Source organism: Mustela nigripes, chromosome 1 (genome assembly GCF_022355385.1).
Source record: "Mustela nigripes isolate SB6536 chromosome 1, MUSNIG.SB6536, whole genome shotgun sequence".
Classification (NCBI taxonomy): domain Eukaryota; kingdom Metazoa; phylum Chordata; class Mammalia; order Carnivora; family Mustelidae; genus Mustela; species Mustela nigripes.
Genome location: NC_081557.1, coordinates 262,593,750 through 262,654,697, shown reverse-complemented (window position 1 = coordinate 262,654,697; position 60,948 = coordinate 262,593,750). Strand labels below are relative to the sequence as shown.

The following is a 60,948-nucleotide window of genomic DNA, read 5'->3' as shown; positions in this document are numbered from 1 at the left end:
CTAGTCTGAGGTAAGATCTAGAAAACTGACTTTCAGAGAAAAGGAGAAATGGGAGAAATGAGGTCTGTCTGGGGCTTTCTGGTTCCTAGCCATACCTGTCTCTGTGATGCCACCACACCTTTGCCCTTCTCGTCATTCTATGAGCATTTCAGTCAATTTCCCCTTTGGGTCATGCTAGTTTAAATTGGATTTCTGTTACCTGAAACCAAAAAAAATTTGTTCATGTAGAGGGCAGCAAAAGCGAACTTCCAAAGTCATTCAGTGTTCAATAATAGAGATTGAAGGGAGTCTTCTCATTCAGGAAAATTCCATTCTCAGCTCTAAGCTAAAAAATAAAATCACACAAAACCACACTAAGTTTTATTTAACCAATGTATGATGGGAGCAAGTTAGGATATTCAGCTTCTATTAAAAAAAAATATTCATGCAACTGAAAGTGGTGAAGTTCATAAAAGAAAATGAGGTTCACCAATGACATGATGGGCTTAAAATACATGACAAATCCCAGGGATTTCCACAAATTGTTGTAATGAAAACTATAATGAATAACCTTGGCTGTAACATCTCACATTTTCATAATATTGGTAAATTTATGCAACTAAGCTTTTTTTTTTTCTGCTCTAGTTATGCTTTTGCCACCATCCATTGTATTACATCTTAGTAGATTCTACCTCAGGTTGCCTTGAGTTTGGATTTTTTTTATCTTCTTCGAAAATATTCTCGACTTTAGTTTTATTCAGACCATTCACAGAGGCTAATTTATCCATCATTTCAAACCCAGTCAAATAACTACAACCTAACAGCATTGGTAGCGTCTGCTGACCCATCAAGAGCCAAGGAAAAACCATTAGAAATCGTTTTCCTGGTTTTTAAATTGACCATTGCTGTTGCTCCCAATGTCCTCAACACTTGGAGCAACAGAAAGGCTAATAGGCCAAACTAGTTTACTTTTTCCGGACACTTATTTTTGGCTGCTGCAAGCAAATATGCTTTAATTAACTCAAAATTGGTAAACAATTTTCCTCGCTTGGCTAACAAATGAGCTATGGAGAATGTTCCTTTGGTTGCAGCTTCATTTTGATTTTTAATTTTCATGGAAAATTCTATTTTAATGAGATATTTGTTTTAAATTTTATATTTTTTCTTTTTAAAATTTTATTTATTTGTGAGAGAGGGAGAAGCAGACTCCCTGTTGAGCGGGGTGCCCATTGTGGGGTTTGATCCTGTGTATTGGTAAGAGTGTGGCAATTATTTAGTTTGGTACTATTGAACTTAGCCTGATGTTTGGCAGTTCCATTAGCTAACATCATTCACATTTCATTGCTTTTTAACAGTATGATGCTTAGAGTCTACTTTTCATTGTTTTAATTTGTTTTGACACGATGGGTATTCAATAATAATAAAAAGTCAACCAAAACGTGGTGGTATGGTGGTCTGTGTGATACTAAACTCGGCCTGGCTGTGACTTCATCTTTGTGGTTTGAGCGGCAGTGTGAAGCCATGAGAGTGTCCCAGAGTGTGCGAGAGATTCAGAGAGTGTCCCATGATAGTGTCACAGGCTGTCACGATTCCTCAACTAACACACTGCTCTAGTGTGAAGGTGACTACAGGCAGCATGTAAACAAGAGAGTCCAGCCATGTCCCAATACAACGTCAGTGATAGATGCTGGAAGTTGATCTTCATATGATTTTCAGGTCTTAGGAAACATCTTTTGATTTTTTTTTTTTCACAGGCTATCCAAAGACAGTCTGGCCTCCTGACCAGAGTTCACCAACCTCTGCTTTAGGACATTTGCATCTGATTCTGCTGGGTACCTGGAATTGGTTCTAACCTATAACAACTTCAAACCATTAGCCTGCAGTTTCCTGAACTTCTTAAGGTGGAGTCACACCTCAAACCCTTGTGAGGTTAGGGCTCTGGTTCTGGTCATGAGGGACTATTTTCTCCTTATTACAATTTTTTTCTTTTCTCTGGAGCTGAGCAGAGGCCCTGACAGGTTACCTTTTTTGCTTCCTTTTACCAACAGACATATTATTTTTTCTAGCCTACCTTTTTATTAAAATTATAGTCACCCTTCAAGGGGATTACGTCTTTGAAAACAAAATATGTGGTCACATATCACCCCTGCAAGAGGTCAGAAATCTAATCCTATTACTTCAGCTTATGCAAGTCAAGCTCTTATCTTTTGTTCCCCAGCTGGTCGTTAACTCTAGGGCATCTGCAGTTTTAGGAACCGCTGACCACTCTACACACAGCTCTACTGTCATTGGGGGAAGGGAGCCTTTGCTTTCTTATGAGTCCAGTGATAGATTTATGAAAAGTTTACAATCGTTTATACGGCAACTTACAAATTGTTTGCTGCAGGGGGTGTTTTTTTCAGAATATCTAGACTTACCTATTTACAGATACGAACGTCCCTTGTATTTTGTTTCCCCTCCCGTTTTCTCTTTTTAATTCTCTTTGCTTTGTCTAACTCGATTTCTGTTATAAGCTTCACATCCCATTAAACTGGTGGAAAACTTGAACCCTAGTCATTGTGATTTACTCCCAGCTTTCTGGATTGTTCCAATTTTCTGCAATACTAATGTTGGGAGTGAAGATGATAGCCTCTGGCTATTGGGTCATTTATTTTGAAATCCATGTTATTACTGAGAATCAGTCATTCCCTTCAGCACAGCTGTTCAAATCCAGGGGCTCGCTGTCAGGGTGCGGACGCAGGAGTTTTTGCAAGGCTGTCCAGACTCTTGAAAGGGTAGTCTTTTCTTTTTCTTTCTTTCTTTTTTTTTTTTTAAAGATTTTATTTATTTATTTTGACACACAGAGAGAGAAATCACAAGCAGGAGGAGGCAGACTCTAGAAGCAGGCCTCCTGCTGAGCAAGGATCAGGGACTCAATCCCAGGACCCCAGGATCATGAACTGAGCCAAAGGCAGATGCTTAACAGACTGAGCCTGGAGCGCCAAAGGCAGATGCTTAACAGACTGAGCCTGGAGCGCCCCTGGAAATCATTTTTCTTTGATGATTCCGGCCTAGATACTTTTTTTGTTCTCTCTTTAATTTTCTCCCACTTGTAGGAATTATGTCTTTGGAAACAAAGGCCTGCGAGGTTACCAAGCTACTTCTGATTTTCGCTCTGCTACCATTCTTCTCTGTTTGCCTCCTCCCTACCCGGCAAGCAATAAAAACTGGATTGACTGTCTGGATTGGGGCAAAGGAAGAAAAAAGAAGTACAGCAACAATTTAAGAAGTAGATGAATAGTTCAAAATATTCTCCTGCCACGAATTTTAAAGGTGATGGTAGATGAAAGCTGATGGCATTTGGCAGTGGGGATGGAGGCATAAAAACAGACTTGATGTATATTTTGGAGGCAAAGGCAATAGGACTATTAACTGGTAACATGGTGGCGTTGAGGGGGAGGCTGGAATCAAGCCTGACTTCTGATTTCTACTGGGACCTCACTCTGTGGAGAGTGACGAGTTTGGCCACTTTTGCATCCCTAGGTAAATCCACTTCAGCATCCTTCATCTGCCTTGAAATGTGTGATATTTTGAGAAGTCCATTGTAACACCTTGCTGGTGCTCTCATTTCCTAGGGAGCTGAGTAAAACGTTTTATAGGCATTCATTTTAGGAGTCATGACTTTTCCTTTTAAAACTATATTTTTTTTACGGGTTAATCACAATTTATGATATTATTTAATGTCTTTGGTCTAAATTCTTGTTAGAATAGTAGAATAATTACAATTACTGTAATGGATTAATACAATTAATGATATGTCGAAGGTAGAAAAATCCTGGTGGTTTTATTGTCTTTTTTCACTTTGCAGATGAGGAAACTACAGAACAGAGAGGTTCAGTGATGTGACCAACACTGTAGTTGGTTTCAGAGAGAAACCCAGCTCCAACAACCTCTGGGTCAGTGCTTTGTTCATCCTACCCTTTAACTGACTGTCACATTTCATCTCCTTGTCTTTGTGAAGGTAGGCAATCCATGAAGCTTGATAGTGGTTGCTTCAGGAGAATAAATTTAAGCTCTAATCACCTTACGTGTGTCTTCAGAGAAAAAACATGTATTCAGAAAGCACTGGAGAAATTTAACTCCGAGGATGAGTTAAAAAAAAAATTAAATAATACATTTATATTTTATGTCACACTCTGAACACGAACACGGCTAACCCAACTGGTTTTGAAACTTATGTTCCTTTCCCTACCATTTTTGGTTGTTTTGAACATAAGACTATTCTGTTTATTAAAGTTACAAATACTGATGATTTTATGTCAATTTATGATTTTATTCTATTTGTTAATTAGTCAAATTCTAGGTATCATTTTTAAAGTTTTGGAGTAACAAGTTCTTATACAAAGCAAGTTAAGTATCTTATGGCATTTTAAACTTCAATTATGAATTTAATATTTGTATTTCTCTTTTAGGGATTTCTGGTGTCAGGCTCAGTGAACAAAACTCTGAATTCTTGAATAATTCTTTTAAGTCTAATAATTCTGTTAAGTATTTAAGTCTAACAAATTAGATTTGTAAACAGTGACTCTTTACTTTCTTTAAATATTAAACTACTATATAAAATAAGAAATTTTCTACTTAAAATCACCAATTTAAATTACATATTTGTGTATTTTAAAAGAAAATTATGTCAGAAGGCTCACCTGTTTCCCCTCCTCTTCTAAAACCACTCTTGGTTTTGGCTCAGGTTGTGATTTTGGGGTTGTGGGATTGGGCCCACTGCCTGGGCTCCTTGCTCAGCGGAGAGTCTGCCTCCCCTCTCCTGCTGCTCTTCCCCCCAACCTGCCCTAATCCTGCTCGCACAATCTCTTTCTGAAATAAAGAAATCTTTTATAAAAATGGAAAAAAAGTAAAAGATAATTATAAAATAACTTCATTAATAGGATAAATTTTCTAGAATAGTAGTATATAAAGTCAAAATATGAGGAGATTCCTAAACCACAAATATTATTATTATTATTATTATTATTGGTTTATTTTAAATATAATTCTCTGAAATGTTTTTTTTTTCTTAATTTTAAATCTTCCTGGGTTAAAATATTTACCCACTATAGAAACAGTTACCAAATTCTATTTAAGAATACCTTCTCACATGTGTAATGACTAAAGATATTAGCCAAGGTGATGACAGGACTCTTGTTTCCACACCAATTATTAGAAGGACTTCATAAGGCAAAGTGTTTAGTCTTCCAGTCCATGTAACCCACCTCTCTGCTCTGCTCATGGAAGTCTTTATTGCCATCTAGGTGGCTTGACTGAAGTTGGCATAAAAATATTCAATTGCATTCTTTGGCTCTTAACCCAGCTGTAAAGTCTTTAAGCTTGACAGAATTTCTTTCATATGCTTCTGTTTGGTGGAACTGTTCAACTCTTAAATCTGTAAAAATGACATCCAGTCAAATCTCAGAAATCTGGTGCCTTGCGGTAACTATTTGATTACGAATTTTAAAGTCTTAAGCAATAAGTCAGTTTATTTGAAGGATATTGGCAACTCAAAATTGAAGGAATATTTATAGATCAGACCTCAGCAACCAGGGGTCCTCTTGAACAGCAGGAACTCAGGAACTGTTTCTTTGGCAAGCACCTTCACGAGGTTCCAGTAGACTTTTCTTCATCCATTTTTAGTTAAGACTATCCCCACAGGATTATAAATCTTAGGGGAATGAGTTCATTGGTTTAATTTGTATAAAGTGCCGCCTGTTGGTCAAGGAGGTCTCCAAAGAAAAACAGACACTACGACCTCAGAAGTGAAAATCTAAAACTTAGAAGACTAACAAAGATGGCTTTACCATCTTCTGGGGTAACAACTCTTTGGATAACTCAGTTTTCTTTCAAGACAATGAAATAGACTTTTTTGGGTAAGCACTGGAATGCCAGCACTATTATAAACCTAACCTCAGTATGTAACCAAGTTTGATGTTATTACATTCTAGACGAAACTCACGCGAGAGGGCAAACTTGGAGCCGTATAACTTTTCCACCAAAACTGACTCCCATTTCACTTGATCTTTAAAGTCGTAATAAGTCTGTCTGAAAGGAAAACAAAGCCACATAAATAATGTCAACTCCGCTGCCTCTGGCTGAAGAGCATAATATGTCTACTCATTGAAATAGAGAGGATATTACAGGTCACCAGTGGTGACCTGAATAACTACTTCTTCACGGCATCAGCAACCATTGGATGGGAGCATCCTGAGAACTCAGGAGAGTAGAAATGGTCATCTTGGTAGCCACTGTCATAGAATCAGCATCATCTATCTTTGACGGTAAACACCTCACAGTTAACTTTTTTTTTTTTTTTTAAGATTTTATTTATTTATTTGACAGATAGAGATCACAAGTAGGCAGAGAGGCAGGCAGGAGAGAGAGGAGGAAGCAGGCTTCCCGCTAAGCAGAGAGCCTGATGTGGACCCTGGGATCATGACCCGAGCTGAAAGCAGAGACTTAACCCACTGAGCCACCCAGGCGCCCCCACACAGTTAACTTTTTAAATCAATGTGACCTCACAAGAATATTCTCCTTTGAAAATGTGATTTTAATGATATTTGCATTAAAATAGGAATCCATTTCCCTATAGTAAATCCAGGGAAAGTCTGTGATCCTCAACACATTTGTTTTGACTATTACTTGCAGTTATTTTCTGTTTATTCCACTTGACATTGGGTGTACACTTGCTAGTATTTAACTGACATTGTGTGCCTATAAAATATCTAAAGACATTAACTAGCAATTCTTGTCTTCGGATGTGGCAAGAGTTCACTAAAATCAATTACAGACTCTTGTATTAGTTCTCCTTGATACGCATAAAAATATACCGAGCTAGAGTTTAAAACCCAGTGTCATCCTATTTTAAATTATTTACACTTTTATCTATTATTACAAAGCTGTTTCTGGGTATACAGCCGTATCCAGGTTATACCACTGACAATTTAATAAGGGCAGGCTTGGCAATTAGAAGAGAACATTGGCAGCCAAGGCAATGCTGAAAACACTTAAGGTCACTTTTGCTGCCTGTAGAATGTTGACACGCTGTTAAATACAGCCATAACAATAATGCAATGAAGCTGCAACTACTTCAAGGAGGCTAAAGGGAACTTTGGGGACTTTACTTTTAATAATGTGAAATATCAGTATGGAAAAGGGCTTCACAGGGCCCTGATTTCATGTGCAAAATGGAGCAGAAGTTTACGTCATTAACCAGCAATGGGTGGACCCGAGAATTTGGGCTTCTGTGTTTTTGGTAGGGAGGGTTGTTTCAGTTTGAATTGTCTAGATTGGCCTAGACAATCATTGTATCTTCATGCTAGTTAGATGTTAGCTGTCCACTGAGAATTTGGACTCTCTTTTTCATATGTGCTATTGTCACTGGGAGGAGAAAGCCAGATGAGGACTCCATTTCTCAGCACCTGTGCCTCCAGAGATGGCAGATGATTAGTCCCTTTGAACGGAGTGTGACCAGAAGTGATCCGTGTCCCTTCCAGGCTGAGACTTTTAAGATACAGATGAGCCTTCTCTAATGCTCCCTCTCTTCCCTTCCCAGGACAGAGGGACCTTCTGACTCACCATGAAGAAGAGAGCCTCTCCCCAACTAGGAACACCTGCCTTAAAATATTATGTGATCAAGCAAAGAACTTCTATTGTATTAAACCATTATAATTTTGATGTTTTTGTTATCAAAGCTAGTATTATTTTGATGAATATAGTATCTCTATCAGGATACTTGTGTGGTTCTCTCCTTTAATGTCCTATTGATCCATTCATTCAACAAATATTTATTGAGTATTATAGGCCAGGCGGTATGTTGGGCATATGGTAATGAAAACATAGGCAGGATCTTATGATGTTTAGAGTGTGAGGGGTGGATTTGTTGGAATGGAGTGGGGGTAAAAAAAAAAAAACAACAAAAAAACAGGGGAAGACAGTTACTTAAAAGAAACCAAGGGACGCCTGGGTGGCTCAGTCGGCCGAACGTCTGCTTTCCATTCAGGTCATGATCCCAGGGTCCTGGAATTGAGCCCCAGTTGGGCTCCCTGCTCAGCAGGGGACCTGCTTCTCCCTCTGCCTCTGCCTGATGCTCCCCCTCCTTGTGCTCTCTCTCTCTCCGTCAAATTAGTGAATTTAAAAAATCTTTAAAAAGATGAAAAGAAGTCAGTTGTATGATGAGTGAAAATAAGGACACAGGCTGTTTCGAGCACAGGTATGCAGGGGAACCTCATCCAGTCTAGGGAGTCAGGACGGCCTTTCTGGGAAGTGACTCTGAAACTAAAGTTGGAAATGTTGTTAGGAATGAATCAGACAAAGGCTGAGCGGTAAAGGATGGAGGTAGAGGTGGGAAGCTCAGAGAGTGTTCTAAGCATACACAACATCATATGCGAGAATCTTTAAGGAAAAATGCATGTAATTTAAGAACAAAAAGAAGATGATGGCTCATATATTCTTGTATGTATATTATTTTTTAATAGGCAGACAAATTAAAGCACTAACGTTTTCAAAGGGATTTGATATGATCACTCATTCTCATAAAAAATTGGTTCAGTGCTATCTGAAATGGAAACTAATGAGAGTAGTTAGTATGGCCTGATTAGCTGTATCTTTCCTTTGCTTTTGTAAGCTGTCCTCTTGCTGTGTCAGACTAGGAACAAACCAGCTAGCTTTTAGCAGTTGTTCTTTATTGATATGGCAAATGATGCATCTCTGATCCTCCGGGAGTATCGGTTTTAAATATTTCGTCTTATTATTTTTTCAAATGCACGTTTAAGTCAGAACCAAAGTTGATGAGGCCATGTTGATTCTACTTAATTATTTTCCTCTTCCCCTTTTCCTCCTCTTCCTGCTTCTCTTCCTTCTTCAAGTCAGTTATTATATTTCTTTGGGTAAAAACTACAATAGGCAAGTTAACATATTAAATCACTGTGCTGTACATCTTTAGTAATTCATGAAGAAGAAAAGGCAGTTAACAATGAACCATGGAAGCCCCTGTATCACGTAGTGGTTCACGTCTAGGAGCCTTGGATAATTGTGTACTAGAAATATTTATCATATCAAAAGTGCTTCTTGAGCTCTCTCCTGCTACCTCCTCCCCAGGCATTGATTTCCTCATGTACAAAGCAGGCACAGAACTCAAGGGGGAAGAAATCAATTTGGCAAACATCTGTACTGAATCTTACTGTATAGTTTTAAAACCTCTAAAAGCACAAAGCAGCTGAAAGATTTGTCTCTTAAAAGACAGTCAAGATGAATTTTATTAGAGCCGGATTAGGCTTTAGTTAATTGAGAGAAACCAGTTGAATATCTGTCAGTCCAAGAGAATTACTCCCTAGAGAGAGGTCTCTCCTATTTCCCCTTGTCCTTTGTGTATAAGAAACCCAACACTTACAACAGGTACCGGTGATTACATTCCTATTATGTTCCAGGTTCTGTTAAATTTGTTTTCTCCAACAACACAGATCATTTAGATAGCACTGTGTTGATGCAGCCCTGCTCAGGAGTGGGCTGGGGTCAGTGACAGGATGAGGACGTCTGTTGCTCTAATTACTATTTTCAGCCAGTGTGATTATTGTAGGTTGGATAACAAATGGCTTGTATGGTTGTTATTATTTCAGGGTTATACAAGAAGAAATTAAGGCTTAGAGAGTTTAAATGGCTTTCCCCAAAGTCATACATCCAATGAGTGGCAGAGTCCAAAACATTCCTAAGCACTGACTTTTTTCTTCAATCGCTGCTGCTTCCTAAAGCTGCCCTTTACCAATGGCCCCAAGTCTTTTTCACTCTGTGGAGTGCTTTCTTTTTCTGCAATCGGATTGGATTCCTCCTCACCTGGCACTGCAAGAACTGATAGGAACTGAGGCAGCTGGTCACTTGCCAGCTATGGAGTTATCTCCCTCCCTTTCCAGGAGGACCCTTTGCTGCACACCATGACCACAACAATCCTAGCTTTTTAAGTGAATCATTTGTTTGCAATTTGGCTATTTTAGGTTTCTCTTGCTGAATTTGGGCAACTCAGCTCTTGCTTGAGCTTCTTGGTTCTCGAACCCATGGTGTGATTAATTTGGTTTTGGTTTTGGATTACATACTCATGGGTTGGGCCACCCAACCTCACCCAATAACTTGGAGGCAAGACCCCTGGTTCTGACTCTCCAGCCCCAGGATATTACCTCATCTGGCCTCCTGCTCACCATCCTCAACCCTGCAGTTCCACTGACTCCCTTTCCTGCGAGGGAGAAACAGTAGGCTGGCAAAATAAAGGGAGAATAACTTGAAGTCAAGATACTTAATCTTTCCAGGATTCCACTTGTTATTTGTAAAAAGAGAATAATAATAATAACTGCATTACCAAACCACTTAGAAGGTTAAAAAGTTAATACGTTTAAATGGGTCTGGCACACAGCAAGCACTCCATAAATATTATAATCACATTTAAAAATTTTTACTTTTTCAAAGTGCTTGGAGCATGTTAAGTTTTATACAAAGTTGAGATATTAATCAAACTTTGGGGGTTAAAAGAGATCTTTGAGTTTACCAAGTTCAGTTCTGTTTCATTATTTTGGGAAATATTATTTAAATCTAACTACACCTTGTATTTCCCTGTTTTATTTAGTAATATATTAAAAAATGCCTATATTGTTGAATAATGTGTATTTTATAGGAAAAAATTCCTACCAACTTGTGAAACTTGCATTTATAATAAGTGCACTAGCAGTCAGCCACCTTATTGGGAACTACGCCTTTGCTCACATCTTTAATTTTACACTGTCATGTTGTTTTACTTTAAGCACAACATATCATATTTTAGTAAGTCCTCTTCTGTTTAGGCTAGTGAGGTTGGGGGGAACTGGTCAATATTAGTAAAAATTCTGACTAATGGCTCAGAAAAGCAGGTTTTTTGGCAATGATGCTATCAAGATGGCAGCATATGTTGTTCCTGACTTCTCTCCCTCTCAAAGAAAGACCAGCTAGCGCCTATCCATCGACAAGACACCATTGTGAAAATCTCAGAACATGGGGTAAGGCTGGAGCACCCCCTTGGACCACAGAGACCAGAGACAGCATTAGGAAGGTAAGAGGAATGGTGGGCTCTGACCACATTTTCCCTCCCGCAGGTTGGCACATCTCCATACTGAGAGGATATCCAAAGGTGGATATCCAGCTCCCCTAGCATTGTAGCTTGCTTCCCTAGAGGCCCACTCAGGTCTTGTTTCATATTAGGCTTGACCATCAGGGATTAGGTTGATTTATAATGGAGGGAGATTTATTTATACAGCAATAAAGTCCATGTATGACAAGCCAGAGGTAACATATTCAATGATGAAAGGTTAAAAGCTTTTCATCTAAGATCAGGAACAAGGCAAGCATGCTCTCACCATTCCTATTCAGTATAGCACTAGAAGTCCTAGTCAGGGCAGTAAGATAAGAAAAAGAATGAAAATATATCAGAGTCAGAAAAGAAGTAAAATTTTCTCTATTTAAAGATAACATGGGTAGGGGGGAGAAGTAGGGCAATCAAAACCCCACACTTCAGACACCACTGAGTTGCAGACCCATATTGATCCTCTGAGGGAAGATTTCCTTGCATTGTGGCTGTACTGGCTTATAGTGTCTGAAGTAGGGCAATCCTAAGCCTGCCTCTTCTAACACAGATAGATAAGTATCAAATTGTTCTGAATACCTAAGTCTCAGAGAATGAAGCTGCCATGTCTACAAACCAGAAAAATGACCTGTGGAAGGTAGGAACTATGGAGAGTTGATTCATGGAAGAAAAGAGCGGTGGGTGCTCCCCAGGGCAGAGAGCCCTGAACAAAGAGGGACTAGTGAGGGAGACAGAGGAGAGAAGAAACAAAAACAAAAACAAAACAAAACAAAAACATGGAAAAAAAGAAAAAAATGAGTGAAAACACACACAGGGGTCTGAATGAGAAAAATGTTGCTCAAAACCACTGACAGGAGAAAAGGAGAGAGGTACAATTTCACCAGTTTTCTATACACAGTGGAGGACAGAGTCAGAGGTATGGGAGTTTTGTGGTATAGCCAGGTTTGCATCTGAGGAACAGAGCAGTGACCTGGTCGGGGAGAAGAGCCAAGCCCTGGCAGGGGGCAGCATGAAGATTCCTAGGGGCACATGGGAAGATGAGGTTCCCCTATTTGGAGTGCATTTGGGAGAGGTGATATGGCCTGTCCACAGGCAAAAACCCTGTGGGCACCATCGAGCTGCCCACCCACCAGGAACAAAGGCTGTGGGCAGTGAACCTTGATGCCAGCTGTGTGATGTGATTCACTGTAAACTTTGAACTGCTGTGTGATCACGCCAGTGTCTTTGCCTATAAGCCAGTACAGCCACAATGCAAGGAAATCTTCCCTCAGAGGATCAATATAGGTCTGCAACTCAGTGGTGTCTGAAGTGTGGGGTTTTGAAACATAGCCGTGCCTGAGATGAAACACAGGAGTGCTGCACCATTTGGTGGGCAGAGAGCTGGGACACAGACAGGGTGAAGGCAGGGCTCTGACGGCAACCAGGGACACAGGAGGGGTCACTGTTTGCACATCTGTGAGGGCTCACTAAAGAGCGGTAGCGTGCATTTCCTGCTCCAGAGATGAGAGAACGGGGAAACAATTTTCTCTGCATATCCATGAGTTTGGTCCACCTCAGTGAGCTAAACAGTGCCAAGTGGAGAATGTGGTGGCTGCACCAAACTCAGCCCCCTGCCCCGTGTCCTGCAGGCATATGTCCACTGCAATTCCACTTGGAAATCAAACCAGCAGGTTCCTCCTCCAAAAGATCAGCACAAACTCCTCACCCACACCAAGTCTGCTGATCACAGAGTGCTGCAGAGCTTCAGCTCTAAGGGAAACAAGATCTAATGTCCTTTGGGGTTTTGTTTGTTGTTTGTGTCTTTTTGTTATTGTTGTTGTTTTGTTCTTAAGATAGAGAAAGAGCATTTAAAAATTATTTTACTTTATTTTATAAGGTTTTAATTTTTACTATTTTTTCCTTTTTCCTTTTTCTTTTCTTTCTTTCAACCTTTTTTGCTAACAAGCTTCTCATAACAAGCAGACCAAAACACACCTAGGATCTAGCTTCTTATATATTTTTTATTTTATCTTATGTTTTTAATTTTTTCTTTCATTTGTTTCATTTTTCATTTTTTAAAATTTATTTTTTCTTTTTTCCCCCTTTCTACACAGAGGAATTGATTCCAAAAGAAAGAGCAGGAAGAAACGACAACCAGAGATTTAATCAATGCATATATAGGTAAAATGTCTGAGCTAGAATTTATAGCAACAATTATAAGGATAGTAGCTTGGCTCAGAAAAAGCACAGAAGACACTAGAGAATCCCTTACAGCAGAGATAAAAGAACTAAATCTAGTGAGGCTGAAATTAAAAATGTTATACCAAAATGCAAACACAAATTGAGTCCATAAAAACAAGGATAGACAAAGTAGAGGGATGAATCAGTGATACAGAAGACAAAATTATGGAAAATAATGAAGCTGAAAAGAAGAGGGAAACAAAGGTAATGGGCCAGAAAGGTAGGCTTAGGGAGCTAAGCAACTTATTAAAACAGAATAACATTTATATAATAGGAGGGTTTATTTGAGCAAATTCTAGCTGAAATGTTCCTTAATCTGGGGGAAGAACACACAGGCTTCAAAATTCAAGAAGCACAAAGAACTCCCATTATATTCAACAAAAGCCAACCATTGCCAAGGCATATCATAGTTAAATTCAAAAATACATAGAGAAGGAAAGAATCCTGAAAGCAGCAAGGGGGAAAAAAAGTCCTTAACCCACCAGAGAAGACAGATCAGGTTTGCAACACATCTATCCACAGAAACTTGGCAGGAAAGAAGAAAGTGGCAGGATATATTCAATGTGCTGAATGAGGAAATATGCAACCAAGAATTCTTTATATAGCAAGTCTGTCATTCAGAATAGAAGGAGAGATGAGTTTCCCAGATGAAGAAAATCTAAAGGAGTTTGTGACCACTAAGCCAGCCCTGCAAGAAATATTCAGAGGAACTCTGTGAATGGGGAAGAAATACCCAAAGCAACAAATATTAGAAAAAAACAGTGAACATCACCAGAAACACCAACCCTACAAATAATAAAATGACACCAAATTCATATCTTTCAATAATCACTCTGAATGTTAGTGGACTAAATGTTCCAATAAAAAGACATAGGGTCTCAGAATGGTTAAAAAAAAAAATTCCATCTATAGGCTGTTTACCAGAGACTTGTTTTAGACATAAAGATACCCATAGATTAAAAATGAGGGGATGGAGAAGCATCCATTATGTAAATGGACCACAAAAGAAAGCTGGAGTAGCCATACTTAGGTAAACTAGATTAAAAAAAAAAAAGACTAAAACAAGAGTTGAAGAAGGTCATTTTATCATAATTACAGGGTCTATACATCCAGAAGATCTAACAATTATAAATAATATAAATCAATTAATAAAAAACATAAGGAGGGACGCCTGGGTGGCTCAGTTGGTTAAGCAGCTGCCTTCGGCTCAGGTCATAATCCCGGTGTCCAGAGATCGAGTCCCACATCGGGCTCCTTGCTCGGCAGGGAGCCTGCTTCTCCCTCTGTCTCTGCCTGCCATTCTGTCTGCCTGTGCTCGCTGGCTCCCCCCTCTCTCTCTATGACAAATAAATAAAATATTAAAAAAAACATAAGGAAACATTAATAATAATGTTTTTAACACCTCATGGCAATGGAAAGACCATCTAAGCAGAAGATCAACAAAGAAACAAGGGCTTTGAATGACACTGGGCCAGATGGACTTACCAGATATATTCAAGAACATTTCATCCTAAAGCAGCAGGGTACACAGTCTTTTCAAGTGCACATGGAACATTCTCCTGAATAGATCATATACTGGGTCACAAATCAGGCCTCAACAAGTACAAAAAGATTGAGAAAATACCATGCATATTTTCAGACCACAATGTTATGAAACCATAAGTCAACTTCAAGATAAAATTTGGAAAGACTTCAAATACATGGAGGTTAAAGAATAGCCTACTAATGAATGAATGGGCTAACTAGGAAATTAAAGAAGAAATTAAAAAAATACATGGAAGCAAATGAAAATGAAAACAACAGTCCAAAACCTTCAGAATGCAGTTCTAAGAGGGACAGATACTGCAATACAGGCCTCCCTCCAGAAGGAAGAAAAGTCTCAAATACACAACCTAAATTTACACCTAGAGGAGCTGGATAAAGAACAGAAAATAAAGCCTAAATCCAGCAGGAGGAAAATAATAAAGATCAGAGCAGAAATCAATGATATAGAAAAAAAAAAAAACAGTAGAACAGATCAACAAAACAAGGATCTAGTTCTTTGAGAGAATTAATGAAATTGATAAACCCCTAGATATATTATCAATAGGAAAAGAGAAAGGACCCAAATAGGTTAAGATTATGAATAGAGGAGAAGAGATCACAACCAACACCAAAGAAATACAAACAATTATAAGAGACAATTACGAGCAATCATATGTCAACAAATTAGGTAATCTCGATGTAATGGATAAATTCCTGCAAATATATAAACTAAAAAACTGAAACAGGAAGAAATAGAAAATCTGAATAGACCCATAACTAGCAAAGAAATTGAATCTGTGATCAAAAATTTCCCCACAAACTAGAGCCCAGGGCTCCCCAGGGCAATTCTACCAAACATTTAAAGAAGAATTAATACCTATTCTTCTGAAACTGTTCCAAAAAATAGAAATGGAAAGAAAACTTCCAAACTCATTCGATAAGAACAGCATTACCTTGAGCCTAAAACCAGACAAAGACCCCACTAAAAAATTACAGACCAATGGCCTGATGAACATGGATACAAAAATTCTCAACAAGATACTAGCTAATCAGATCCAACAGTACGTTAAAGGATTATTCACCATGATGAAGTAGGATTTACTCCTTGGCTGCAGGGGTGGTTCAGCATCCACAAATGAATCAACATGATACACCATATTAATAAAAGAAAGCCCAAAAGCCATATGATCCTCTCAATAAATGCAGAAAAGGCATTTGACAAAATACAACATCTTTTCTTGATTAAAACCCTCAACAAAGTAGGGGTAGATGGAACAGACCTCAACATCATAAAGGCCGTATATGAAGGACACAAAACTAATATCACCCCTTATGGTCAGGAACAAGAAAGGGATGTCCACTCTCACCATTACTATTTAATAGAGTGGAATACTTAGGCCTCTGCAATCAGACAACCAAAAGAAATGAAAGGCATCCAAACTGGCAAGGAAGAAGTCAAACTTTACTATTTGCAGATGATGGGATAGATGGGTGAAGGGTATTAAGGAGGCTACATTTTGTGAGCAGCACTAGGTGTAGTATGTAAGTGCTGAATCACTGAATTCTGCTCCAGGAACCAATATTGCACTGTATATTAACTAAGTAAAAAATCAAAAAAGGAATGAAAATAAATAAATAAACAAACAAACAAAAATAAGACATGATTTTATATTTGGAAAGTTTTTATTTTTTTAATTATTATTTTTATTTTATTTTATTTTTTAAAAGATTTTATTTATTTATTTGAGAGAGAGACAGTGAGAGAGAACATGAGCGAGGAGGTCAGAGGGAGAAGAGAGCTGAGAGCTGAGAGCCTGATGTGGGACTCGATCCCGGGACTCCAGGATCATGACCTGAGCTGAAGGCAGTCGTCCAACCAACTGAGCCACCCAGGTGCCCTCGAAAGTTTTTAAAGACTCCACCAAAAACAACTATGTGAAATAATTAATTAATTTGGTAGCTGCATTATACAAAAAATCAGCATACAAAAATTAGTAGCATTTTCTACATGCTTACAACAAACTACCTGATGAACAAATAAAATCCCATTTACAATAGCTTCATAAACAATAAAATATTTGGTAATAAATTTAATTTAGTAGGTGAAAGTTTTCTATACTGAGACCTATAAGACATTGAAAAATAATTTGAGAAAGACAAAGTAAATGGAACAATATTCTGCATTCATAGACTAGAAGAATTAATATTGTTAAAATGTCCATACTATCCAAAGTTATCTCTAGATTCGATGCAATCTCTATTATGATTCCAATGGATTTTTTTACAGAAATAGGAAAATATACCCTAAAATGTGTTTGTCACCACAAAAGACCCCCCCAAATCTAAAGCAATATTGACAAAGGAGAACAAAGTTGGAAGCATAACACTTCTTGATTTCAAACTATATTACAAATCCACAGCAGTCAAAACAGTATGGTATTGACATAAAAACAGACACATAGGCCAATGGAGCAGAACGTAGATTCTAGTAACAAACTGATGTAGATGTCGCCAGCTAATATTTGATAAGGGAGACAAGAATACTCAAGGAAAAAAGACAAGGCTTTTCCTTAAATGATGCAAGGAAGGTTGGATATTCAAAAACAAAACAAAAAAACAAAAAAACAAAAAACAAAAAAGAAAAGAAAAGAAAAAAGAAACTAGACCCCTATCCTACTCTACTCACAGGAATTAACTCTAAATGAATTAAAGACTTAAATGTAGAACATGAAACCATAAAACTTCTAGAAGAAAATTTGGGGGAAAAATCTCCTTGATAATGCTCTTGGCAATTTGTTTTAGATATGGCACCTAAAGCGCAAGTAACAAAATTAAAAAACAAAACAAACAAAAAAAAACACAAAAAAAGTACACATGTGACTATATCAAACTGAGAAGCTCTGAACAACCTCAGAAATGGTCAACAAAATCAAAAGACAATCCATGAAATGGAAGAAAATATTTGCAAGTCATGTATTTGATCAGGGGTTAATATCCAAAATATATAAATCACTTGCACAACTCAATAGCCATAAACCAAATAATCCAATTAAAAAATGAGCAAATGATCCAAAGTAACACTTTTCCTAAATAGATATTCAAGTGGCCAACATATCCCTGAAAGTTGCTCAACATGGTAATGATCAGAGAAATGCAAATCAAAACCACAATGGGATATTTTATCCCACCTGTCAGGATGCTATCAGCAGAAAGACAAGGGATAACAAAAGCTGAGGAGCATGTGGAGAAAATGGGTCTTTTGCCCACTGTTGGTGGGAATGTAAATTGGTGGAATTACTATGGAAAACAGTATGAAGTTTCCTCAAAAAATTAAAAATGGAACTACCATATGATCCAGCAATTTCACTTCTGGGTATATACAAAAGGAATGATGTACTATGTCAAAGACAGCTGTCCCCTTTTATGCATTGCAGCATTTACAATAGCCAAGATATGGAGACAACCAGTGTGTCCATTGATGATTAATCAATGAAAAAAAGTAGGGTGTATACACACACACACACACACACACACACACACATCCATGTAATATTCAGTATATCCATTAGGATATACTGAATATCCTAATGGATATACTGAATATCCTAATGGATATACTGAATATTACTGGATATATTAAATATATAAGTGCATATTATTCAGCCATAAAAAAGAAGGAAATCCTGTCTTTTGTAACAACATGGATGGACTTTAAGGGCAGTATGCTATGTGGAATAAGTGAGACAGAGAAAGACAAATACTGTATGATCTCACACTTATATGTGATATCTAAAAAACTTGAACTCATAGAAATAGAGAGCAGTTGGTGGTTTCTAGAAATGGGGTAAAAGGTGGGAGCTCTGAATGAATGGGATCAGAAAGTGTAAATTTCTAGTTATAAGGTAAATAAGTTCTTGAAGGTGACACACAGTTGGTGACCATAGTTAATAATACTTACAGCATATTTTAAGTTGCTTAGAGAGGCGATCTTAACAATTCTCAACATAAGAAAAATAATTAAAGCTATAAAAGGTGATGGATGTTAACTAATTGTGATCATAACATCAAATTGTTATGTTTTATACCTTTAACTAATACAATATTACATGTCAGTTGTATTTTGATAAAACTTGAAAAGTATAAATAAGAAAAGCTTATTTTTAAACTTTTACGTGTATGTCATTTACTGAGCTAGCAAAATACTTCTTTGTGGGTAAATAGCTTCAGTATTTTCCTTATCTGAATTATCAAGTATTCTGAATTTAAGAAGCCAGTTAATAAAGTTTTATTATATATTTCCAAATTACTTTTTGCTGTGGCTACCCCAAGGCAAGCATAACAAGAGATTTAAGAATCAAGAATTTGACTTAATGAATGTCATATTGGTTGAAGGTAATTACTTATAGCCTTCAGGGTCAACCAGTCTGGTTTTTAATGCAGTAACTAGAAAATAACATCTCAAAGATGAAGATCTTCCATTTAAAAAAATTTCATCTGATTTCTGGTTTATCAAATTTTTTTTTAACAAAATGTCTTCTCTGCTCAAATGTTATGTCTGTGTGCTATTAACAGAGTGTTTGCATCACTCCAAAATTCCTATGTTAAGTCCTAATGTCTGATGTGATGGTATTAGAAGGTAGGGCCTTTGAGAAGTGATTAAGTCATTGGGATGGAGACCTCAAGATGGGGATTAATGGCCATATAAAAGAAACCCCAAGAGCTCTCTCCTTCCTTCTGCTATTTAAGGACACACAGAGAGAAGACAGCCATCTACGAATCAGAAAGTGGTCCTCACCAGGAGTCAAATCTGCTGTCATTTTGATCTAGGACTTCCCAGCCTCCAGAACTGTGAGAAAGAAATTTCTGTTGTTTATAAGCCACCAGTCTATGGCATTCTGTTATAGCAGCTTGAATTAAGACTCTGCCACAATTAAATACTTTTATGAAGGGAAAATAGATTTGTCGGCTTTGAGGAACTATACAAATGAACAATGACCAGACCACTGAACTTTGACCCACAACCTTTTTTTTTTTTTTAAGAAATTGCTGCCAATTTTTCAGAAGGGGGAGGACAGAGAGAAACTTTTTTTTTTTTTAAGATTTTATTTATTTATTTGACAGAGAGAGATTACAAGTAGGCAGAGAGGCAGGCAGAGAGAGAGGAAGGGAAGCAGGCCCCCTGCTGAGCAGAGAACCCGATGTGGGACTCGATCCCAGGACCCTGGAATCATGACCTGAACCGAAGGCAGCGGCTTAACCCACTGAGCCACCCAGGCGTCCCGACCCACAACCTTTTTATCAACCAGTCCAGAATGGTCAGGATTTGGTCAATTACTGACAACTTCTCTATTTTTTGCACCTGCTTCCATCTCAGGACCAACTGGGAAAATACAATGTGTTCCCAAACCAATCACATAAGATGCCTGCCCTCTAGTTAGTCTCTCTCCAGTTTCCCCAAATGGACACCTTCCAAACATGTCATACTTGAAGCCATGCCTTTTTATTTTCACTATAAAATCTTCATATCCCCTTGCCCATCGTTAAGTCTTTCCAAAACGCAAGTGGATGACTCCTTTGCTATATAGAAAACTTTGAATAAATAGCCGATGTTTGCTCCCATTGGGTGAGCTTTGTTGATTTGTGTTTTCTTTGAGTTCCCATTAAGATGCAGTGTACATTGCTCAAAGCTGTGGGTCCCTGCCTTCTACGTGGTGCAGTAACGACAAAGTCCCCTTACGCCTCCCTGCTCATGGCTTGTCAAGTCCGTGACAGCATGTTAAGTTGGTACAAGGTCTGAAACTGCTTTCTTTGCCTTGGTTATTTATTTACAGATTGGTACATGGGTTTTGTTATTGGTTTCCATTTGTTGGACATCCTTGGTAGAATTAAGGCATTTCTTTCCATCCTTTTTTGCTCTCTCTGTGCTTCTGTTTTGTGTTGTGCTATCTATTAGTGTTATTTGTCACAAGAAGGAGAATAAAAGAATAAAAGGCACAGATCCACAAATATTTAGTTCCAGCTAGACTCACAGCTGGATGAAATTTGAAGTTCTCACTGGTCTAGTGTCTGTTTGGACAGGTTTTGGTGTTGGTCACCAATGAAACTTGATACATTTGTCCTTTAGCATTGGCTTTTGTCCAGAAAACTTGGTTTTGATTCAGAGAGAGCATTCTCTCTAGTTTTCCACCTGCTAGTAGTAGGTGGGGGAAACAAAAATTTTGGGGTCTGAATTCAAAGGAAGACAGACACAGTAGGTTAGAGACCCAAGACACAAAGCGTGTAAGTGTTGTTTCTGGTCTACTGTTGTCAGTTCTCATTGGATCCTCTAAGTCTAAATCCTCTGCTCTTCCAGGGAAAAGTCCTATTTCTTATATGTACTGTCCTTATCTTCATTATTCAAGCCACTATATCTCTAAATGGCATTACTTCACCAAGAATAATTTGAGCCTTTGATGACCCCTCTGAGGAGCATTTGACTTAAACAATATCGTTCATTGAGAGGCACCTTGAATGCCTCTGAGAGGCACCAAAAGAATGGAAGTAAGATTTCTCAGGGCTGCTGGACAGTGTTTTTCATTCTTCTGAAGAAGCTTCCAAATCAAATTATCTCTTAAACAAAATATTTAATAAATTGTCCCAGAGGTAAATCATGGAAGTAAAACCTTAAAATCCACAAACTAGACAGAACACTGGATTCTCTGAGGACCCCACTTATATTCCCTCTCACATGCTCACTTACAAGACACAAAGGCAATCTCTAAAATCCTTGCCGAGGACTGACAAAGCCTCCACATGCTTCATGCTCACTGTGAACATTCTTCCTTTCTCTGAATGTAAACTTTAGCACAAAAAACCTAGATTCTGATGTTGCAAATACCGCAGTGATGTAGAGCAACATTGTTAACCAAAACCTGTTGAGAAGAAAAGGCAAGTTATAGGGATTCATATTTAAACAAAATACATTGGGGTACCTGGGTGGCTTAGCCGGTTAAGTGTCTGTCTTTAGAATCATGTCATGATCCCAGGGTCCTAGGATGGAGCCCTGCATTGGACTCTCTGCTCAGCAGGAGGCCTGCTTCTCCTCTCCCTCTGTCACTCACTCTCCCTGCTTGTGCTCTCTCTCTGTGTCAAATAAATAAATAAAAAATATTTAAAAAATAAAAATAAACAAAATACATTATACTTACTACCAAAATTAGTATTTATTTGATGCTGAATATTTCTTGAATAAATTCCAAACTCCATTATCAGAAATGGTCATTGTTCCGACAGTGTATTTAAATATAATCACAATTTGATTTTATTCTATTATAGTAAGAAAACTTAACTTGAGATTTAACCTCTTAAATTTTTTTTTTAAGATTTATTTGTTTAGGAGAGAAAGTGTACCTGCTGTTAATTCATAACAGCATTCCTAACTAGAGAGAGTCCTTTTGTTTATTTGTGCATGGGCAATATGGAGAAGCCCTTGTAATTTGAACTCAGCTTCCTGGAAACTATCAAAATCATTCCTTATCATAACCGCAATATTGGCCTGGTTGCTGGAGTCCTTTTGTCTTAAGGTACTAGCTGCTACTGTAAAATCTGTTGATCCTTCTGCAGAACTAGTCTTAGGTTCCCTGCTTGGCTTCTCACACATTACAGACACTACTATTGACTGAAAATACACAATAATACCTTTCAGCCTGCCAATTAAGATCTTATGAGATTTTATGACTTTCACCCCCTCACATTACTATTCATTGCTGCAACATCCTGAATTCCGTCTCAACCAGAAGGGGAATCTCCTTTCTCCATCTCATTCAGATTTATTAGAGACTCCCACTGAGAATCCTAACCTAATATTTTATATGTCGATGGATCCTACCTTCAAACTGAAACTGGAGATTATCAGGCAGGATATGATATTATTAATTTAAGCTCTCTTTTAGAATATAGTCCTCTATATAGGTAAAATTAGATCAGATGGCAGAACTTACAGTCATTCCCAGAGCTTGTCAACATGTATACAAACGAGAGACAACTTTTTGGACCAGGACATGCCTTTGGGATTTTTTGGAAACAAAGGGAAATTCTCACTTCTGCTGGAACCCTAATCAAAAACAAAGAGCAATGAAGGTACTTTGAATGTATCTCTACCTCCTAGAGAGGAGGCTGTTATGAAGGTTGAGGCCCAGGAAAAAGAGAGAATAAAGGCAGAAGGAAATGCTTTTACAGATTATTATGCCAAACAAGTAGTCTTAACTGAGGTTATGATCTTAACTAAACCCTTTAAGGATGAATATTTGGAAGAATTTTAAAAAGACCATTATAAAATATCAACATTTAACTCCTGATTTGGCAAAGAAAGAATAGAAAATATATGGTTGAACCCCTCACTAAGATCATCTCTGGCACTCTCAAGTTAGCTACTTGGCAACATCAGATGATTTCAAATGGATATTAGTTAAATTTCTTCATGAAACTCCTTACCATGATACAGACACATTGGCCATGTGTTACCAATTAATAAAAAAAATCTTGGGAAAACTTTAAAGATGGGGCATGACCAGGAATTAAGACTTAAAAACACATTATGAACACCTTCAGATGGATTTTAGCCAACTTTCTTCCTCTTTAGGATTTGAATATGTTATAGTTTTTCTATGTTTATTTTTAGGATGGATTGAAACATTTCTTTGCCAAAAAAGTTATAGCCTTTATAGTTGCTAAAAAGCTGCTGGATTTTGTTTTTAACCTGGGATATACTGACTTTTATATCAAGTGATCAATATATATACTTTATGGGAATTATTATAAAATAACTCAGTAAGGCATTACCCTTACTCAGGAACTACAGTGCCTTCACCACCCACCATATTCTGGAAATAGTCAAAGAACCAGTGTCATTTGCAAATTAAAATTAACAAAGCTTTCAGAAATCCTTGAGCTCTCATGGCCAACAGTATTCCCAATAGCCCTTACGGCCATTTGGTCTACTCCATTGGGGACATGTTGGTAATCCTTCTATGAATTGGTAACTGGAAGACCCATACATTTAGGAATTTCACCTCTGATACCAGACTTCATCCTGTGGTAAACACACATGGCAAAATATTACAAGGGACCCAAATAGTATACTAAGTCCTATCACCAATTGGTTGAGGCTACCTTCCTACAGCCTCTTTCCAAGAAAGAAGAGCCTCTTCATGATTTTCAACCAGTATTTGTCTGCTGGAAGAGACATCAGAGAAAAACTGTTCTTGAACCTTATTAGACAGAACCTTAGCAGGTATTATTAACAGCAAATGTAGCAAGTAACATAGAAACAAGTTAATCCTTGTGCCCCACATTTCACAACTAAAGAAGTAATCAGTTGATGACTGAAAAAAAGAAAAGAAAAGAAAAGAAAAAATCCAAATTCTACATAATTAAAAGGATTTTCCAATAAGAAACTTCAACCTGAGGATTTTCAGAGATCCTCTAAAAATAGCTGATCTTCAGAAATAGACCACTGACCCAAGACCCTTGAAATAAGCTGAGGAGCTCAGACAGTTGACAGATTCACCCAAGTTGTCAGACTGGAGCCTCTGAATAATTTCTATTTTGCTTCCCATTCCTTCCTTATGATCATTCTTATTTTCTACAGATCTCTGGTTGTCATCCACCCATAATGATCCCTTTTCTCTTTTTTCCTTATGATAATATTTACATCAAAATACAACCATTCTAATGTCATTATTAGATTATCTCAAAGTGTAGTCACTGCTTCCCATTTTACTGACTGCTCGACATTCCATCTGTCACTCTATCCCCATAAGTACTGGTAAATTCTGGTTTCATCAAATGGGGTAATAGGGAATTATAACAAATGACGCTTCCACTTGCACCTTAAACATGGGCAAGTGACCTTCATAACTTTACCTGTGATCTTGCTATATCTCTCCCTTCCAGAAAAAAAAAAAAATATTGCAATCTAATGATCAAAACCAAGGTTATGTTAAATTTGAATTCAACAACAGTCATATGGTGGTGTACCAAATACTTGCCATTGTGAGAGACTTAATTGAGATCCAAATATATAACACAACTAATGTAGGATCTTGGTTGTGACTTTCTGTCGTGAACCATTCCTTCTCCCCATTCCCTAGCTCTCTATGGGCCCTACTGGATACTACTTTCTTTGTCTCCAGTATTCCTGGTCCTGTTTGCCTCAGCTAGCACCTCATACAGTTTAGGACTAATACTCTGAGACTTGTCTGTACATAGAAACCCTAATTCTATAAATCATCAAGGCTGGAAATTCTGATTCAGATACAAACTCCAAAACAATGCCACCCTTAATTATTTAGGTATTCTACCTGGGAGAATCACTGACTCAGAGTTTATGCAAACAATCAAATCAGTGTTCCCATCTGTGGTAATCATAAAAATGGAAAAGACTGTGAGAAGTTATCATTAACTTTGGCAGAAGTTCTTAATGATACCATCTCTGCTTTAGGTGGAATACAGATCAGTCTCAACTCGTTGGCTCAAATCCTGATGGATAACAACCTTGCTCTAGATTTCTTGTGGGCTAGTCATGGTGGCATCTGTATCATGTTCTACTTGTATCAATGATTGGACATGGCAGACAGGTATACATCACCATAATGAAAAAGCCACTTGTCTTTCTAAGATGGTTCCTCATGGTCTATGAAATTTGTTCTTGACCTAAGTTGGACCATTCAAATTCCTGTTTCTATGCTTTTTGTAGGAACCATTAATTGTTCTTGTTCTTGTCACAATTGTCATTATGTTGCTCCATTACATCCTGCCCAGAACAGCCAATCTCTCCTCAGATGATTGCCCAGATGATTAAAAAAAAAAAAAAAATCAAGAAAATCTTGCTATACGGTTGATTATGAAAGTGACTTTACAATCCATGAGCAATGAAGATTGGACCTCTAGCCATTCATGAATTGGTTAACCTCTCACAGGTAAGATACCAACCAAAAATGGAGAAGAGAGACTGACTGTACGGACAATGGCAAGACCATCCCATATATGACAATAGAACACTTGTCCACAATCTGCAGCAAATAGCCTAGGAAGCCAAACAGCAACTTCTGTCACAAACATTTTGGGAAGCCAACTTACAACTGCTCCAGTGGGCAGGGCATTCTCAATGACTACTTGCTTCCTTATTTTTTGCTTTTGGCTCCAACTCAGAGACAGCCAGATAAGCTCCCCTTCAAAATTGCATTTATGCGGATTTTAGTTTTCCCTCTCTAGCTTTCCAATACCAACAACCTCCAATCAGATCATAACTGAAGCCTTCTCTTTTATTTTTCACTATCAAGCTTAGTCACTACCCTGTTCATCTTTGAGTTCCTGCTAAATCCAAGTGATGGCTGACTATCATTAACATTGTAAGCTCTCCATAAATAGCCTCATTTGTTCTGATATCAGCAGTTTTCACTTATTTTATACAGTTTTCAGTCGATGACAGCTTTGTTTTAGGATAGCTATATAACAATGAGCATAGAAGTAATAAGATTATAAAGTCAGTCTCAGATGTGCAAGGCAACTGTGAGGATAGGAGGGAAGGTTCTTTTGTTAAAAATGAAGGAAAAATGGTTTCTGAAAAATTGCCTAGAAATCTGGAAAATATGAAGGAGAAGAAAATAAGTGATTTGTTTGGCTTTGTAAAATGACTTGATGGACTGGATGGAATCCTTATTTTTTACGAGAAAAGAAAGCGAAAAAATGTTCAGTGCTTTGTATTTGAGAGCAATCTCTTTACTCAGGTTCTAAAAGCACTTTGCAAAAATCCTCTGGTACTAAGTATTATAAATCCTTTTTCAAAAATGAGAAGTGCAAGCACCGTTGATTTTTCTAGGAGAGTAGAACAAAGATTTTGTACTTTTCTATTAAATATTCTAATAATTATTCCAGTAGCATATGATTCCATAAACTGGTCTGCATAGAAGGCTTTTATATATTACATATGCTGTGTAAACTCCTAACAAATACAAAAAATAATCAGTTTCTTACTTTCAAATTTAGTCCATCTCTCCCTACTACGTTCAGCTAGCTGGCCCTGAAATTACATATTTAAGTAGAGTGATTTCATGGCTTGAAGTAATCCTCACACTCCCCATCTACTCTGTCGAGAGCACTTTCTGTCATCTTAAATTTGCTCTCCTTGCCTTGATTCTATAAATAAAGAAAAAAACCACATTGCTTTAATCTCCATTTTTCTGCTTTAGTCTGGAAGAGTGATTTAATATTATAAATGTGACCTGTAAATCTAGGTCTTTGAAGCAAGGTTTATTGCTTTCAATTCCATCAGAATGGTATGGGGAAAGTGATTTAAAATGAAAGTTTTTGTCTATTATTTTTAAATTACAATTTACCACTAATACCGTGATTCTTAATTTTCTAGAGGGCCTCCAGTGTTATCTGAAATTTTCCAAAAGGTTAATGTTAAAAGCAACAGCCAGTCTATGACGGGGATGGTTTCTTTTAGCAGGGAGATGGGTATTGAAATAAAATACCAACAAGGCTTTGTAATTCCAGGGGGGTTGGCTGAGAATCTTCTGCATTTTGAAAGTGGTCTTCCTTTGCAGTCTTCGCTTCCTCACTGCCAATGTTAGAATAGGAAACTGGGCTTTGGACACTACTACTGATTTGTTGAATGTTACACATCAGTTCAATCTGATTTTTTTTTTTCTTTTTTTGCCTCTGATTTCCTGTTTGTTATACATGTTGCTTCTGTCTCCCTTACGGAGATGATGTAAGAATTAATCACCTAAGCAACATGTACTGTCGAGGCTAAGCTTGTCAACTTGGTCATTATTTCTTTCCTATGATCTCTGCACACTCCTATATTCTTTTGTAAGGATTTCATTTCCCTTTATGCTTGAACCTCTCTCAATAACTGCAGTGTTACCTTCCCAGTTTTGTTAATCATACTTTTCTTTTTTTTTTAATTTATACTTTTCAAAGGTTAGAACATGACATGTATCTATATGAGACCCTTTTCTCCCAAGTGTAAGACATTATTTCCTGCTTTTTGATAATTTCTTACAACAGCAAGAAACATCTAAATCTTCTAGCCCTAATAAAATAGAACTGTTTTTTATCCATGTATTTTTATCTATTTATTTAACAAATTATTTTATCTTTATTTAACAAATACTTAGTGACCACTTACTATATGTCATACATATGTCAGTGTGTGACATATGGTAATGGACATATATATAGTCATATATTGGTCTGAGATGGCAGCTAGGATCCCTTTTCCTTAGATATTTAAGGAAAATTATCCAAGTACTTACTGCATATCACAGGAGAAACACATCACCTTTGGCAAGATTTCATTGTTGTTTTAGATTCCATGGACTTCTATTCTCATGGTCTTTTCACTCCACTTTCCGACAGCTTCAATGACTTGATTTTCCTTGTGCTTCCCCTTCCATGGCTGCTCTGTTTCCTGTGTCCCGAGCAGAGCCAGCTGAGGAGTTCAGCACCCTTTCCTTGATTTCTTGCAAAACACAGGCATTCATGCATTAGTGTACTTTATTAAAGATTTGGGGTCATATAGTGACAAAGAACCACATGGAAAGCTATTAAATGTGAATGCTGCCCTACTCTCTTTTTCGAATCCCTTAGGCCACCTTCATTACCGGCAGCTGGCTGATGTCCCTCCCCTGGCCCCTGTGAGTGTTGGTCCTTTGCTCTCTCAATAGTCTCCTCCCATTTCCCCCATTGATCTTCTTCCAATCCCCCAACTCCTGCCCATTTTAAAAGCAAACCAAGATTTTATTCTCTCTTAGTTTCACTGGATTATTCCAAATCATACTCTAGAGGTCACAGCCACAGTGGACTGTGAATCTCTTGTTAAACAGAAGACTCTATAGAGAAATTTTGCTACTTCCTCAGGGACAGCAGTGTGTGCAATCAGTTTGGGTTTTAAAAAGCCATATAGTTTTCAGTTCCCTTGCACGTGTGAACAATATACTTACTGTATTGTGATGGGATGGTCTAGACAGAGTGTGGTGAGAGTTTGCAGAGGGGATACCTGAGAAAAGCAGAACTGCTTCACAGAGATGAGATTTGAACTAGTTTTAAAGCCCAAGAATGAATTTATCAATCACAAATTTGGTGAAAATGACAAAAGAATCATTTATCCTAGGTTACTCTACAAATATTGGTATAATTATGGGAACCTATTACCTGTAATTAGTAAGTGTTAGAAATCATTTTTTCATATTTCCTTCTTTCTTTCTTTTTTTTTTTTAAGATTTTTTTATTTATTATTTGACAGAGAGAAATCACAAGTAGATGGAGAGGCAGGCAGAGAGAGAGAGAGAGAGGGAAGCAGGCTCCCTGCTGAGCAGAGAGCCTGATGCGGGACTCAATCCCAGGACCCTGAGATCATGACCTGAGCCGAAGGCAGCGGCTTAACCCACTGAGCCACCCAGGCGCCCTCTTTCTTTCTTTTTATTTTATTTATTTTAAAGTATTAATTTATTTCTTTGAGGAAGAGAGTGCACAAGCGGGGAGAAAGGGAATAGTAGAAAGAGAGGGAGAATCCCAAGTAGACTTCGTGCAGTGCAGAGCCCAATGCGGACTCGATCCCAGGACCCTGAGATCATGACCTCAACCAGAGTTAAGCTCTCGACCAACTGAGTCACTCAGGCTCTCCACCCCCTCATGTTTAAAAATACATTGTTATTCTTTCTCAAATCACCCTGCTATCATAGGACTTTTTAAGATTCTTACCTCATTAACTATAATATTTGTTACTTCAACCTCTGCTCCTTTCCTTCTACTAGACTTTGAACTCTTCCCGGTCTTGACCTCAATGTTCTGCTATTTCAGCTGCGTTCTGTTTAACAGGTTTACATTACACGTCTGGTCAGTTCTTAATCCTGAATAATCACATGTTTTTCTTTTTACTCCTGCTCCTTTCTTGATACTTCCAGAGAAAATGATAAAATGAGAACTGAAACCAAAACCAATTTCCTGTTCCTATGCTAAACAATAACTGGAGATCCTTTCTTGTCCCTATGGTTAATGATTCCAAGAACAAGCACAGAATATCTTAACTTCTTGTTCCAGGAAGTATTTGCTCCTGAGAAATAAGATGGACAGCTTGACCATAAAAATTTGCTTCAAGACCCTTGCCTCGCTGGGCATATCATTCCCAGTCTATTATGTCATAACTCCGCATAATCCCAACCTGACTAAAAACCACCCAGTCCGTTTCTAAATCCTATCAATATCCTCCTCTGACTTCCTTCTGCCAACAGGCTGCTAAGATTCTGCCAAGGTGCTCTTCTCTCTTCCTGAGGTCTAATAAACTAGCTTTCTTAATAAAGACATTTTCCTGGTAGCATGCAGGGGAGTCAAAAGAAATCAGTCCCATTTGATATGTTAGAGCTTCATGCTATGATTTCAGCTGCATCTTCTCCACCGTCCAGCAATACTTTCAGTCGTCAATGACTTTTTTTAAACTTTCCCCCACAAGAGGTGCCCTCCATCCCCTAATCTCAGCAGGTGACCTAATTCCATGTTCTCTCTCCCTGTGAAGACAGGAAGTAAACTATGAGAACAGTTTCAGTGTGGTCTTCTTAGAACTCTCTTGCCCTTGGTTTCTGTGTCTCCTGTGGGCTTCACTTCACAGCTACTCATCTTTTGCCATTTGCCCCTGAAACGAGTGTGCCTTACAAGGTTATTTGTTCTTTTTATCCTCTCTTTGAGGTCAATTTCATTCAGCTTCATAGCTTCAACAGTGTCTCTATGCAGATAGTTTTTCTAGCTCTAACCTCTTATATGAACTTCAGCTATTTAACTGCGACGAGCATGAACCTCCTTTCCAACACAATTCACAGCCCTTCCTTCTCCCACCTCGCCTATGTTCTCCATCTTTCCCATCTCAGTTAACGACCATCTCAATGACCATTCTCTGACAAGGAAAACAAACCAATAAAAAAAAATAAAGGAATTTCTAGTTGTGGCAAGACTTTTGGTTAAGTGGAGCTCAATTTATTTTTCCTGGCAAACATGAAATGAAGTCACAGATTCTCTTGCTCTACCATTCAGGTGTGCAAAGAAAGTGGAGTTTATTTTCTATTTCGGATCAGAAGGAACGAGAGCTAACACTTAGATGTATCTGCCTAAACTTTATCAGGAGCCTAAATAGCTGATGTGTTCCTGTTCCCAAATCACAGATGTCTGCCAGTATTCCTACACAGTGCCTTCCTCAGTGGCATCCCTGATGACGTACAGAAAAAGATCCACAATGGATTAATATTGTGATGACCCCAGCTGGGAAGACTGACTCCCTTGTCTCCTATTGGAAGGATTAAGTAAGGAGTTAGTCTTACGCGGTTTATCAGCCTTCTACTACACGTGGTCACCTTGGTGGATGGACAAAGGAGACGTGGAGGGAAGCCACATTAGAAATCTCCTGTGATTGGTTTCTCAGGTGAGGGTTTGGCAGTAAGGAAGAGCTGACCTTCAGTTTAATGACACCTTTGAGGCTTTACGGTGCAGCTGGGCTGTTGAGTTTTATCTCAGAATCGTCTGCCACACGAGACCCTAAGACCCCGGTGTGCTGGCTTAGACCCTTTCTGTATCTCCTTAAGTACTCGGTTAATGTTTTCCACTCTGCTCTGCTGGTGTCATGTTCCTGTTACCACGGGGCCACGCTAGAGTCTGATCTACTCCAGAATTCTGAACAGAACGTGGCACAGAATCCGTTAACCCACAGATGTCCTATTAAATTATATACTTTAACTACCAGGCGTTCTAGGACCACCGCAAAGCACACAAGGCTGACTCCTGCTTCCGTTCTATCCACTCTTCTCCCACAGCCCCAGGCTGCGGCTGTTTGGGCTTTCTCTTACATCCCTGCCATCCCTGTGCCCATTTCTATTCATTTCCAAAGTGGAAGACCCTCCCCCAAACATACGATGATAGAACGGTGACTAGAAAACATGCTCCACGAGGGAAACAGAATCCACACCAGTTTAAAACATTCAGAGCATTAACCCTGCTGCCACAGGGTTGATATTACTAAAGAAAAAAATTCAGTGACACTTGTTAAAGATGGTAAGGTGGACTTTATTCAGGACAATTGCAATGGTGGTAGAGACCACGGTAGTGGGTTTTTATAGTGGAAGAGAGAGATCATGCTAAACCTGACCACAGCATGGGCCAGTGGGAATTGATAGTCAAGGAGCAGTGTGGTGGGGGTCAGTTCATGCAGAATCACTAAGTGGAAACATCAAGGGAAGCAGAGGATTTCTGGCTAAACAGACATGGGGGGGGGGGGGGGGGTGCTAAATAAAGGCCGGCCGGGGGGATCAGACGTCACTTGGGGGTGCGGGGGGATGAGGGACATGATCAGATATGGTATCTGTTCTGGTAGATAGGCTATCAGTTCTGGTAGAACTGAATTAGCAGGGTTCTTGCTAAAACTAGTTTTACAAGGAAGTGTACATATGGGCTTAGGAAGATTCTAGAGCCTGATTAAAGTTTAACCAGGCAGAGAACCTTTGTCAATATATAGAAGTTTTCTGGGCAGAGGACTATCAAGTTTGCAAAAGGAGGCCAGGGGTATGGTGGCAGAAAAAGGACTAAGGTCGAATCCCTTCAGCCCGAATTCGAAGTCACAGATATTTGTAAGGGTAGAAGAGATGTTTCTGACAAAGTCCTAATGACAGAGGGGAGCAGTCTAGTCAGAGGTGAGCAGATGGAAAGAAAGATGCTGGCTCTTTGCCAACATATATGACTGAACAAAAATGAGGTCTGGGACTGAGAGGCAACAGACACCAGACATGTCCTGGCCCAGGCTTGCTGGGACATGCCGGTGCTCAGGGAAGTGACGATGTCTGGGATTCTGGGGACCATTTTGTTATGGGAGGAGAAACGATGACAGCATCTTCCCTCACACCTGGAAGCTTCCTTGTGACTTGGGTCAATGCCTGCAGCAGGGCCTGCTTGCCAGTTTGGAGGCTTAGTAGTTCATCCCTAAATAGCTGTGTCTTAGAAATATTTGTGACATTTTCCAACTTTAAAGGGATATTTCTGACTTTTGGTTCTAGTAGCAACCTGGGAGTAAGCAGGTTGGTCCTTTGGGTCTACTGGCCTCTTTCTCTTGGTTTTCAGAGAACGAATGGCACAACCTTGACCTATAGCTCATCAGTTTCTCACAGACTCTCCATCCAGGAGGGAGGAGAGAGAGTGCTCAGCCTGTGGGTGGGACAGACCTTAGGTAAGACGAGCTAAAACAGCTTGCTTTGCTGTAACTGTTTACCTCACCCAGTAAGAGTTTCCTCAGGAAATAGCTGTGAAATAAAACCTAATCATTTGATGTTTTCAGCGTCAGATAAAACTGATATATTCTGTTCAGGTAGCTTTCTGGCCGTCTGTCACTGTCACTCCACTCTATAGTATGAAGAAATCTCTGGAGCCCAGGCAATCTATGCTGTCCTGTCTTGCCCTGTTCCCTGAACCTGGAGACACTGGACTGGGGCTGACATTTGGGTTCCCTGAAGGTGATGCTACCCGAATCAGTGATGGAACCTACGGAAGTACCGGGCTTGTAAGCCCTTTCTCTCGGACAGCTTGGCTGATCTCGACCTTATCACCTCTTCTGATGATGGGCACCTAGTAATACAGTTCTTGGGATTTCAGAAACGTGGTTGTTGCCCAAACAGGAGGTGAAAGGCCACTACTTCTTAGGTTGTCAGATTTCATTATAAAAATATGATCTGTGCCGTTTCTGATTTGGTGGTAGGAATGGAGTGCTAATGGGCAGCCGTGTTTTTGATATATTACCATATTTCTCTCATTCTTAAGCTAACGGCACATGGGCGAAGAATGAGACACAAACAAGTCAGCTTCAACAGAACAGGAGCAGGCAGGGGTCAGCAGTTGAGAAGGCTGCCGCCGCCCAGAACAACTCCTCAGTCCCATCTTTATTAGATACAAGAGAACAATCAACAAAGGAGTCGAAGGAGTGTGATCAAGCAGTATAAGATTTGTGGTTGAGTAAACACATTTCAAGGAATCATCTAATTAACTATAGGTGAACCCTGGAGAAGGGGACATAACAGAAAAAAAGAAGCTGGCAGGGTTCCATCTGAGCTGGCCAGGCCTTCCCAGCTGCTTGGCTTTAAGGACGTATGTCATCCTGTCCCCCAGAGGCCTGTTGCTGGCACATGTTCAAGCATGTTTGGTCAGTGCATACTTACAGCTCATCATTAGCCGAACAACATTTTTTAATTATTTAATTTTTTAAATTAAAAAAAAAAAGTTATACTTTTTCATAACATTAAACATACATGTTGATTGCAAGGTATGTCCTGATTTCAGCAATATTTAACTGAGAAAGGAAACCTTCATGTCATAATCAAGCAATGTAAAGACTTCATAGATATGTAAATATTACGTTAGCCAAGAAGGACTCACGGAATGTCATGAGAAAACAGCCTAATTTACCTTCTGTGCAAGTCATTCAAGCCTACTTTAAAGTTTTTTTAAAGCTCTTTCCCATCCACTGAAATGAAACTTAAACCAATGCCCATGAATTTTCTGGTTACTCTTTTGTCCCAAATGCAGTCTCAGTTTAAGACTTAATAGCATGTCCTGACAAAGTGAAGAACGACAGAATTACTATGATTTCTTGCCTGAGGTCCATTTGGCACAAGAGAGGGCGACCGTTTCATTTAATTGTTGTGACTCCTTCCTCTACTAGGGACCTAATGAGACCCTTCTGGATTCTTTCTGCTGAGGTCTCCTTGGACCTTCGCATAGTCTTCTTAGACAAGATTTAAGAAAACTTCTAAGAAACCAGCTTTCTCATGCATGATGCACATCTAATCCTCAGGAAATCTTCATGCCTTTTTTCACCCCAGTAAACTCTGGGAACACTTGCCAGCCCCAGTGCAGCCACTACACTTTTACTTCTCTGTCACTCCAGTAACTAGCGGCAGTCTCAAGCTCCTTCTATCCTCAGCTGTGATTCCGATAGCTGCCCACATACTTCACTATCTGAGTGGCTCTTGACTTGAGGTCTGGAGAAGGCAGACTTTCCTTCTGCCTCGTGAAAGGGGAGCTCACAGCACAGTGACAATATCCCCCATAGCACCGTCTTCCAGTATCCCATACTTTTCTCAGCCTCTCCAACCTCTTTTTCTTTTTTTTTTAAATAAGCTAAAGCTAATGGCCAGTGAAGGGTCACAAAATTATTTTTCAGAATTGCCTTTGTAGCCTTAATGGTGACACACTGTGGAGGTGGCATGAAGTATCTATTGTTTTGGGGACCTCAGCTAAAATGAAGACTAAACATTTTTATTTTAACATGTAATCCTAAATTTCTCGATCTCACCAGGCTGTATATTCAAATTGATATCAAACTGCATTTTTTCTGGGATTAGAGCTCACCAGAATTTAGACCACCATTATGGATACTGTGATATTGTGGTTTATAACAAGAAACAAATATTTGGTCTTCATCCTCATTCCCTAGTGATGACAGCCATAAAGGTATCTTTGTTAGGTTAACAAGGTGATTTCTGATGATGGCGTCTGGTTGCCAGGAGAATCAACCCAGGGATTAGAAGTTTGGAAATTCAGCCCTTCCCCCATCCCCGCCCCCAGAGAAGGGAGAGAGGCAACAGGTTGAAACTATCAACAGTGGGCAGTGACTTATATCAATTATATTCATGTAGTAAAGCTTCCATAAACCCCCGAAGAACAAGGTTCAGACAGCTTTCAGGTTGATGAACACAAAGAGATTTGAGGATGGTATCTCACTTGGAGAGGGCATGGGACCCTGCACCCACTTCCCTACACCTTGCCCTGTGGGTCTCATCCATATGACTGTTCCTGAGTTATACTCTTTTATATAAACCAGGGATGTAGTAAAAATAAAATGTTTCCTGGGTTCTGTGAGCCAATCTTCCAAAGTAATCAAATGCTAGGAGGGGGACACTGGAACTTATAGGAGTGCCTCAGAGGTGCAGGTAAACAATCTAAGCTTGTGATTAGCATCTGGGGTAGGGGGCAGTCTCATGGATCTGAATCCTTCAAATGTAGAATTTGATGCTATCTCAGGGTAGATAGTGTCAGAATTGGTTGAACTGCTGGACACGCAGCTGGTAGGAGAATTGCTTGGTGGTATGGGGAAAACATTGGAACGGAGTGTCAGAATCTTGGATATAAAAAATAGAAACTCAGCTCATACTGGCTTGCCAAAATGTAGAATCTATCAACTCAAATGATGGTGTAGTCTAGAAGTAGGAGTAGCAGGGTCTGGGTACTGGAATGAGTAGATAGGACTTGTTCTCTGTTTTCTTTTATTTTTTTTTTCCCATCATCTCTGTGTTGAAGTATAATTTTCTTTTAAAAGTACTCTTTAGCCATTCTTACTGGTGTGAGGTGATATCTCATTGTGGTTTTGATTTGTATTTCCCTGATGCCGAGTGATATGGAGCACTTTTTCATGTGTCTGTTGGCCATCTGGATGTCTTCTTTGCAGAAATGTCTGTTCATGTGCTCTGCCCATTTCTTGATTGGATTATTTATTTGTTCTTTGGATGTTGAGTTTGCTAAGTTCTTTATAGATTTTGGACACTAGTCCTTTATCTGATATGTCGTTTGCAAATATCTTCTCCCATTCTGTCAGTTGTCAAAAGAAATGAAATCTTGCCATTTGCGACAACATGGATGGAACTAGAGCGTATCATGCTTAGCGAAATAAGTCAAGCAGAGAAAGACAACTATCATATGATCTCCCTGATATGAGGAAGTGGTGATGCAACATGGGGGCTTAAGTGGGTAGGAGAAGACTCAATGAAACAAGATGGGATTGGGAGGGAGACAAACCATAAGTGACTCTTAATCTCACAAAACAAACTGACTGGGGGGAGGGGGGGTTGGGAGAAGGGGGTGGGTTTATGGACATTGGGGAGGGTATGTGCTTTGGTGAGTGCTGTGAAGTGTGTAAACCTGGTGATTCACAGACCTGTACCCCTGGGGATAAAAATATATGTTTATAAAAATAAAAAATTAAAAGTACTCTTTAGGGTGCCTGTGTGGCTCCGTGGGTTAAGCCACTGCCTTCGGCTCAGGTCATGATCTCAGGGTCCTGGGATCAAGTCCTGCGTCAGGCCCTCTGCTCAGCAGGGAGTCTGCTTCCCTTCCTCTCTCTGCCTACTTGTGATCTCTCTCTGTCAAATAAATAAATAAAATCTTTAAAAAAAATAAAAAAAAATAAAAGTACTCTTTAAAAATGACTCTTAGGTGAATATGAAATAAGCCATGTGTCAAAGACTTTACTTAACTTGTTAATTAGTGAGAGAAACATAAAGATATTAAAACTGGTCCAAACATCACTTGAGAAGCTAGGCATTTATAGGCAACTCAGTAGAGGCATCCTAAAATAAGATTCCCGGGGGAACACATCAGCTGGCTAATGTACAGCATGGCAACAAACTGAAATGTTTAGGATGATCCGTTCCACTGGACAAACATTATTTGCATCTCTACCAGACAAATATCTATGGGTTAACATGGGACTCACTACTTCTGGATCTTTAATCAGTCAACAAGAGTGACTCTAACCAAATTCTGTTCCCGAGATCCGTCTTTGGGAGGCCTTCAACCCTGGAAGGACATGTTACCTGACGCTTTGCCTTGTCTCCAAGTTTCACATGATTCTTCACGACTCTTGCCTCCGTTTCCTTTGTGTTTCTTTCTTTCACGGGAGAGTCTTTTTGCCACGTCTCAATCTCTGGCAGGGCCAGGCTTCCGTTTTCCTCCTCATTTATAATCCCAGAATGTCTCTTTTCAAAAAATTCTGTAGAAGTCCTGTACTCTCATTTCATGGCCCCACTTTGGTTACGTGCCAGTCCATAATATAATCGCCACAGCCGAAAGGACAGTCTATCAATTAGCCTTTTCTGGGACTCATGCCCACCCCCCTGGAGCTGGGAAAAGGATCATTTGCATCCAAACTACTAAGCCTGAGAGGAAAGTGGGGGTGGTTTCCTGAAGAAAAATTTGATTCTGTCACTGGAAGATGGGCACATGCACGTTGTGCAGTTGAAAGCAGTATTTATGCCCTAGGTTTGTTCTCCCTCGGGCCCTCTGACCTCTGCAAAGTCTTTCAGAGGTGAAAGGGAATCCTCTGGAATTACAGTGGTCACGCCAGGAACCACCACGTGCTGGGGACCAGTTCCTGGGCATCGCCGGATGTCCCATGTGGTGCACCTGTTGTTCTGTGGGTGTCCCGCCCTCTCTGCGCACAGCTGTGCCCTCCCCAAGGACCAGTGCAACAACATTGGGGGCTTCTAGGGGCCGTGATTCTGCTTTGTGTCTGGCATGTTGAAAATGCCCACTTTCCTTTGGTGACAATTTGTTAGAAGATCACTAAACAGTATGTTTTGACTCCATACTTTTTAGCTTTTTTTTTTTTTTTATGTGAACTGTGTCTTTCAGTTTTTCTTAATTTATTATTAATCAATGAGTTAGTCCTTCACTGAACTTAGACATGGACAAGAATGATAAACACTGTTTCAAAATAACCACTGTTCTGTCAACTGAGGCTTTGCTGTCAGTCAGGCTTCTGGAGCCTAGCTTTGTCTTCCTTCGCAATGAGTTCTTCCAAGAGGCATCTGGGTCCTCCTGCCATGGCCAGCGGGCTGGCTGCCACGATCACCAGCTGAACATGCACAGACATGTGCACATGTTCTTGGCCTCCAGCTGGGAGCCCAGCTTCCAGTAACAGAGTCATCAAGTATCACAACAAAAAAGAAGCTTACATATTCAGATCTCTATCATTTGGCAGATGTGGTTACCGAGGTTGAGAGATGTACAATAATTTGCCCAGCTTGTTAGTGACAAAACTAAAACAGATCCCAGACCTCCTGACATCTTAACAAGTACTCTTTCTACTTTAGATTTCTGCCTTTTCTTATGGACAGTGATACCCTGAAATTATACACACAGAATATTGGGTGGAGAAAATTACTTCATGGTTTAGGATCAAGGAACATCACTCCATACATTTAAAAAACTGTATCAGTAGAATTTAATTCAGAACTATCCTTTATATTTGGGATGTCTGTTAATCCTAGATGGTAATTTTCTAATTGAAAATAATTCAATAAAGGGAGAAATAATTGTTCTTATTTTCTCATTTTTTTTTTTCATTTCTCAATTCCAATTACATTATGGGCTTTTCTAGTTCTTCTCTTCAAATCTGAGGTTAAGTTTGGCAGGTTTGGAACAATTCTTTCCTTCCTTATTCGTCCACACTCGTGGAAACCCTTGGTAAATAGTGGGGGGTTTTGAATGAAAGGGACAACTCTTGGCTTTTCAAAAAATAGCCAAAGAGAATGGTAGTCTTGAAGAGAAGCTCCCAAAGTTTTCCAGGTTAGAGTAACAATGGTTCATGGGGGATGTCTATGTGGATGACATTGAAGGCACTCCCAGAGTTCTGAACACCCCAATGTCAGGTAGAAACGCAGATTAGTTTCTGAGTCCCGGGAAGCATGCAGAAAGACTTCAGAAGGGGCTTAGAAAGAGTGAATGGGCTGAGAAGCAGAGGATGCCATGGGCTGAGGGCCTCAGCAGCAGATGCTAGGAGGGCCACGACTGAGGCCCAAGACTAGCAGGATGAACTGTGCCTCAGTGGACACTGGCAAAGTCTCTTCTTGACCAGCTTTGGTCAGGCTCCTCTGAACCGTCTTTCCAACCTCACCTCTCCCTTGGTCCTGCCCAGCTCAGTGTTCACAAAGAATCCTGCTGAGTCACGCCCACCCGTGACATCTGGTCAAGCTCCTTATTCCCCCACTTTGATGTATACATCCTTGACCTCCTTTTGCAAGAATCCTGTTGGTCAGTTCAGTAGGCATCCGCCATCCTTGACGTGTCCTCTTAGTGATTTTCCCCCCTCGCCCTGCTCCTTGGCTCTAACACCCGTTCGTTCTTACTGTATTTGGACTTGAGTCCCATTTCTCTTCTAATTATTTTTGATCCTAAAAACATAATAGGTACGTTTTGCAGAGACTGAGTACTATCTATGAACAGAGCTGTTTGTCTTATCACATTAACCCTTGATACTTCAAGAAGAGTCAAGGAGGGTGGCTCAGACGGAGTTATTTCTCGGAGTCCTTCCTGCTACACATGTCCTGTTCAATCAGAAGTGAGGCATTTGTAGCCTCAGGTGGGTTTTCTCACCACATCGTTTCCATGTACTTAATCAGTACCTTATTTTTCATTCTTCAGAAAAACCCTAATTCAAATGAATACCTAGTTGGAAAGCTTAGAAGCTCTCCAACTCATCTTCTGAGAGGTCTGTCACACTTAGCCTAGCTCTGTAAAATCTAGCAAGCTAGTGTGCATCAGGCAGTAAATGTCAGGGGGACAAATTGCCAAATCCAGAGAGGCTTCTGCTGCCGCAGTGAGCACTTTTCAGATCATTTTGTTTTTATGTTTTTGTTGCCTTTTTTTTTTAAAGATTTTATTTATTTATTTATTTGAGTAGCAGAGAGGGGGAGAGGTGAGAGAGAGAGAGAGAGTAAGTAAGCACAAGTGAGCAGGGGGAGGAATAAGAGGGGAGGAAGAGGAACAAGCAGATTCGGGGCTGAGCCGGAGCCCAAGGAGGTCTCCATCTCACCACCCTGCGATCACAACCTGAGCCAAAACTAAGAGCCAAAAGCTTAACTGACTGAGCCACCTAGACACCCCTGTTTTTTTTGTTGTTGTTGTTGTTGTTGTTGATTGTTTGTTTTTGTTTTTGTTTTTCTTGCTTCTACTAGAAGATGGAGAAAGGGGAAATAGTAATGTACTTTGTTTAGTCAGATTTAGTTATAAGTCAATAGCCGTCGCTAGTGCAAAGAGAACATTCATCCTGTTACCGCTCAGGTACGGTGGACTTCTGATAGGCCAGGGAGAAGAATATATATTCACTTTGGAAGTATAACTTTTTCATCCGTTTCCTTCTGAAGGACTACGGTAGTATTTCAAGAAAAATTAAAGAGTGAAATGATGTATTAGAAACAAATATTTTTTACTGTCCCTTGCAAATTGTGGCGTGCCGGCAAACTGTGATATTCTACCCTATTTCCCAATACATTCTGTATCCAGTTTGTCAGTGAATGTTTATAGTCACAAGAGCTTTTTCTTTGGAAAAAGGCCCCCTTTGTACTGGAATCTGAAGGAAAAGATGTGAATTTAAATTGTGTGTGTTTAAAAATAATCTGCTGAATCAACATGTTCAGAACAATGCATCATCAACCATTCTCCCCCTCACTCTATTCTCTCACATTTAGTCACATAACCAAGGAAACTCTAAGGCTGGGGTCATGCCTTCCACTGGAGATGAAAACTCGAGGACAAGCACCCTTACTATGATGTGAGTTTGAACTAAATACATATAAAATCCCTTCCACACCTGAGATTCACTTACTCTGATAATTTAGGCTCCTAAATCTTACTGGGCATTAACTATTTGAATAATTCATGTGATAACAATTTACGGTGATCCATCACCCAAGTTCAAAGTCACTATTTCACGTGAGCTTTCTTGAGCTGAATGAACTTGATTTCCCATCATTCATCTATCACCAAATTTGGAGATGGTGTTGGAATTCTATCAATTATCAGACTCTCATTATCCTTCTAGACTATTATGGCATCCTTCAAGCGAAATCCTTCCCTTTCTGGAATCTCCTATTCTCAGATTTCATCACCAACTTTGGTGTCATTCAAGTCTGCTTACTCCTGATTTTTCTTTGTGGCCTTGTTCTTTCCATATTACTTCTCCAAATCCTCATCATTGGTGACTTAAGGATCCATTTGATTTCACTCCAAAAATACCCGAGAGGATAGAAGGAATTGTAAAACAAAGCAAAACAGAAAAACAACAACAACAAAAACCAAAAAACCTTCCAAACTATCCAGATGGGCACAAAGCAGCAGCTGTGCTTCCAGATCTGGATTTAGTCCAAAGATAGAGTGGATGGGTGCCTACCTCTGCCACGGATAAGGTGGAAGTTCTCCAAGTACCTCTGGTGAGAGTACATGAAGTAACAACTTTTTGTACAATGTATAATGGAAATCCAGTTAGAAAGTATAAATTCAGTTCTCCTGCTATACCTTGAATGCTTCAAAGCTCTGACATCATCCAAATAGAAAGCCATTCAGAAAAAGCTAGGAAAAAAGTTAGGGGTATTATACCTAATGAACTTTTCACTCTTACAGTGGTAGAGTGTTTAGGGACTATGTAACTGCACCCATGGCTCAAAGAAATAGCAACTACCATGAAGATCTGACACCTCAGGGTATTGAAGAAAGTATTGATGAGCTCAAGGCTACAGAATTCTAAAACCTGAGTCAGGGAGCAGATGGTTCTCTTTGAGCCAGCTGGAGGTCTTACCTCTTTGACTGAACTACCCAAAGGACCTGGCTTTGGTGTGCAAGCAGGTCTTTAATTCATATTCAACTGAAAAGATGTCACATAAAATATAAAACTTTTATTTAAAAAATGAGGTCTTTGGCATCTTTGAAATTCATGACCCAACCATCTTACCCCAGTTGTCACCCATCTCCAGCCCTCCTTAATGACTTAGTTTTCTTCCCTTTCTGGATCACTTAGCTGAGATTTCCTTCCACTATAAGAAATAGAAAATTCAACCAGTGATTTAGTTGAAAGAAACAGGTGCTTATTTTTGTCACGTAACAGTAATTTAGAGGTACAGGGATTTTAGATGCTTTATATTGATTTTCTAGGGCTGCCATAATAAAGTACCACAAATTGAGTGTCTTGAAAGAAATTTATTCTCTCACAGTTCTGGAGCCTAGGAGTCCAAGAGCAAGGCATTGGCAGGGTGGCTCCTTCTGAGATGAGTGGGGAAGAATCTACTCCATGTCTTTCCCCAACTTCTAGTAGCCCTGACTTTGTTTCCAAATCTGTCTCTGCCCCGCTCCCCCCACCCTATGACTTCCCCTCATGGGTGCTGACCCTGGACACATGAGCGGTGGGATATATTGCATGGCCTTTTTTATAGGACCATCATTTAATACTTGAAAAGAACTATCACATTGTTACCCTCATCTCTTTGGGGGAACTTTTTTTCCTTGTGGAAAGGGCAAGGTTTTGGGACTCAGTGATTCTGTTCTCTCCCCCCTAGGTGGAGTCTGGTTTGTCATCTCTCCTCTGACTGAGCAAAACGCTCCACGTGTGCTCTGGTTAGTGAGGTGGAAGCTTCCTGTAACAGGACACTCACTGCATTTCTATGAATATTGGCTAAGAGAAGATTCATTTACCTCTTTTGCCTGCCTCCATTACCCAGCTTGTCATCTGAAAAGTCTTTACACATCCTAGTTTGTACCATTTAATTAGCTGAATAAATTCAGGTCTTCCTTTTATCCCTGTTATTTTTTTTTTTAACACCTCCTTTTGTTTGCATGAAGCGTTTATTTATCAACAGATGTCACTATCCTTATTCTTACATTTTTCATATTTTTGTGAGAAAAACACCAGTATCAATACTAAATCTTTTTAATTTCCTTAGTATATTTAAGATTAAAGACTCATTTAATGTTTCGTAATTCTGGCACTGTGTGAGGCACCTGTATGTTTTTTTTTTTTTTTTTTCCTTTTCCTGTGTCTCTTGCTCAGGTAGCCACACCAGTACATTAGCTAGAATCTCCAGCTGCATTTGGCTGGTGTCAGTACTGGCATCACTGTGTTACTTCTAGCAAAGCTTTCTGCAGGTACCAAGCATCTTGAAAACAACTCTACCTCGTCTTTGGAAATTCCAAACCCATTAGGGTGCGAGGCATCCTTTCCTCAGAAACAGGAAAAGGAAGCATGGAGACATTCACTAAAGTCAGAAGAATCCCCAAAGACCGTCCAAAGTCAGTCTGGAGAGGCATCTCCTAGTGGCGGCCTCATCTTCCCTGCTGAGTTACACTCCTTATTTAGCTACTAGATAGAAAAACTTGAAGGCATCGCATTAAACATTTCGTTTGACCCCAGGAGACTCTGTCTCATTGTGAGCTAGTGAACAAGCACATGTGTTGCCTGCTCCTCGGGAAACCAAGGTCCACTTCTGAAAATATAAAGCAAAAGAGATTATCAGCCCCTAACCTGAGGGTCACTGAAAGGCACGTGGTCCTCTGATGTCCTTGTGCTTGATCTAAGGGACAGTATTCATTTGTTTGTTTGCTTGTTTATTTGATAAAGCTCAATCTTCCTAGCAGCCCGAGGAAAACGTAGGGTAGCCAAGTGTTTCTGAGACAAAGACTGGATTCCCCTTTTCTCCTTCAAGGTCTAGTTTTACAGTGACATCTGGTGGTCATGAAAGATCAACCAATGGCCCTCGCAGGGAAGAATTCTATCAAAGCAAGGGCGTGGCCATGTCCTGTTCAGCTCTTGCCCATAAATATTCCGCAAGATTATTAATTTTCATTTTCTGTTGTACATAAATTAGAGTGGCTATCTGAATCTGACCACACTTATCAAGATCTTTAAAAATACTCTAAGTATTTTGACCGAGCGCTATCACTTTTAAAAATGTATCTCAAAGAAACATATGCAGACAGATTTATGTAGAAGCATGGTCCTTGAAGTGTAATTTATAATAGTAATTTTGGAACCAACCCAAAAGTTCAAAAATAAGGATTGTTAAAATTAGAGTATTCGATTATTCATACTTTAGTGGAAGATTTCCTGACATGGGAAAATGTTTATGATATATTATGAAGTGAACAAAACCAATTAAAAAAACAAGTAAAACTCGATAATCCTGGTTTTAGTTTTCTGTGTATTTTTTCCTTCCAAAAGCATGAACACGGAATATTTTTGGAGGCAGAAAGAAAAAAACTCCTCATAGATATTTCATATATGGTTACATACAAGGGAGGAATTAGTGCCAACTTCTTCCAAAGTAATAGTCCTTGAAGATATCTCTCCCTGAAAATTTGGTAAGTAAACATATTCCTATAGAATATTAGTGCAAAAGGTCATGAACAATTACTTCGCTGTGCCTGGGATCTGGAATAATCCAGGAAGCTCGAGCACGCGGCTGCCACTTCATTTGCTAATAGGTCTGAGCTGAGACAAAAACATGTTATTTCTTGCATGACCCTGAAGACTCATTAATTTGTTCTGAGGTTTATACTTTGCTTCCAAGGGTGGTTGGTGGGGGTGTGGGAGAAGACGCAATTTAAATTATTGGGCTGTTTGTGCAGTAACCAGAGTTCTGTTTTATAATTGGACACAGTCCATTTCTTAAAGTGTTTTTCAGACTGAGCTTTGAGATTTTTCTTTATTCTCTGAACAGGTATAAATAGATTGATTTGCTTTCTTAGCCCATACAGGGAAGGTTAAAGGGGTCTCATGGTTTTTCTTAAATGGAGCTTGGAGCAGCTGCCTTTGGGTCTGGGGAGCAGCTGTGTAGCTAACCAAACCTAGCTAGGTCTTCCTCTTGTGGGGTTGTACATTTCACACTTGCTTGCTTAATAAGTTTGGACACGATTTCCACGTACATGGTTAACATGTCACTTTTGTTCTACCCTGAGGGTACCAGGTGGCAAGTCCAAGAAAAGGAAAATCATTTTCAGAGCTCCCTGCTGGCTCAATCAACACTTCTCATTTCTCCTAATGAGATGGTTAACCTCTTTTTCCATTTAGCCATTTAGTCAACAACACTTTGATGGCTATTACAGGAGTAGTTTATGATTTTCACACTTACCAGTATTAACACCATTGCCCTTAGATTGACAAACAGGAATAACAGAAATGCAATTTATCCTCCAGCTCTAGCTGGAAATATACCTTCTTTTGGGTCTTTCATCGCATAAATTTTGCTGAATTCCTCGTTGGGGCAGATCCAATGTTGCTGCTTAGTCATTTTCAGAGAAATAGAAATGAAATCTACCAGTGAACATTAACTTGTGTGTGATTCTTAAATAGATGTGCAAAGATGAATTGACTTAATCTTTCATCTTGCTATTATCTTATGAGACTTTCAAAATGAATGTGCACAGCAGACTATGGTTGAGTGTATAGTCAAAGACTCTTAATCTCACAAAACAAACTGAGGGTTGCTGGGGGGAGGGGGTTTGGGAGAAGGGGGTGGGATTATGGACATTGGGGAGGGTATGTGCTTTGGTGAGTGCTGTGAAGTGTGTAAACCTGGTGATTCACAGACCTGTACCCCCGGGGATAAAAATATATGTTTATAAAAAAAAATTTTTAGAGTCGGGGAATGTGGTGGTGAAGAACAAGACACAATTTTTAGTTATTGAGTAGTTCTGCCTCTTGTGTTGGTCATGTTTTAGGAATTCAATAAATACTCATTGGCTGTTTTATGCATTGGTGCTATTTTCTTTTATCTAAGTAAAACATTCTCAAAATAGCATTCACTGGGAGATACGATTCAATGCTTAAATATTCACTTTACACATAGCCTTTTGGAAATGGAACACAAAGTCGAGTTCTGTTGTCATAAAGATCTTTAAGATGTGGATGGAGTATATCAGTGCCAGAGTTACAGAAAATCAAGGACAGAAGAATTTGCTTCTCAAAGTTAGATCTTGAAATTTCATGTGTCCTGACTTGAAATAAAGTTTTAACCTTTAAGAAATTTAAGTTCCAATTATCCTTTCACCCGGAAGTACTTGGCTACTTCTGTGGTTTATAATTCATCAAAATTCGGGGGGAACTTGTTTCCTCCTCCTCCTCCTCCTTCTTCTTATCAAGAAAACCATGCAGGGAAAAAAAAAATGATTGTTCACTTAAGTGTGTTGAGCCTAAATTGTCAACCTAGAATTTCAGATATTAGAAGACCACAATTTAGAAGTAAAAAGTAAAATACCTTTAAGTGGGTCTATTCCCAGACTTTAGAAATCGAGGAATAAAGTGAGAAAAAAATACATAGACTCAGAAGTTATGTTAATATAATCGATCGAATTCATTGAGTCCCTACTAGCATTTGTTTTTCTCATTGCACAGCTTGTTATGCATATAAATACCATCTAAAGCAGTCCCTTACCCTAAGTTCTTATTACCTTAGTTAACAAGGCCACCAATGGAACTGCCTGTGATGATGGAGAAGTCCTGTATCTGAGCCGTCCTACACGGTAGTCACATGTGGCTATGGAGGACGTGCATGGTGGCCCCTGCAACTGAGGAACTGCATTTTTAGTTTTATTTAATTTTAATCAGTTTCAACTTAGATAGCCACATGCGGCTCGTGGTTACTGTAATTGATAGCATAGCCCTAGTCCACTATCTGGTTTTTATTATTTTCTTTTTTTTTTTTCTAATTTATTTATTTGACAGAGATCACAAGCAGGCAGAGAGGCAGGCGGGGGGGGGGGGGGGGGGTGGGAAGCAGGCTCTCTGCTGAGCAGAGATCCTGACGTGGGGCCCAATCCCAAGACCCTGGGACCATGACCCGAGCCAAAGGCAGAGGCTTTAACCCACTGAGCCACCCAGGCTCCCCATAGTTTTTATTGTTTTCCTAGTACTTAGCACGAACTGCACTTACCTTTCTAATTTATTTGTTTCCTTGTTAATTGTCTTTGTTCTCTTCACTAGGTTGTAAGCTCCTGGAGACTCTCTATCTTCTTCTCAGCTGTATCTTTATGACCTAGAACAGAGTCTGGTATACAGGAAGAACTCCATGTATTTATTGAAAATCTACACAGTGTTATTGTTACACGTTGGTGTCGTTACTCATGATCTACAGAAGATCCGGAGCGAAGAGGGAATGTACTTGTGGAAGTTGGCAGTACTTTGAAATCTAGACTCTCCGCCTGAAGCTCAGAATCCTTCCTCTCTACCAACTGGCCACAACTACATTCATGGCCTCGATTCAGACCCCTGGCAGCTGAGCCCCAAGGATAGAAGCTGTTTGGTTTGGATTAACACCAAAAGCTAAGTAGTCCCTGATCTGCTTTGGTTGCTAGCATTCTGACCAGAAATCTTTCAGGTCTTTGGGTTAAGGCACTGCCCCAGAAATTTAAATGTACATTAGATTACCATTGAGGGATAATATTCTAACCTAGAATTTCCCAGACTGTTCTTACTAGTTAAGGTATCTGTTGCTTTCTGAGATATTATGAATTGCTCTGCTCAGGGGGAGGAAGTGGTTCTAGAAATGTGTTTTTTCTGAAATGTATTTACAATGTTTATGTTAGATATAAATAAAATATATATCTGGCCATTCTCATTATTTTGAGATAATATGCTTAGGAAAAAAATAGGTCAAAGTCCTAAGAAGCTACAGGTAGGAACCCCTGAGGCTGGCCTGCACACTGATACAAGCTAAGAGCTTACAAATAAATCTTAATGATACCACAGACCATGAATTTATGATTTTTTGCCTGTGTTGTCTGATGCGATAAAATTACAACACATTTGTAATATTATCATGTTTAATTTTGTTAAATACTCATACTACACAAATGTAATTTTTTTGTGTGTATCTGTGAGAGAAGCTTTAAACAAAGAACATTCAAACTGATATAAACACACAAGCAAAATCTTTCAAAGAGAAAGTAAACAATTAGAGCCTCTGCTTTCTTTTAAAAATATTTTATAAATACATTTATTATTGAAATATAGTTGACAAACAATATTACATTAGTTTTGGTTGTGCAACATAGTGATTCAACAATTCTATACATTACTCAGTGCTCACCATCTTAAGTGTAGTCTCTATCTGTCACGATACGTAATTAAAATGTCATTGACCATATTCTTTATGCTCTGCTTTTCATCTCCGTGACTTATTTATTTTAAGGTGATTGAGGTGTCTCAATCACCTTTCCCTGTTTCACTCATCCACCCACACACCTCTGTATTTTTAAGAGTCTGTTTTGGGGATGTCTGTGTGGCTCAGCCAGTTAAGTGTCTGCCTTCAGCTCAGGTCATGTTCTCAGGGTCCTGGGATTGAGCCCTGCATTGGCTCCCTGCTCGTGGGGAACCTGCTTCTCCCTCTCCTTCCTGCTTGTGTTCTCTCTCACTACCTCTCTCTTTCTCTCTCAAATAAATAAATAAATAAAATCTTTAAAAATTTTAAGTCTGTTTTTTTCTTTGTTTGTTTGTTTCTTAGGTTCCACATATGTGTGAAATCATACGATATCTTTGTCTGGCTTATTTTACTCAGCATAATACTCTCTAGCTCCATCATGCTGTTGCAAATGGCAAGATTTCATTCTTTTTTATGGCTGAGTAATATTCCATTGTACATATACCTCTGCTTTCTTAAAAAAAAATGAGAAATGTGCTTTACAAGAGGAAATAAAGATTTTTTTTCCAATGGTCAAATGCAAGACCAACTGAACATCAAGAAGCCTCAGTTTGATGAACTTATCTTTGCTACCGTATTTTGATTTCCATAGGATGTTCTTGTGAAAACAAAATTGGGTTAAGGCTGGGTCTGATACATACTCAGACAGGGTAATAGCACTTCTAAAATTAAATAACATGTAACTGTCACAAAATACCATTATTTCCAAAAAATAACAAAACTATTAAACTAATGTTTTAGTTTTATATATACATTTTTTGTTAAGAACATCAGTATTACTTAACATATTTATTATATTTAACATGTTAAATTGTTGATATAAGTTTAATATATCTATAGATGATTCGATATATTTTATTGGGCTTTTGTTCTGTTATAAAAAATGCATATGAACTAATTTTACTCATTTCTTAAGGTTTCAAAATAAAGAATATCTTTGACCATTTTTGCCATCCTTTTAATCCTATCTACATTCTATTTTACAAACTCCTTTTGGTGTTCGGTCAGTACATTAACAGTTTTAAGTGTTTGATAGGAAACTTTACTTCAGCACTAAGGTGCCCAGTAAATCAGTGGTTCACCTTAGTATTGCTGCTTTCTCTTATTGGGAAGCATGACTCTGCAAACCAGCATGAGTCTGTCTGACCGAGGACGGGAGGAAATTAACTAGCAAGCACTGATTATGGGAAACTGGCCTTGGTGGCATTTCCCAGGGGTGCTTAAGATGCTAACTAAGCACATGTGGATGCCTGAGGGAGGGGTACAGAGAGAAGTCTGGATCTGGCTTCTGTCCTTAACCCCTTGTGAAGTAGCAAGGATCATATCCAGGCTTGGGGTCTTGGGGTGCGAGAGTAGAATATATTGTACGAGGTCATCAGTGGTGTCTTTACAGCTGGGGGCCATCAGCCAAAATTTTTAGAGTGTGATGGGTGAAGTAAGAAAAACCAAATTCAATAAGGTCAAAGGTTGGGGTGCCTTTGTGGCTCAGTCAGTTAAATGTCCAACTCTTGGTTTTGGCTTTTTGGCTCAAGTCATGATCTCAGGGTCCTGGAATGGAGCCCCATGTTGGGCAGTGCACTCAGGGAGGCATCTGTTTGAGACTCTCTCCTTCTCCTTCCCCTCCCCCTTTTGCTCCTCTCCCTGCTCGCTCTCTCTGTCACAAATAAATAAACAAAATCTTTTTAAAAAGTTCAAATGAAGTCCACCAAATTGGAGAGAGCCAAAAGTGTAAGGCAATTCAATGTAATGAGAGCAAGGTAGAAATAAAATAGTTTGATGCTAGTTGGATAAGTGCACAGGCTTGGGGTGTAATATTTTAACTTGAAATAAAGATGTGGAAGATGGCGGTATTGGAATTTGAACCAACCCCAGGACTTAAATTCTTTCTCTTCTTCTCACTGTAAGGTTCTAATTCTTTCTCTTTTTCCCACTAAAGGAACCTCATTGAGGCTTGTTTTCTTTTTGTATGTAATGCTGATAATAGTAGTCTCTATCTTGTAGGACAACAGTGAGGATTAAATGATTATAAAGCCATAAATCTGGGGCATTTGCGTGGCTCAGTCTGTTAACTGTATGCCTTTGGCTCAGGTCATGATCCCACGCTCCTGGGATCGAGGTCTGCATCGGGCTCCTTGCTCAGCGGGGAGCCTGCTTCCCCCTCTCCCTCTGCCTACCACTTCCCTTCTTTGTGCGCTCTCTTTCTATGTCAAAATAAATAAATAAAATCCTTTAAAAATTTTTAAAAAGACACAAGTCATTTAGACACACATCTGTATAGGTGGTTCTCCATAAATATGGGCTGTTATTACTTAAGTAAGGGAGGTGCTGGGTTGTAACCATGAACAGAGTTGGAAGAAGGTAGGATACTACAGTAGTAGCCATGTGTTTTGGAATCAGGTTTCAGGCAAGTTACTCAACCCTTCTCTTCATTACTAAAACAGAGAGAATAATTCCCTCCTTGGTTTGCTGTGTAATGCCTGGAAAGACTTAGCACACTGCTGCCGAGAGCATCCCTAAATGAGGGCCTATGGCCTGACTTCACTGGCTGTTGGCTACAGTGTGGGTGGGCTTAAACATAAAGGATTAAGTCAACGTTTCACAACTATGGCACAGATCAACACTTGTCAACGCAAGTGTTGTGTTAGAATACTGTGGCTTGGAAAACTTGATTGTCAAAGTGCTTCCTGACAATAAGCCAGTGCCATACAAATGTATCAGATACCTCAGATTGCTAAGGTTACTACAGCCTCTGATTATTGGAGCTGTGGTCCTACTGCCCCACCTCAATGCAGTCTTCACATTCACTTGGATGGCATAAAAATAACAATAATACCACATTATCAAGGTCACTTAGGGAGGCCTTCCAGAAGTGTTAATAGTTTATTTCAAGTTCCACAAAAAGGCTGATTTTTATAAAAAAATGACTTTTGATGGAGACATATGGTCTCTTCCTTTTAATGAGTGCTATTTTTTGTTTTTATTTACTTTTGGGAGTTCATGACTTAAAAGGACTAAATTAGTTGGAAAGACATCATATGCAAAAGGGATAAACAGTTTGCTGGAGACAAAAGTCTTTGTGGTGAATTAAGGGAAAAGAGATGTTATGTCAGGCATTAAATTTTTAGAACTTTTGCCTCTGTGGAAGGTGCACAAAACTCTACCTTCCTGTACATAGGAAAATAGAAAATTATAAAGGGTGTGCCATTATCATACCAACATTTGGTTGAGGAAATTCTGTTGATCCTTTGAATGTTTTCAAATATTCAGCTTACGTATCTTTTCTATTTTTGATTGTTTCTCTAAATCATTGGCTTGAATATTGTCAGTGTCATGACAGTCTTAGAAATAAATTATCGATTTCTTGTCCATATGCCATAGTTTAATGGTTCAGAATTGATTTCTTTAAGGATTTTAAAAAATCAGTTTTAATAAAATATATCTTTTTCCAAAAAAAACCTCGTGAACAATGTAAATTGAAGTCCTCTTGAGGGCTTTGTAATGTGTCAACCTGTCTAGAGGCACTACATTTCCCAGAATTTGCTTTCCTTTATGTGTCTGTTCAGGGGGCACAAGGCAGAGTCTTGCATGGACACGGAGGACTGAAGAAAACATCAGCCATCTTGTAGCTCACAATGCCGGGGCTGATCCTAGGACCCATTAGTGGGGACAATAGGTGGGCTTGAGTTGTCCCATAGTCTTCCACATCCTCAGATGGCTTCCCAGGCTAGTATGTGTATTTAAACTTGTGGCAAAGGGCTCTGGTTTCCATAGGACACCTTTGCACAAAGATCAGGTGCAAAGGGGTGTGGTCAGTCCAGGATTCCAGCCTGCTCCTGCGCTTTCCCAACTGACATCCATCTTCCATTCTGACTGCCAAGTTAACGTCTCAGAACAAATCTGTGTTGTGCGTGTGTGTGTACGTGTGTGTATGTGTGTGTGTGTGTGGTGTAGCATTTATATTTATATGATGAATATATATTTTATATATATATATTTTTTCTAGTAAATCTGTTACTCTGAAGCCTCACTGAGGCAGTCCTCCTCGACCCACCTTGGACCCTTCTCCAGTGACATCCGCCCTTACTAATGTGCCATGCTAGAGTTCTTTCTGTGTGCATGACGAAACATCACAGAGCATACACATAACATGTATCTCACTGTGCCAGGTGCTTCCATATAGTTTAGAAAAAACAATGGCGGCTCAATCGCCTCTCTTCAAATGTCCTTTTATTGACATCAAGCTATGCTTATAATTTCTCAGTTTTGTTTGCCGAGCTGACAGTGATGACTCTCTTTGGGTTAGCAGGTAGTCTAACGAAGATTTTCTGTTAGTAACTTAGTTAAAATTTCTCCTCCATTTTTTATTCAGTGACTTTTGTAACCACAGAACACCGGAGGTCATCTGGGTTCATAATGAGCCTTCCAAACTCTCATGCATCCGTCCTCCTGCTCCTCTCACTTAGTGATGTATAGTACTACTGTTCAACTTCGAGTCTTGCATTTCCCAGTCCACTTTGTGAGGTCCAGGGTGAACGTTCCTAAGTTTAGGCCAGGAAAAAGCAGTCATTCTTATTTTTCTCACTTTCTTGGATTTATATTGCTTCCAATTCGGTCAGCCTCAGTGGAAGTCCATGGTTTGGGGGCAAAATAAAATTACATTAGTGAACATCTATATTACGTAAAGCATGGGTAGTATTGTGGGAGAACTCTTTTCCAGTTTATGATCTAGTTAGGAAGATAGGTACACATAAGTAAAGACCTAACTCATAACAGGACACTTAAGTTGCAGTTCAAAAAATTGGAATCAGGTTTCAGGCAAGGTCACAAGAGAGTATATAACAAATACTCAGTATATAACAAATATATATATACTCAGTATGTAACAAATACATTGTAACAAATACAATGCCACAAGAGAGTATATAACAAATTGCCACATTAGAGCAGAAGATTTGGAGAAGTTGTCTTCAACCGGCTTTGGGCTGGGGGCTGGCAAAGGGAGGGTGACACAGAATTAGGTGAGACGCTTCTTTCAGTCTCTTCAGTGGCTCTTCCTCTTCCCCAGACTAACCAAGAGGCACTGGTTGAAAGAGAAGTACATCAAATATTTTCTCCCTTTTCCTATTATTATTATTGTTTAGCAAATCAAATTTTCTCTTTTGAATTATGTCTCACCACTGCTCTGTATCCTTCCATAGCCTCCTCCTGTCTCCTGGGTCTTTTCTTCATTGTTGAAACCCCAAAAAGCACAAGTTTTAAAATCACGTTTACTTATACTCAGCAATAGGCTATCAATCTGCTTGCTTTCTTCTCATTGTATTTCCTTCTTTATGATTATTTTTGAGCTTACTATTTATGCCAACATAAGTATATGTATAAAATATGTATTTTAGGCAAAATATGTATATATACATTTTGATTTAATTATTTCTGGATGGTGGGCATGACCATATTTTTATAGTTCCTAGGGGACTTTTATGTGCAGGCAAGATTGAGAACCAGTGTCCTAAGCATCCCTTGAGAAAGGTGGACCTGACCATAATTGGCTGTTTACGTACATCTTACCTTATTTCTGCAATTAGAATGTAACGTTGTCAAGGGAGGATCCCAGACTTGTTCATCTTTGTGATTAATGTCTGTACTTAGGGAAAAGGGAGCTACTTGATTAACTCAGGTTGACCATCTATTACCCATGATGCCAAAATCTCAAAGCTCTGAAAATGGAAAAAATGTTTCTTAGCTCATTTACGAACAAAATCTGATCTCAACTAAGTTATGGACTATTTATCTCATTTTGTATGGGTATTGGTCTGTCTCACTATAAGATATTAATGTGTTTGATTATGGGCTGCTACCCCAGACTTTTCTGGGGAGGGGGTGTTACATATTTTAATACACACACACACACACACACACACACACACACACGCACACACACACCACACTCTGGGTCTCCAGAAAAATTCTGAATTCTGAAATACATCTGATCCCAGGGTTTCAGAGAAGATATTGCAGAGCAGTATTTATTGATCTTCTATCTGGGGATTGAGATCTTGGGAGATAGGGTAAAATTTAAAATTTAGGCCAGTGATTATCAGAACTGATAGGCTCACCTGTCCAGCTTTTATTTTTTTAAAATTTTAAAAAGATTTTGTTTATTTATTTGACAGAGAGAGATCACAAGTAGGCAGAGAGGCAGGCAGAGAGAGAGGGGGAAGCAGGCTCCCTTCTGAGCAGAAATCCCGATTCAGGGCTTGATTCCAGGACCCTGAGATCATGACCCAAGCTGAAGACAGAGGCTTAACCCACTGAGCCACCCAGGTGCCCCTTTCCAGCTTTTAAAACTTAACAGTGCCCTGGTCCTACCTCCAGAGAGTCTGAGACAACTGATCTGGGGTTGGGCCTGGGCATCATATCTTTTGTAAACTTTCCAGGTTATTCTGTTGTGTAGCCAGAGTTGAGAGCCAATGATAGATTAGTAATGCTCAGCTGGGAGCACACACCCCTTCCCTTAATCTGAGGTACATTTCAAATGGCATATCGTTCTTTGGAGATATGCCTCTGTGTCTTCACACTGCTAACATGAGTCATTGTCCTCCATGGAGTGTGCTGAAGTCCTTGGTTGTATCTGTTTGGAAACAACTAATAACTTAGTTATATCTGCTTGGATATCTGATTGAGATATCAATATAGGGGAAGGGAAGTTCTAGATCCTGAGGCCGGTTTGGGGAAAAGGGCAAGGACAGGAAAACAGAACGGACAGACTAGAAAGTAGTTTGGACTGACTGAAGAATAAAGCTGGAGGAAGATTTAGGTCTTCAATATTAGGACTTTGTACGCTTATTATATGGTCATTAGTATACTTAGATACCTTAAACTGGCCTTTGCCGTATTCACTCTTCACATCTTTTCAATCATTTGGTAGAATTCTGGCAGGAAACGGAGTCCCATTTTCAGAGTTCCTGTAGCAATGCTTTCTGCTTCATGGTGGTCCCTCACTGCAAGCGTCACCATTACCAGGTGCGGGATCGTGATGAAATGCTGGAAGAATTCACCACAAATGAGGGGGAATTATGGCCTGGAGAGGGTGGGGGAGGTGTCTGTGTTGTGATATAAGTGTGCCTCATGCCAAGGAACACAAGAAGCTATCACACATAAGGTTCTCCATGGCATGCTGGCTGCTTTCCACCTTTGCGACTCTGTGCTCCATGGGTGGAATGTCATTCCTGTGAGCTATATTGGACACCCACCCTGTTTTAATTCATCGTGGCATGTCAGAGCCATAAATCATAAGCTTTAAAAACCAGCCTCAATCATGACAAATGAATTGGGTTATGTAATGTACATTAGGAACACAGTCAAGCTATATATATCTTCTGATGGTGTGCAAGAAAAAAAAAATAAAAAGAAGAAGAGGACCTGCAAAGATGGTACCTCCTTTCTTGGAATCTTCAAACAGTGAATGAATGCTTATCAAAGTGAACAAAAGTGCTTGGCTCAGGGTAAATGTTAAAATGTGTTAATTGTTGTCATTGTTCCTAGTATTGTTGATGCCATTAATAGAGGTGTTGGGGAGGTGGGTGGCCTGGGCTGTAGCACTTGATGTCTTGGAGATATGACAAAGTGCATTTCTCAAGTGGGATGACAACCTCTCCACAGCTGTCATGTTTCTTCGCTCCAGTGTGCCATGGCATCTCCATCGATTTTCAAATTGGGACCAACTGCATGGTCAGGCCTTGATTAGTCAGGGATGCCTGTGTATTTAAACTTGAGTTTGGTATTGGTGATTTGAGAAGAATGGATCTGGAAGAGGCACCTCAGTATAGAGGAAAAGGTCCAGGATCAAGAGTAAACATGTTCTTGTTTGGGTTCTGCTGCAAACTAGAGCTGAAGGCATGAGCAGGTGGCTTTAGGACCCCAGGCCATTTCCTTATGGTAAATGGAAAAATCAACTAGATGACTACTATTATCCTATCTCTAAAGCTATTCGATTATGAGTTCAAAGAAAGCCAAGACTGAACCTAAATGGGAGGCTTTGAGGGTTTGCTATCCGAAGGTCGACCCCAGGGGTTGGCAAGCTGTGGCTTGAAGTACAAATTCAGATTGCCACCTGTTTTTGTAGGAACCAATAGCTAAGAAAGTTTAATATTTATTTTGTTTTATTATTTTCTTATTGCTTTAAATTATTATATCTTACATGGTTTATGTAAGTACCTACAATATATCCTCAATTTTTGCCTCTTGGTTGCAAGACCTAAAATATTAGTTTTTGGCCCAGTACATTTTTCTAACTCTTGCATTATTCACACCCTACATAAGAAGTTAAAATAGAAATCCTTGTAGTGATCATTAGGTCCAAAGAGAGGTTCCACTCCATCCTTCTCTTCAGGATGGATGACTGTCTTGTATCCTCTGATGAATTAAATCAATTGTTCTCTTTGCTTTTTTTTTATTAGTGCTTTAAAAGATATTATATTGTTTTATTAGAGAAAGGCAACCATTCTAAGTCACATGCTTTCTCTTTGACTCTCTAGATTGGCCATGGTCTCAACCTTTTCATTTCTTTTTTGGCCATCTAAGGAGGACATATATTTTTCTGTTTTCATGATTTACATGATACACTGTCTTTTTCTGGAGAAAGCCAAATCAATCTGTTCTGCCCTGGGATCTTTCAGGCTGGAGATGGGCACCATGCTACTTTCTATCCAGACGAAGGTGAAGGTGAGCGTGTGGTGTCCATGGCCCTGTCTCCGGCCTGGCGGGGCGAGGTCACCCTAAAGGTATAGAGGATCACAAGGACACAGGAAAAAACCAGGATGAATGACCAACAAAGCAGGAGAGACAAGCTGGCAGTACTGGGTCCCTGCTTCATACTACTGTCCTTTCCAGGTACATGAGTCCCAATTTGCCCTTTCATCCAGCTTGGCTCAACATGAGTCTGTCACTTGTGGCTAGAGTTGTTCTTGCCTGGGAATACCATTCCTTTTTCTCAGAATGTGGACCTTAAAGTCTCAGAATGTGACCTTGTTTGGAAATAGGGTCTTTGCAAATGTGATTATCAAGGATCTCCAGAAGAAATTACCTGGATTTAGGGTGGGCCCTAAATCCAATGACTGATGTCCTTATGAGAAGTCTTTTTAGAGGACAGACAGATGCAGGAGAGAAGGAGACCATGTGAAGAAGGAGGCTAAGATTAGACTGATGCTGTCACAAGCCAATGGACTCTGGAAGCCACCAGAAGCTGGGAGAAGGGAGGGATCTGCTGTTAGAGTTCCCGGAGCCTCTGCTAACACCCTGATTTCAGATTTCTGGCTTCCTCAACTATGAGAATAAATTTCTCTTGCTCCGGGCCCCCCAGTTTTTAGTCATTTTACATTGGCCTTCCTTGGAAATGAATGCACTCTTCCAGTATCTGGTCAGAGAGAACAAAACATCTCCTGCTTTCCTTAGTATGTGATGCAGGGCACAGCACTTCCTCTGTGTTACAGCAGCCATTGAGCTGTCCTGCAATGACAAGCTCGCATCTCTCCCTTTTCTGCCAGATTGTGTCTTCCCAATGATGGAGAGCTTGCCTTGTTCTTTGGATCTTCCCGCTCTGCTAGCACAGAGCCTGGTCCATCACCGCTGGCCAGTAGTAATGTGTTGCCTAAGTGAATGAAGGAACCAATGAAGATGGCTCTCACTGTGCTAAGCATCAAGGGAGAGACTATGAATACAAGACTTCTCTGACAGTTGAAAAGCCAGGATAGAGAAAAAAGGCAAACTGGAAGCAGATATTCTGTAGCAGAATTCATGAAAACCACTCTAAGGGTAACAAGAGGAAAGGCCAAGCATGTATTCAGTTCATAAAGCTCTCTATGTCTTCTCCTCCCTCTGGACCTGACAGCTCAGTGTCCACTCTGGAATCAGACTGGCTGTCTCCATCAGCTCCACTCTGCCACTCGTGAAGCTGTTTGACTCTCTCAGCCAGTTTCCTCAAGTGGGACCTGGTTTTAAGGGGTCTTATGTAGGTCAAATGAGATAATATGTGTAAAATGCTTAGAGAGTGCCAAGCACCAAGTAAGTGCTCAGAAACTGTTAGCTGGTGATTACTGTTATTATTCCAGGCCTTTCTCTCTAGGCACCAGTGCTCATTGCTGCAGAAAGCACGGCTGTCACCTTGAATATGACACTTCTAAAAGCCTACATTACCTCTCTCTGCAGACTGGCCTTGCTCACTCTTTACCTTAGAGTGGTTCTCTTCCCAGCCAGCCTTGCTTAAAACTTTAAAGCTGTGCTTAACTTCTTGTCATGTGAATACACCAGCAAATTCTGTGTAAAGTCTTTCCACTTGTCCTCTCCTGCTAGTTTGTCAACATCCTAATTCAATGTAGAGAGTCACCAGCAACTTGCACAGAACTCAGAGTATCTATACTCCTTAAGGCAGCTATAAATTATGGTTAAAATGTGTGTGTGTTGGGGGGGGTTGAATACAGGTACAAACCTGTGAACATTCTATCTGTATGAATAGTGCTATTTCCTATGTATTATGTTCCTGGAAATCCTCAATATTTATTGTAAGACTTTAGTTTTTAATTTTTTTTTTGTTTTAAGTCAAAGACTATTTTAATTTAAAATTCATGTATTATTTTACAAGGTGTCAATATATGAGAACCATGTCTTATGTTTCTCTTGCCTCCCCTAAAGTAAATAGTAGTGCTGGGAATATTCTAGAGGATTATTCAGTTATTCTAGGACCAAAACTCTAGGGAATGTCCCTCCATGTCTCTTCACCTTCACCTCCAACGCACCATCAAGTCTTGCCCGTTCAGCCTACAAATATGTCACATGGAGTCACACTTTTCCTCTCCACTGCTCCCCTATGGTCCCATCACTACTGGAAACATCTGTTAATGGTAGCCCTCCCCACCCATGTCTCTAATTCTATTCTCCACACAGCATTCAGCAGACTCCTTTTTATGAGTTTTTAATTTTTTTAAACTTACTTTTAAAAAGTATTTTATTTATTTATTTGACAGAGAATGATCACAAGTAGGCAAAGAGGCAGGCAGAGAGAGAGGGGGGAGGAAGCAGGTTCCCTGCTGAGCAGAGAGCCCGATGCGGGACTCGATCCCAGGATCCTGAGATCATGACCTGAGCCAAAGGCAGAGGCTTAACCCATTGAGCCACCCAGACGCCCCTTAAAATTTATTTTATTTTATTATTATGTTCAATTAGCCAACATAGAGTACAACATTAATTTTTGATGTAGTGTTCAATGATTCTTTAGTTGTGAGCAGGATCTTTTAAAGCACAAACCTTACAATCCTCCCTATCCCACTTCAAAGACATTTCAAACTCGAACTCCCCACAGGGTCTAATGTAATTTCTCTCTGACCTTGTGTCTAAGTATTCTTCCCGCTGTGTATTCCGCTCTAGTTATTTCATTTAACCTTTTTTAACCCCACAGACATTCACGCTCGTATCTCTTGTGTCAGTCACGTTTCTGCTGAAGGAATGCTGTGTCATCCCTCCAACTCCCAAAATCTTGGTGGCTTAAAATGAAAACTTTTTTCTTGCCTTTGGTCTCGTGGGTTGGTTGGATGGCCCTCCTTCAGGCTTTGGGTCAGAGTCAGGTATGTTCGACGAGTCTCTCATTCTGAGAGCCGAGACCATCCAGAGCTGCCACCTTCTGATGATAGATGGCGGGGACACTAAAGACCCAGCCAAACCATACAAGAACGTGCAAAACTTCTGGACAGATGCGATTTTATGGCAACCACTCCCATACCCTCGGGCAAAAAGCAAAATGCATATCCAAACCTACGGCTGGCCGAGGGGAGGAAAGGGCCCAGAGTATGTGGGGAAGGAAGAAAAATGGCAAGAAGTACTACTCTCTAGCTGTCGGCCTCAGGAACTTTGCTGCTGCTACGACTCCTGTCTGGGCTGCTTTTCCACCGGATTTCGTATCTTCACTTTATCTAGGTCTTTGTTCAAATATGACCTCATCCGAGAAACCTTCCTTGACCTCCCCTGAGATTGAGTCTCAGAAACCCAGTCATTCTCTAATATTTATCCTGCTTTACTTTTTCTTCTTAGCACTCATCTCCCCCTGAAATGCTACCCTATATTTCTACATCTACACTTCTCTTCGGTGCACCTGCCATTCTCCGTAAGGGCACGAGCCTGGCTGGTCCTGCGGGTATCCCCAGCAGGTGCAATAGTTCATAATAAGTATTGGTGAAATTAAGCAAATTAAACAATACTAATGATTGCTTTTCTTTTCTTGAAGCAAGATTAGTTGAAGGA

At 39.5% G+C, this 60,948-nt stretch overlaps 1 long non-coding RNA gene and 1 pseudogene across 1 annotated transcript; one reads left to right on the top strand and one right to left on the bottom strand.

The window, feature by feature from the left end:
• Positions 1 to 21,661: 21,661 nt before the first annotated feature.
• On the bottom strand, positions 21,662 to 29,769 carry LOC132016033 (uncharacterized). The gene is made up of 3 exons (XR_009403867.1): positions 29,600 to 29,769; positions 28,153 to 28,358; positions 21,662 to 21,759 (listed from the first exon to the last, which is right to left on the bottom strand). It is a non-coding gene; the product is annotated as an uncharacterized LOC132016033 (long non-coding RNA).
• Positions 29,770 to 41,793: 12,024 nt separating this feature from the next.
• LOC132016026 (NADH dehydrogenase [ubiquinone] flavoprotein 2, mitochondrial-like) lies at positions 41,794 to 42,331 on the top strand (annotated as a pseudogene).
• Positions 42,332 to 60,948: the final 18,617 nt, after the last annotated feature.